At 51.3% G+C, this 54,748-nt stretch overlaps 1 protein-coding gene across 1 annotated transcript; it reads right to left on the bottom strand.

Moving 5' to 3' along the window:
• Positions 1 to 16,115: 16,115 nt before the first annotated feature.
• Positions 16,116 to 53,378, bottom strand: LOC138567829 (tropomyosin-like). The gene is made up of 3 exons (XM_069646327.1): positions 53,129 to 53,378; positions 51,525 to 51,528; positions 16,116 to 16,773 (listed from the first exon to the last, which is right to left on the bottom strand). The coding sequence occupies exons 1-3, from the start codon at positions 53,376 to 53,378 to the stop codon at positions 16,116 to 16,118; spliced, it is 912 nt and encodes a 303-aa protein (XP_069502428.1).
• Between the last annotated feature and the right edge of the window lie 1,370 nt (positions 53,379 to 54,748).

The raw sequence follows: 54,748 nt of genomic DNA, 5'->3' as shown, positions 1-54,748 counted from the left end.
AAGATTGTCAATTGGTTTGCCTCCAGCAAACATGATGGGGTGAGATGCCAGTCACTTCGGAATTTGAATCTGCACTAAACCCAGCAATTAGGCAAGCGAAGGGGCGCCCGATGGCTGGCCTCTTAACTATGATTAAACGGTCTTCAGGCTACCGTTTGCCAAGAAGAATCACACATTGAAGGATGTAGATGTGATTCAGGTGATTAACTTATATTGGAACCATCGGTGTACGGGGACGTACCAGTTTGTAGATCAAGTAATGACGATCATTGATAATCTGCAGGGCTCAAACAAGGGAGCTGGAATCATTATCTGCGGCGACTTAAATATCGATTGTTTTAAACCCAACAACCGGAGAAAGATCATTTGGCGAAGGATTGGGTGGAGGAACTAAATGTAAGAGGCTTCGCGATGCTGAACGGCTGTACGCAAGGAGACATTCCAGAGAAAGCGACATGGCATCGGGATCCACGATTGATTACATCTTCACAACAGATGCTCTTCATCTTAGGGTCATATCACTGAAAATTGTCCCCATGAAAAATAGCGATCACGAAATGTTGCAGCTAAAATTTCATGTGAACGAATCTGTTGAAAGTAAAAGATGGACGACCAAGGTTGAGGCTGCCTCTAATCGTTTAAAATTGAGATTGGAGGAACAAGAGGTGGCTATGCTCCACAAGCAAATGAATGCAAGGCCTGAGGAGGTAGAATACGCCTCAATATTGCAACAATTTAAAGCTAAAAATATCGGCTTAAAACGATTTTCGTTTCGGAAAACTCACAATTTCGATCTAATGGTTATGCAACGGAAAATAGTGATGCGTGCCGAGATTCGACGAAACAACCAAGGCCCAGCGAGCGAAAGAAGATCGAAAAATAGAGTCAGTAAGGAAGCCTATAAGAACTGGCTAAAGAGCCATAAATACCAGCTACAACAACAAGACTCAGAAGTGATGCTGAAAAATCTTTCAAATAAGAACAGTGTGGAATTCTTGCGCATCATTAATCAAATGGAAACATCACAAGGAGCCTTACAAAGTTGCCTGTTGCCAGAGGTAGAGTGGGTAAGGCACTTTATGACACTTTATAACAAAAAGCTGAGTTTTAACCCCCCAAAGGTGAACGAGATAATATCATGGGATTTGCAGTTCCCGAGAGAGGACATTCGTGAAGTTATTATGAATGCGAAAAACTCTAGGGCTCCTGGTCCCGACGGGTTAACGAACTTCACGATAAAACAACTACCAGATCTCTGGACAGACTTGTGCTTTGATTTATTTGGGAACATTATTTTGCACCGACAATCGCCGGCTTCATGGAAGACAGGGATAATTGTCCCAATATTTAAGAAAGGTGATCGAACGTCTCCGAAAAATTACCTTCCCGTGGCCTTGTTAGATGTTTTGGGCAAGATATATGCTGCACTACTCCAAAAAAACGAACTGCTTGGGCCCAATCAGCAAATAGAGTTGATGAACGACAAACAGGATTTGTGAAATATGTGGGATGTTCCTTGAATCTATTAATCCTGAATCTATTAAAGATGGAAGCTATCTGTACAGATAACCCCGTTTACCTTGCCTTTGTGGATTTCTCGTGTGCTTTTGATACGATTGATAGAGAGCTTTTGTGGCAAAATCTGAAGTTGTGGGGCTGTCCTGTTGGTTTAATAGAGGCTATCAAAGAACTGCATACAGAAACGTCTATTTCTATTCATCTAGATCACACAGGCACCCTGTCATCTCAAATTAGGACACACAAGGGGGTGAAACAGGGTTGCCCGTTGGCTGCAGCAATATTCAGCTTGTTTATTTCAGACATTGGTGAGTCAATAAACTCGGTGAGGTCTTTTCCACCTAAGCTCTAGTCATCTAAAATAAACAGGATTTTGTATGCTGACGATTTAGTTATTCTGGACGTAACCCCGATTGGGTTACAACGAAAACTTGAGGCAGTCCAGAAGTATGTAACTACAAATAACCTGAAGATTAATGCAGCTAAGAGCGAAATCCTGGTGTTGCATAACTTGAGAAAGAGACAAAATATAAAGGGTTGTAAGTATGCATAGAAGTTAGGCCAGGAGTCACTTCACACAGTAAAAAGTGTGAAGTACCTAGGTATGACGCTAAATTCCAGCATTTGCGACACACCATGGGTACTTGAATCTAAAAGGAAATGTGGCCAACTGGCATGTCAGGCATTACTTCTGCACAGAAAGTTTGAAACATTTTCAATACGACCGATGCGAGACTTCTATGAACAGAAAGTTTCACCAATACTAACTTTTGGAGCCGAGAATGCCTTTGGATGTTCACCTAAGCATTGGGCTTCGTTAGAACATGTATTTTGGACTAAAGCCTTAAGTCTGCCACCAGGCATATCAACAGTGTGTATAAGATATGAATTAGCTCTGATTTCTTTGCACGCTAGGATTAGCTGGAATCTACTGGCATTGTATCGTAAAACTAGAGATAACGAGGGAATTTTGCAGTTCCGTTTTCTACGCAATGCCTCATCGGATAGAAAGGACATTGTTGCCCGGTGGTTAAAACGCTGTGAAGATCTGCTGTTGGAATATGACATCAGCGTAGAAACTCTTCATGCAAATCCCTCAGCAGTTAAAATAAAGATGTGGAGAACAGATTGGGAAGCTACATGTAAAGAGAGCCTAGCTGCGAGATCAATGGAGCATGCACCTGCTGAAGCAAGAGGTTTTAATGTGCAACAAAAATATCTGCAGCTATTTCCAAACCCCAAGGCACGAAGACTATTTATGCTGTTTCGACTAAATGCTCTACAAACCAAAGAGCAGTCCAGCCATTGGGCCTGCAATGCTGGTGTTAATCTCTCGTGCAGATTCTGTAAGAGCGAGACTGAATCGCCTAAACATTTGGTATTGTTTTGTCCAAAATTGAAAGATGAGCGCTCTATTCACTTGGCACGTTGGAATGAGGACCACCCGACGTTATGCGCGGAAGAATGGTGGGGGCGTATGTGGAATGGCAGTGACATGAAACTAATAATGCCTCTGACATCCTTCCTAGCAGTGATTGACGTAAGGCTAAAGGCTGGCGAAGAACTGCAGGATAAGAGATTGATGCAATAGCCAAATGAACAGGACATATTGATTAAAATGAGTCAAGGAAGGGATGGATGTTGGGAGGGAGCTGTGCTGGGGATTGTTTTTTTATTTGTAATATTTTAAAGGTTTGAATTTAAACCAATAAAATAAAGAAAAACCCAAAACAAAACAGCGGACCGAGTTTCTGGACAGCGAGGCAATATCTGGTCACTGGTGACAGCAGCGATTCTCCTAGCAGAAAACAGCTGGGCAAAGGTCTGGTCATGGCACAGCAGCACCTCAGCTGGATGGATCAGGTAGCAGGGCAAGCGGGCAGCACTGGATAATCCCAATGGGGGTTCAGCTACCTCTCCCCTTTCTCCCTGAGTTATTGGGAATTTTAGTGGGGGTTTTCTGGATCAATGGTCCTGCCTGGATAGGGTCAGCTATGCTCTGGCCTGGCAGTGGAATCTGGAGCCTTGCAGAGTGGATATGGAATATCTGGATATGCAGGAGCTGGAAAATTCAGAAGAGAGTGTCCTCTGTCTCTGTGAGCCTCTACCTTTTAAAAGGCGGGTGACATCACAGGATTTACCATGGGGGCAGACCTTTGGCCCATGGCCCTCCCACAGTTCTTTTAGCCAACATCAGTTATGACATAAATTGCAAATTTACAGTTGTGGCACTTTTGCAAATCCCATAGACAAATGACATATTTCATACAGAGCATGGCAGTCCAACTACCAGGTTTGTACGGTGTCATTTAGCCCTCCTAATAATCTTTCATACTTTTTGGTGGGAAATATTTCACCTACAATTCCACAATTTTAAAGATGTGTACCTATTATCACAGAGCATGTTTGCATTCATTTCTAATGTTCCACCATGTATACTTTTAGCATGAATTACATTTTCCTGCCATTCGCGTTCCCTACATACTAGGGACAACTATTATGTCTTCTTTTAATGACACAACAATCACATTTAAACTGTTAAACTTTCACATTCTTGCATGGTCCGGTTGCAGAAATAAAAGTCTTAAAGTTTATTTAATAAAATAGTCTTTTGAGCCAGGTGGGCTGGCTTTTGTCTTCCAAATATGGTCATTCCTTTCCAGGCCACAGCCAAATGACAGTTCAGCCCAGTGTTGCCATGGAGTTTGTCTTTGAAACTCTCAGTTTGAGTGGATCGGAGGTGCTACTACAAAGTCATACCTATGTGTCCCAGAAATCCATTGTGGCAGGCTGCAGCACTGCCACAAAGTCTGATGAGGTTGCGAGATCCACCACCATTGCCTATTCATAGACCCCGGGGGCTGGCCCACTGGAAGGGAGACAGATCCTGTTCCCAGGAAAGACAGGGGCCCTCTGAAGCCAGGACCTGTCAAACCTGTCTTGCTGGTTTCACAGTAAATGCATTTATTTATGTACTTATTTATTTTTTTCTGAACTAGAAGCATGTCTGTTGGAATAAAAAGTCCTATGTATGTTTTCAAACAAAACCCCCATCATATTTCTATACAAGGACAGGGCCTTAATTCAACATTTTACTTTTAAACAGATATTTTTCTTGTTTGTAAAAACCTCATTTTACACGTGGGTTAATTCTGCTGGGATGTGACTTTCAAATGCAGCTTTTCCTGGTATCTTTATTCTGAGCATTTCGATGGCCATAGTTAATTTCTACTACACAGTAATCTGTTCCAAACAAGGTTCCTTTGAAACTGACACGCTAAGAGAGACAGAGCTTCTTGTGAAGGGTTCATTTGTGTCATTTTGTTGCAACATAAAGCGTTTTTGCGTACAGCTTGGAATGGATTTCTTTGTTACTTCACAGATCTCGCCTGACACAGCTTGTCATTCAGTCATTCAGTGAGAAATGACCCCCTTTTGCTGGAGCACCACCTGAATATGGATGGACATAGCTGGGTCTCAATGGATCAGAACTGTGTTCTGTTGAAAAAGAGCATCAGAGCGCAGTCATTTTAAAAGGCAGAATATTTCCTTTTTCAGTGCAAAGCTTTGGGCTGGCAGCCTAGCAGCGCTGCCTTTGAATTCTTTTCTTTTTGGTGCAAATTAACTTTTCTCTGGAGCTCCTGAATAAATACTGACAGCAATTCTCGGGATATTTGGTGTTTCATCTCATCCCAGTTTTAAGGCAAGGTGATGGTGCTCAACAGTGCCAGCGCAGCCATTCTGCTGGTGAATGCTGAGATGCGGTTTGGTGATGTAGGGGAGTTCTGCTGGGCAGTAGATGTATCCCACAGATCCCCCCAACTTTCCTGTGACTTCCTCTTGAGGGAAAGTAGGGCAAAGTGGGGTTCATCGGGTGGAGCTCTTTTTTCCATCAGGGAGAGGTACGCCACGATCCTCCCTCTGTCTTTCGTTGGAGTGTGGAGCGACACCCCCTTTCCTTCCTTCCCTTTATGGGTCCTCGGGGAAGTCCTCCTTGGTCTCCGAAGGAACAGAGTTGATACTAACTAGTGGATAAAGACAGGTTACAAAATGTTCCCACTGACTGTCTTCCCGGAAGGTTGACATCAGTGGGACACACATACATTACATTTATTAAAATACTCGAACAATGACAGCAAATCATTTCTTACAAGATACAAATAACTATTGATATTTACACTAGGTAATTATGATACCTTTTTGCACTGACAATGAAGAAAAGTACAACCTGTTAGATAGATATACCTATGAACCTACCTGTTCCCTTCTGGTTCTTCTTTTTCTTGTTCTCATTCTCCAGATGTCTTCTCTATTTGACTTTCCTTGGGCTCCTCAATCAGCAGAAAAGTGTGTCTGGGATGACAACTCTTTAACTGATTAATGTGGAACCATTTCTCTTATGCCAACTCTCCTTTGGGAATGCGGATTCTGTAGGCGACAGGTGAAAAGTTATCTACAATTTTAAAAGGACCGCGCGAGCTAGGGAGAAATTTCCTCTCCTTGTTCTGTTTGTGTAACGCTCAACTGGTATCCACGGGGATGTCACTCAGCCTGTTCTGATCTCTTATGACCTCGAACCCTTCCCTGGAGTCTACTCGACTGGAGACTGGGCCTGAAACACAGGATTGGTAGAGTTTAACTCCCTATTGTCTCTGTGTGCTTGAACCCCTTCTTCCCCGGGGTCCAACCCTTGCCTTTGATCCACAGCTCACCTTGTTTTCTTATAAAGTGTGCTCTCCGTCCTGCTTTCAGTGCAGGGACGCGTTGATTGATGCAGGCTTGTTGCTGCCGAGTTACTTCACTGGCAAGAGTCCGACAGGTAAGTATAATGAGTTTTTTAACAGTTCTCTAACTTCGTTCCTTTCCTTCCTTAGATCATGGCCGACGTCCGGGGATGGTGACGTGCTGCTGAGATGAGTAGTGCTGAAGGTGAGTGAGAGCGCGATGCGCGATGCGACCCTTTCGTATTTGTATTGAACTGAGTTATTTTTCTGTGTCTTTTAGGTGCCGCGACGTTTTCAGCATGGATGCCAGTTATGAAGAAGAAATGCGGTGAGTAAGCGCAGTATGCGGCGCCTCTAGATGTTTCCACGCTAACCTGGAATGTCTTTTCCCTCTTGCAGATGGATGAGAAGTTCCGGAGACAGAGTTCCCCCACAGCGGCTGGGATTCAGGTAAGCGTTTAAAGCTCGTACAATCTTTAAAAATAAATGAAGATTTGCTGAATGCTTACTAATGCCTTTTTTCTGTAATTTTCCCTTTTCCTTAGGAAGCGGCGTGCCGGGATGGGAATGACACCGCCGAAGATGCCCGCAGAACAGAAGAAGCGATGAATGATGGGCAGAAGCGCCGCAAGGTAAGGCTGTTCCTAACGGTGTTCTTGTTCTTGCAGGAGCTGAGCGCAGAAGAAAGATGCAGGCCTACTGGAGACCGATCTCAACACGGTGAGTGTCACGCTGCAGGTGCAGAAAACACAAAGCATTTTTCTCAGCCTGGGCGTGGCTTAAATAGTCTCTGGGTATCCCAGGTGTCTCTGGGCTGAACCACACCCGAAGGACTAGACCACACATGCAGTTCTGGGAACCGAAATATGTGGGGGCATCCATCTTGTTCCCATCAATGCACTACAAGTCCAATCCCCAATGTTATCCTATGGGAGTGAGTGAGTCTGGTGCCACAAGCGCCAAGTCTGACTCCAAGTGGGTCTTTGGAGGGATGGAGAGGCCCTTCAGGGCCATGTAGGTGATCATGGCCTGGCTCCAGCCTGACATCTTGGAGGGCTGGGGACATGAGGGGCAGGAAACATGACAGGTTGGTACTCCTTTTTGGTTGTTTTTATAACATATTGAGTATTCATCCCCTCTGATGATTTTTCCAGATTCCGCTGAGCGTACGCAAAAGCATGTTGAAGGTGTTTTCTTAGATTCTCAACATACTCATGTGTTACAGAGGCGTTTATCAGTGTCTGCTCTTGTGTTCTATAGAGCAGATGCTGCGGTAACACCATCCTTCACCCAGACATTAGCTCAAATGAAGACATTTTGGTTGCAGAAGATGGTGTAGATCTGATGGCCATCAGGACAAGCGGTAATCAGCTGTCCCAGCTTGGACCACAATCTGCCACAAACGTTTTTAGAATGCTCACAATTGTTTTTTTGTACCTCTTTAGTGTAACCCACTAAAAGACCAGCGGTATGTAATGTGAAGTTTCCTTTTTACCCCAAGTATCTCCCACATTTTTGTCATCACTTTGCTGGTGAAGTGACTTCCTTGGTCTGACTCAATCCATTGAGGTAGGCCAAAACGCGAGAAGATGCGGTTGATCATCAGGGCAGCTGCTGTTTCTGCCTTGCAATTTGGGGCCGGGAGACATTCCACCCATTTGGTAAACAAGCATGTTACTGTTAACATATACTTGGTCCCCCTAGAGGAGCGAATCACGGACCCGATGAAATCTACTTGTAAATCTGACCAAGGCAGTGTCATCCCCCTCTTCTGGAGGGGAGCTCAATGTATGAGTGAGTTTGGCTGAAATTGTGCACACACAAGACACCCCTTCAAATATTGGTGGAGGTCCTGCCCGATGTGTGGCCAGTATGCAACCTTCCGCAAGATTTCTAGAGTTGCATGAAACCTCTGATGACTGGCTGTGGCCGCGTTATGGGCGTGATTTAGCATCAGGCTTCGAAATGAGGTAGGTACCACTCACTGGTCACGTCCAGGGATGGATCTCCTTACCAACAAACCATCTTGGATTTGGAACATTTTGGGACACTTCATCAACACCCTGAGGTCCTCTTTCCCAATGTAATCGGTATCCGTCAGAGGAAAGTTCTCAGGTTCCTCAATGTGTTGATAAAATTTCCCAATAATTGGATCCCCTTTTTGTGCCATGATTCAATCAGCATCTGGGGTCTCCTTGCTTCACTGGGCAGTTGAGAGTTCATTGTGAGCATTTGTCAGTGACCTGGATTTCCCCCAAAAGGGACTCGATCTCAATGTTATCCCCCTGGCTGGCTCCGGTTTTGGCCAGCTGATCATTTAGGACGTTTCCAGTATTGTCTGGCCCCTCTATTCTGGAATTACCCTTAATCTTCTTCCAATAGATGGTCATCCCATTAGAGGTGACCAGATCATCAATATTTTGTATTAGCTTGCCATGTTTAAGTGGTTTGTTATTAGCACACAGCATGCCTCTGGTTTACCAATTAACCAGGTGCTCCACGAACCCGTTCCAGGCATAATCTGAGTCAGTAATTATGACCAGTTTGCAGAGTTGGTGTTGGACGGCAGTGAGGATGGCATGATGAACTGCTATCAACTCTGCCACGTGACTACTGCAAGGACTGATTTTGTACCCAGCGGAGGGCTCCGGGGCATCATTCAGCAAGGCATTCCCAACGCCGGCAACCAGTTCCTTTTGCCTGTTGTTGTCAACATGGTAGGAGCACCCATCCACATAAACTGTGGGCATTCCCTGGCACGTGTCTTCTTCATAGACGTTGTGTGGGGAATTCAGGTACATCTCCATGTTGTCCTGGGTTTTAAGACTTTTGTCCTCGAGACAGTTTTCTCTGGCACAATCATGCAAGTCAGCCAGACCTTGCACGAGGGGACTCTTCTTGTTTTGGCCATATGTGACATCCACAGGAAAGCCTTACATTGACAGAATCCAGGAAGTAATTCTGGAATTACTCACATTTCCGGCCCGGATTCTGTCGCTTTGGAGGTATTGCATTGGCTGGTGTAGAGTCTCCACTATGATGTGTTCCCCCCTGGATGAATGGACAGTATTTTTTCAATGCCCCCACCATCGCCAGGAGTGCCTTCTCACAATCGTTGGATTTTTCCTCCACAGAGGATAAAGTATTACTTGCATAGGAGATGACTTTATGGATCTCGTCATGTTCTTGATATAATACTGCTGTCAAGCATATATTCGAGAACCCTGTCTCCAAGAAGAACTCCTTGTTTTTGACAGGGTAAGTTAGATAGGGTGCTTGTGAGAGACATCTTTTGAGTTGATTTACTGCCTCTGCTTGTTCTGGACTCCATTCCCCCTTGACGCCTCCCTTCAAGAGATGGATCAGGGGTCTTGTGACCACTGTGTAATCCTCAATGAACTCCCTACTATAATTAGTCAGTCCAGGGGGGCTTCTTAGCTCACGCAGAGTTGTAGGGTCTTTTAGTTTTAGGAGTGCTTCCACTTTCTTCTCCTGGGGACAGAGACCCTCAGGAGTTATTTCATGTCCCAAGAAGTTGACACAGATCCTGCACCCCTGTGCTTCCTGGAAGGACAGTTTTGCTCTGGCAACCCTCAAATGGGTCAGAACATAACGGATTTCCACTATATGTTCCTCCACAGTTGAGCTTTTGATCAGGACATCATCCACATAGGCCAGGTTACCCCGTTCACCCAAGTCGGGCATGGCCTTATGTAAGAAGATGTTGAATTAGTTGCCAGAGTTTATGTATCCGAAGGGAATCCAGGTCCATGTGTACTGCTGCCCCCAAAGGTAAAGGCCAGCTTTTATTGGTCCTCCCTACTGACGGGCACGATCCAGTATCCATTTGTCAGGTCATTAGCGGTGTATACCTTGGACCCTAGAATCTGGTCCAGCCCTTGGTCAATGTAGGGAAGAGGCCATCGGGATATGTGGACCCATTCATTTAGCTCCCTAAAGTCTGTGCGAAGTCTCCATTGGCCATTTGGCTTCAAAATCCCCAGCACCAGATTATTAAAGGTGCTGTGGACTGGACGAATTATCACACGGGACTCTAGATTTTTTATAATTTCTGTCAGGGACTCCATAGATTCGAGAGGCAAGCGATGTTGCTTCACAAACACAGGAGTCATTCCAGGGTTCGTGGGAATTGTGGTAATATGGATCTCAGTGCGGCCAAATTTGTACGAGTCCACAACAAAGATATCTTGGAAATCTAAGAATACCTGTTTCAACTTTTGCTTTTGCTCCTCAATCTCACAGGCATCGGCTAGGTTGACCCGCTCTTCAACCATTTGCCTGAAGACTGGTTTTGCTATCTCAGCTGCCTCCTCCAATTGTGTGGGGAGGTCCCTGGTTAAAGAATTGACCTAGACAGAGGGTTTCAGGTAGGAGAGGCAGTCATTGTGGACCTGGAATATCACCTCATCCTGCCCAATGTCACAGTTACCTCTTCCTTCCCGTAAGGGCAGGAAGGGTACACCAGGAAATTTCCCCCTTGCCGGGTGAAGATCCTGTCCGGTGGTAGGTCATTGTCACTGTCATGTCAAAGCAGTACTGGGGGATTGGTCCTATCAGTTTGTTTCCTAGATCCATGGAAAAATCAACCACCATTCCAATAATGGTGCCTGTGCCCAGAGTGATACTCCTAGGGACACTGTTATCCATCAATATTGGAATGGATTTGTGTTCTACACTGACTAATGGTGTTGGGTTTAACCCCAACCCCTGCTGTTGGAGATGGGCTTTGAGGTGTACATAGGCGTCAGGGTTTTGCAGTTTCTGTCCTCTTTAAATCTTTAATTCAAGTGGGAATTGTCAGGTCTGTCCTGGAATGGTGACCTCCTCTCCAATTTGAACTTCAACCGCATACGGCAGCAATTGTGTTGACCAAAATCCTTTTTCTGAATCATCATAGCCCATGGGTTTTCCCCCTAGTCGGAACCAGGCCTTGTAATTTATGAGGTCCAAATTATTTGCAAACCGATTGAGAATGTCACTGCCTAAATAGAATGCAGCAGGGACATCTTGCATGACCCAACAATTATGTTCTATGCTTATGTCACCTATAGAAATTTTGAGCATACACCTGCTAGGCAGGAGATGTTTGGAATTGGGAGTTTCCAGGACCATTTCCCACTTATCAATCAATTTAAATGTGGGAATGGTTGGATCTTATGGGAGCTTTCTGAACATGGCTTTGCCGATGAAGCTCTTTCTGTTGTTCAGGCACACTCTGAGAAGAACAGACTCCTTCCCCTCATTTAACTGAATAGGGAGGGACAGCTGTTCTCTAATTTTCTGAATGTCAGCTAAACTTTGAGCTGATTTTTCATCACTTTTGACCATAGAATTGGGATTTTCAGATTGTGAATTGGTATAAGATGTAAGCATTTCCTTCCAGTGTGGAATGCCACTTGAAACTGGAAGGAAGGTTGATTTTCAGGAATGGAGAGGCGTTCCCATCACCAGTTTGTTGTCCTACAGCAATTACTGTAATGTCAGGTATTTGATTATTTCGGAAATGAAACTCAATATGATCAGATTTTTGTTCAACCATGTGGCATGTACCATTTAAACTCACATGGTTGACACTCTATTTTAATTTTATTGGCCGGTTAGTCTGAGTCCAGAGGACCTTGTTCACACAGTCTACTAGGGGAGACAACCTGCGAAGGGTGTCATTCCCTAGTGGACAGGGGGTTCCCTCTGTAGTCACGACTATGACCCGGTGTTTCACCTTATGTCGCCCAATTTTTATTTCCAGGTCCGCAGTCCCCTCGACAGGTATTTCATTCCCGTGGAAGTTCTGGAGTTGTACAGGAAGAGGGGCGAGAGGGATCTGGTGTCCCTCCCTGAATTTAGCTGCTCAAAGGCCCTTTTTGACAGAAGAGTGGCTTGGGGTCCAGTATCCACCAGTGCTGAAAATGCACATTGCCCTTGCACTCGCACAGCGGCATAGAATCTCCCCTCATTCTCCTCCAGCGGGCAAAGGTAATGGGCATTTTGGGCAAGCTGGGTGGTCAATTTCTTTATTTTGGACTCTGACACAGTGGGGTTTTGGACATTTTTCTGTGCCAGAGTATAGGAATCTGTTACAAAAATGTGGCATCCTGAAATAGGTGGGATTTTAGAATCCCCTGTTTCCCTTAGGTCTGTGCTGTCCCATCTGCAGTCACTAGAACCAATTTGTGGGGCGGATCCCTCCATTACCATTTTCTTCTCAGGATGACAATCCTGAGATTCAGGGATGGGTGACTCTAATTCAGTCCCCACAACCACCCAGTCTTTATTCAGATCTCTTGCGACCCATTTTTCTTTGGGAGGTATTCCCCCGTCCTTGAAGGAGAAGATATTTTTCCCAGAATCCTCTAAACTTCAAACTGGAGGATACTAACTTCCTCCACAAAATGGGCCTTTCTGATCTCTTTATTTCTCCTGCCCACCCTCTGTTCCCTGGGTTGCAGATTTTAAGCAGAAAGAGATTTTAGTTCCGGTTCAGGGGTGTCCAGGGGCTTTTGACGGGTGAGGAAGGAAGCTTCCTCTAGGGATTTACACCCCCCTTTCTCCCGTGCCTCCTCCTCTGGATCCAGTGATTTGTCAGGCTTCCCTCCCCGTCATTGTTCTGGGGTGCCAGACCCTTGGTTTGAGGGGTTCTGAGCTGCCATGTTCATCTGAGGGTTCTGATGCAACTCAGATCCGGAGTTAGCTTCTGGACCTGGCGCTCCATTTGGGACACCGGTTCTGGCTGGTACGGGGGTCTTTGTTCATACCTGGGTTGTTCTCGGGAAGGGTAACTATCCCTTCTCCCGGCGTACCCTGGGTATTGGGGATTCCCTTGGTAACCCTCCACCCTTGGCCTCCCCTCTCCCGGATTGGGTGGTCTGGACTGAAAGAAAGGAGGGTTCTCCTGCAGGTTGAGGTTTGGTAGATACCGGGGAAAGAAACTTAACCCTGGATTTGAGGGATTACTGCCCTCCTGAGGGAGGATAGGAGGGAAGTTTCCTGGGGCAGTACTCACCTGATTGTATCCCCCCCTTGGGCTGGGGGAGTCCATACATACCCCAAGATAGGTCTGTTACCCTTATATCTGGGACTTATGTCATCAGGAGAGTTAGGGGTCCTATTGGTGGGGTTACCTCCCTGACTGCCACCCGCTGCTGATTGATTAGAAGGCCTTCTTTTCCTCTGATTGTGCTGGTTTTAGGAAGGTGTGTTTTTAGGCCCCCCCCCATTTCTAGGTCTAAAATGGGGGCAAACTTCACCTCTGCCACCTTAGCAGTAGCGGGGGTGTTGGTTGGTTTGGGGTTTTTTGTCTGGTTTTTATTTTCTGCAGGTTTTTGGACCTCATAGATCCAGGAAGTCTGCTCTATTACACAGTCCATGGTCCTTTTGTCATGAAAATCCCTCGCCAGCTGGGTCATTATGTATTTTGGGAGCGCATGAAAATAGGTAGTTATAAACTCTCTACTATCAGTGCGCACCCGTCTGGTAGTTTGTTCAAAGGCGCATTTTAGCTCCTGAACAAATTCTCTTGGGCACGATCTTCTCCGCATTGCAAATTGTAGGCTGCTTTGCAAGCCTCCTGGGGGTTTCTGAGGGCAGAAAAGTGCTTCAAGATGGCTGCCTTGTAGGTGGACCATCTTGAATGGTTTTGGTCTTCCAGTCCAGCAAAGAAGCTGGAGTACTCCGGGGAGAACGTCTATTTGGCATAATCTATGCAGTTCTGGCTATCCTTGATGTGAAAAGTGTCCATCATCTGTTCATATAGTTCCAGATGCTCCCAAAGAGAATATTTTACATTTTCATGGTACAATTCCCAATAGCCTTGTGGGGTCTTTCACCAGCGCTATCTTTTGTGTATTTGACTTCTTTTTCCGCATCACCTGATTCCACTCGCACTCAGACTCAGAGCTGCTACTGTTTGTGGACCCCTCATGATCTTCTAGGCGCTCCCTGATTCTGTGAGCTTGTGAGGGGCTCGCAGAATGGTGGGGCCTAGTTTCTTCTCCCCTGTTGTACCTAGGGCTCTCTGGGTCACTCCAGTTGGACTCCCTCTTTCGCACAGGAGAGTGGTCTTCTGACTCCTCTCTCTTACCAGGGTTAGTGGAGGTTCTCCCCACTGCCCTGTTTTGATGGAGGTTTTCAGAATGCTCTTTTGGAGCCTCATCTCATGCTGTTTTTCTGCAAAGCGAACCAAATGGTCCCTTTGGAGATAATGCTTCTGCAGGTCTAGTTCCCTGACTCTCTCCTCATAGGAGGCTTCCTGGTCAGAGACATCAGCCATAATATTTGTGTATCTATACAGGGCAGCCCGTCCATCAATCTCTTATGGGGGTTTGGCCTACCTGTTCAAACATGCTAGGCCAATTTAAGTCTGGCTGACCCATGCCACCCAGTTCTTGTGAACCGGCGGACATGAAGTCAGCAGTGCCTTGTGCGTACAATTTGTTAAATGGGTTTGAGGCCCTTAGTACAGAGGGCATCACACTATGATCAGGGATTGCCCTATCCCTCTCCACTTGTTCGGGGTCGCTCCAGTTTGGATACATGCCTAGCATAATCTTAATCGAACAGCTCCAGTTTCTCCCTCTCGGCCCCTACCTCTTGATAGTAGGCAAAGGTCTGAGCCTTTTGCTCTGCTATCAAGGCTTGACTGGCCTCTATTACCTGCACTTGAGCTGCCACCTGCTTGTGGAGTCTATTGTTCTCCTCACAGAGGTAGACAAGATTTTTGGTGTATTACCTTAATGTTGCGCCTACAGTTGTCAAGAAATAAATGTAAGTGGATCTTTGAGTGACGAGCAGAGACACAATAAAGGTGCAATTTCTTGTTTATTAGATATATTGTTGACTTCACAATGAATATCTGTTTATATTGCTCTTATTCTTGAGAGTCCTTTGAGTCCTTTTCACAATGAATTTCTATTTGTATTGCTCTAATGTTTGAGAATCCTTTGAGGAGTCTTTCAGTATTCTTGAGTCCTGTATTAATTCTGGCAGTATTTTATAATAAACTTCTTGGAGCTTTGTTGTGTCCCTTGGTTGTTTTACACAAAGAGAAAAGAGGATTCCTTAAAGGTATAGTTGTCTTGAGTATGTTGCTACTATTGTGGTGTTTCTGTGGTACTTGAGTAGATAGTAGCATTTGATGCAAACATTAATATTGCTTCATATTGTTGTCTTATTAAGCTGAAATTCTTGTTTGCATGCTGGTTCCCACAGCATGCTGATTCCCTTGACAAGTGTTTCCCCAATATTTAAATACTGGTTCTTCAGGAGGGTATGAGAGGATAGATCATTGAATGGTTTTAGAGCTGATTTTGCACTCTTAGTTCATTGCTGAATAGTAGACTTGGTTGCTTAGTAATGTAATTGAGGACTGTTGATAATCAAACGCCGGTATGATAGCCGAGATTCTACTGGTACGCTGTGCTACCCACGCTCCAAGAAGTTTATTATAAAATACTGCCAGAATTAATACAGGACTCAAGAATACTGAAAATCTCTGCAAAGTACTCTCAAAAATGAGAGCAATACAAATAGAAATTCATTGTGAAAAGGACTCAAAGGACTCTCAAAAACAAAAACTATATAAACAGATATTCATTGTGAAGTCAACAATATATCTAATAAACAAGAAATTGTACCTTTATTGTGTCTCTGCTCATCACTCAAAGATCCACTTACATTTATTTCTTGACAACTGTAGGCGCAACATTAAGGTAATACACCAAAAGTCTTGTCTATCTCTCTCAAGCATTTGGCAACCTCAATGCAGTATTACCATGCAGCCACAGCTACCTCATCATCAGATTACAATAAGCTTACATTTATGAGCTCGCTTTGAGATTGCCAACAGGTTGCAACACTCTACATTAGATTCTCCTCACAGAGGGCCTCATTGTCTTTTTGTGCTGCCTGTATGGTTTGGGAACACTGAGACAATTTTTGTTGCAGGAGATTCATCTCCTGAGTTTGCGAATTTTTAGTTTGGGTGTTCTCTTCCAGAGCACCTTCTACTTGTCTGGTGTGCTCCAATAACTTTTCGTATTCTACTTTTCGTTCATTTAATTTCTGGAGGCCTAACTCTCTTTTCTGTAATTCTGTTTTTAGGTTACACACTTCCTGAAATAGGGCATCTTTCTCCTGATTTAGGGTGCCCCTCTGTTCAGCCAGGTTGTCCCTTTGTTGCTTGATAGCATTTAATTTCTGGTGTTCTTGATCAAATTCTGCTTGCGAGTGGAGTTCTTCAATAATTAATGTATTACTTTCCTCTTCCACTTTCTCAATCTGCTTTTGTAATGCGATTATTTGTTCTGAGCAAACTTTACTATATTTTAGATTTTTATTTAGTTTCTGTTGACTCTCTTCCAGATAGTCAACCTTTTCTTGACACTCCTCTTTTAATGCATCTAATTGGGTCTCTTGTTCTGAATTATTTTGTTGTTGTAGAGCCAAGCCCTCTTTTAGCTTTTTAATGTAATTTTCATCTGCTACCTCAGAATCTTGGCTCTTTTTCAATTTTCCACTAATTTTAATTCAGTCTGGATTTGGTTTAAGAGCTTGGACTGGTTTTGCGCAAGGGTTCTGTTTTCTTCATGTTTTGCCTGCATCACTCCCATATGGAGATACATGTAGGCTGTGATTCTGATAATTTTAATCTGCTCCTCTTTAATTTTCGGAGTCATGTAGAACTCGCTCAAAGCTTGATGCAATAAGCCACCCTCCTGCCACATATCCAGGTCCATGGTGGTGACCTGTTGCATCTTTTCTTCTAGCCAGACTGCCTCATCTTGCTGTGCCCATTCCCCTCTGACAAATAACTTGTGCAGAAGGTGCTGCCTAGCCATGTTGATATCTACTGTGGTCATTTTGGAAAGTATTCCTTCTTTATTAATTTATGTACATAAGGGTAACCGGTATTCTGTTGCTTTTTGTCTAGTTTGGGGTTGATTTTGCTTTGATTTTACACACAGGCCTCGTACTTAGGGTCTATGTTTTGGGGAGGCACTTTCTACAGCATAACACAGATTTCTAGCCACACAAAGCATCACTACCTTGAAGGTTAGCCTGCTGTGTTAAGCTGTCACGGGTGGCAACACTTGTTTTAAATCCCGGTACGAGCCCCCAATCTGTTAAGGATTCTAATTGGGCGTCACACACCAGACCAGGACTCTTGATTCTGGCCTAGGCTGCAGTGCACAATTAAAACATTTTTACTTTATTTTACTAAGGATTCAGGTTGAGATGGCACTCAACCCATCTCACACCCACTTTTACAAATACCCCAGGTCACAATGGACCATGAACCAGGCCGATGTGTGATAATACAATATTTATTTATTTAAATTCAAATAAAATCACACAAATTTAATATTGGGCAGCAATCACCAGTGGGGTGATAAATACAAGGTAAATTGATGAAATACATTTAGTTTGACCTTCTACTACAACATATCCAAAGCACAAATGAATGGGAGCAATTTTACTGTGCGGTAGATAGCACTAGATTTAAGATTTCCCCCTGCAACACACCCTCAAACTCCTATTAACCAAATTTTGAGTGGATAGAAAGGAGCAGCAAGGAGTCAGATGTAGTAGGCAAAACAACAGAAATATAATCCGACCTTCCCCCACGAAATGGGAGGCAGAATTGGATTTGAAAACCTTTGCAATTGCATAAAATAGCACTCGGAACTACTAACAGGGTAATTCATAGAATTTCGCAGAAAAGTGTCGCAAGCGGCTGGCGCAGAGTGTCCGCGTGCGATTGTCTGCGCCAGGCACGTGCGCTAAAACCGATTTCCGCGCACAGCGTATTCATGGATTTTAGGCTCCCAAACCAGCCGTGGCGCAGAGTATCGCAGCGACCCTGCAGCAGCGCCAGTAACGCCCCCAAGAACGCCCTCGCGCAAGGAAAAGCCATCAAAATCGCTAAATCATCGCAAAGGGCTGCGCTAACCCTGGACCAGTTTACAGGGCTGCCAAACAAGGAACGCAAAGCGGGTAACGTGCATATCAGGGGTACGCGTGAAGTTATACACGCGATTAGCCAGGGTGCCAGGGTACGTGTATTTCAGGGGTGCGCGGGAAGTTCAACACGCGATAGTCCAGGGAACGTGTATTACAGGGGTACGCGGGAAGTTCAACACGCGATTGTCCAGGGAACGTGTATTACAGGGGTACGCGGGAAGTTCAACACGCGATTGTCCAGGGAACGTGTATTACAGGGGTACGCGGGAAGGTTTATAGTCATAATGTCGACAAAAAAATGTCGACAGACAAAAATGTCGAAAAAATAATGTCGAAAATAATAATGTCGACATTCTATACTTTTAATGTAAAAAGTCATAATGTCGAAAAAAAAATGTCGACATTTTTTTTTTGACATTATGACTATAAACCCTTAAAACTATCAACACCTCACCCAACACCCCCCTGCCACCCCCCCCCCCCACACCCCCCAACCACCCTTTCACCCCTCATACTCAACACATACCAATTATTTATTTATTTATTTATTTATTTATTTAATAATTAAATAAATAAAAATTGTATTTACTATGGGGGGGTCCCCCCCCCAACCCCCCCTCACCCAACACCCCCCTGCCGCCCCCCCACACCCCCCCAACCACCCTTTCACCCCTCATACTCAACACATACCAATTATTTATTTATTTATTTATTCAATAATTAAATAAATAAAAATTGTATTTACTATGGGGGGGTCCCCCCCCCAACCCCCCCTCACCCAACACCCCCCTGCCACCCCCCCACACCCCCCCAACCACCCCTCATACTCAACACATCATATATATATTTATTTATTTATTTATGCATACACTAAATTAATGTCGAAAAAATATCGAATAATGTCGACATTTTTGTTTGTCGACATTATTGTTTTTCGACATTAATTTGTCGACATTTTGACTGTCGACATTATTGATGTCGACATTATGACTGCACACCACGCGGGAAGTCTTACATGCGATTAGCCAGGGCACGTGTAATACAGGGGTACGCGGGAATTATCACACGCGATTTTGTAGGGTACGTGAATTACAGGGTTGCGTGGGAATTATCACACGCCATTTTGCTGGGTACGTGTATTACAGGGGTGCGTGGGAATTATCACACGCGATTAGGCTGGGTGGGTCCTCACAGGTGTTCCCTGTACACCCTCCACGGCCCCTGCAGGCAGCCCACAAAACAGGGGACTACCCTGCACACCTGCTCATGTCCCCCTGCACCCCCACCCCCCAGCCACCAGGGGCACCCACCACCAGGCCCCCACCCATGTCTCCTACCACCCCACCCCCCAGCAGTGCAGGGGTAGCCTCCACCAGGCCCCCACTCATGTCTCCCACCACCCCCACCCCCCAGCCACCAGGGGCAGCCTCCACCAGGCCCCCACTCATGCCCGACTCATGTCTCCCACCACCCCCACCCCCCAGCACTGTGGGGCACCTGCCAGCAGGACCCAACCCATGTCACCCACCACCCCCACCCCCCAGCAGTGCAGGGGCATCCTCCACCAGGCCCACACTCATGTCCCCTATCACCCCCACCCCCCAGCAGTGCAGGGGCAGCCTCCACCAGGCCCCCACTCATGTCTCCCAGCGTGCTACGTGTATTCCAGGGGTGCGCGGGAAGTTCCACTCACGAATAGCCTGGGCGCGTGTATTTCAGGGGTGCGCGGGAAGTTCCACACGCGAATAGCCTGGGCGCGTGAATTTCAGGGGTGCGCGGGAAGTTCCACACGCGAATAGCCTGGGCGCGTGTATTTCAGGGGTGCGCGGGAAGTTCCACACGCGAATACAGGGGACTACCCTGCACACCTGCTCATGTCTCCCACCACCCCCACCCCCCAGCAGTGCAGGGGCAGCCCCCACCAGGCCCCCACTCATGTCCCCTATCACCCCCACCCCCCCAGTCACCAGGGGCACCCTCCACCAGGCCCCCACCCATGTCTCCCACCACCCCCACCCCCCCAGTCACCAGGGGCACCCTCCACCAGGCCCCCACTCATGTCTCCCACCACCCCCACCCCCCCAGTCACCAGGGGCACCCTCCACCAGGCACCCACTCATGTCTCCCACCACCCCCACCCCCCAGCAGTGCAGGGGCAGCCTCCACCAGGCACCCACTCATGTCCCCTATCACCCCCACCCCCCCGCCACCAGGGGCACCCTCCACCAGGCCCCCACTCATGTTTCCCACCACCCCCACCCCCGAGCAGTGCAGGGGCACCCTCCACCAGGCCCCCACTCATGTCCCCTATCACCCCACCCCCCCAGTCACCAGGGGCACCCTCCACCAGGCCCCCACTCATGTCTCCCACCACCCCCACCCCCCCAGTCACCAGGGGCACCCTCCACCAGGCCCCCACCCATGTCTCCCACCACCCCCACCCCCCCAGTTACCAGGGGCACCCTCCACCAGGCCCCCACTCATGTCTCCCACCACCCCCACCCCCCAGCAGTGCAGGGGCAGCCTCCACCAGGCACCCACTCATGTCCCCTATCACCCCCACCCCCCCGCCACCAGGGGCACCCTCCACCAGGCCCCCACTCATGTCTCCCACCACCCCCACCCCCCAGCAGTGCAGGGGCACCCTCCACCAGGCCCCCACTCATGTCCCCTATCACCCCCACCCCCCCAGTCACCAGGGGCACCCTCCACCAGGCCCCCACTCATGTCTCCCACCACTCCCACCCCCCCAGTCACCAGGGGCACCCTCCACCAGGCCCCCACTCATGTCTCCCACCACCCCCACCCCCCAGCAGTGCAGGGGCAGCCCCCACCAGGCCCCCACTCATGTCCCCTATCACCCCCACCCCCCCAGTCACCAGGGGCACCCTCCACCAGGCCCCCACTCATGTCTCCCACCACCCCCACCCCCCCAGTCACCAGGGGCACCCTCCACCAGGCCCCCACTCATGTCTCCCACCACCCCCACCCCCCAGCAGTGCAGGGGCAGCCCCCACCAGGCCCCCACTCATGTCCCCTATCACCCCCACCCCCCAGTCACAAGGGGCACCCTCCACCAGGCCCCCACCCATGTCTCCCACCACCCCCACCCCCCCAGTCACCAGGGGCACCCTCCACCAGGCCCCCACTCATGTCTCCCACCACCCCCACCCCCCCAGTCACCAGGGGCACCCTCCACCAGGCCCCCACTCATGTCTCCCACCACCCCCACCCCTCAGCAGTGCAGGGGCAGCCTCCACCAGGCACCCACTCATGTCCCCTATCACCCCCACCCCCCCGCCACCAGGGGCACCCTCCACCAGGCCCCCACTCATGTCTCCCACCACCCCCACCCCCCAGCAGTGCAGGGGCACCCTCCACCAGGCCCCCACTCATGTCCCCTATCACCCCCACCCCCCCAGTCACCAGGGGCACCCTCCACCAGGCCCCCACCCATGTCTCCCACCACCCCCACCCCCCCAGTCACCAGGGGCACCCTCCACCAGGCCCCCACTCATGTCTCCCACCACACCCACCCCCCAGCAGTGCAGGGGCAGCCTCCACCAGGCACCCACTCATGTCCCCTATCACCCCCACCCCCCCGCCACCAGGGGCACCCTCCACCAGGCCCCCACTCATGTCTCCCACCACCCCCACCCCCCAGCAGTGCAGGGGCACCCTCCACCAGGCCCCCACTCATGTCCCCTATCACCCCCACCCCCCAGTCACCAGGGGCACCCTCCACCAGGCCCCCACTCATGTCTCCCACCACCCCCACCCCCCCAGTCACCAGGGGCACCCTCCACCAGGCCCCCACCCATGTCTCCCACCACCCCCACCCCCCAGTCATCAGGGGCACCCTCCACCAGGCCCCCACTCATGTCTCCCACCACCCCCACCCCCCCAGTCACCAGGGGCACCCTCCACCAGGCCCCCACCCATGTCTCCCACCACCCCCACCCCCCCAGTCACCAGGGGCACCCTCCACCAGGCCCCCACTCATGTCTCCCACCACCCCCACCCCCCCAGTCACCAGGGGCACCCTCCACCAGGCCCCCACCCATGTCTCCCACCACCCCCACCCCCCCAGTCACCAGGGGCACCCTCCACCAGGCCCCCACTCATGTCTCCCACCACCCCCACCCCCCAGCAGTGCAGGGGCAGCCTCCACCAGGCACCCACTCATGTCCCCTATCACCCCCACCCCCCCGCCACCAGGGGCACCCTCCACCAGGCCCCCACTCATGTCTCCCACCACCCCCACCCCCCAGCAGTGCAGGGGCACCCTCCACCAGGCCCCCACTCATGTCCCCTATCACCCCCACCCCCCAGTCACCAGGGGCACCCTCCACCAGGCCCCCACTCATGTCTCCCACCACCCCCACCCCCCCAGTCACCAGGGGCACCCTCCACCAGGCCCCCACCCATGTCTCCCACCACCCCCACCCCCCAGCAGTGCAGGGGCAGCAGGCAGTCAGGCAGCAGCAGGTGGGAGCGTGCTCGGGCTCTGGGTGGCAGTAGTTCGGCCTTCCGGGCAGGAGCGTGGTATTCCGTGTGCGTATGCGTGGCCAGCTTGGTACGGAGTGATTTGGCACGTGAAAATCCTGCACGTCAGCGTGAAAACTGAGGAAAGGCCCTCAGCGCGTAAGCGCGTCGTGACGTGACCCGCACAGGTGTTTCCCACACAGCACGTGATGACAGAGCACACGTGGAAAGACTGCACGTCAGAGTGTAATCGCGTGTCATTGGTGGAAATGGCCCTACACGCAGAAGTGACAAAGCATGTAATTGGTGGAAATGGCCCTAGCGCGTACACGCCACGTAAGTGACGCTGGACGTGTGGGCCTGTATAAAAGGTACGTGTAGAACACGTTTTCCTTGTACGTGCTTTTCGTGGAGAGCGAGTGGGTGAATTCTGTACTTCTTGTCGTTTCACACGCGATTTACTTCACGGCGTTTCAAGTTCGTATTCCCTGTTACCTCTGACAGCTTTTTCTCTTTTTTCTCTTTTACTGCTTTACCTGGGCCTGTTCCCTCAAACAGTGTTCCCTTCTACTGTTGTCCTGTCTCCTCAGACAGCGTACAAATCTTCTTTTGGCGGGGGTGTTGCCAACCAAACGTGCTCCTTTTACACGCTCGTTTACCAGGCAGACGGTGAGTCACGCACGTATCTAACATCTGTGCTTGCCCCGTGTGTAGCCTACCCCTTCAGAGGTCATTCTAGGCTGCGTGTGACACGCATACGTTCATTCTTGTGTTACTGGGTGCCACAGCGTAGTGCAGGTTTTTCTTTCTGCACACGTGGTCTAGGAGTGGTTGCGTGCACGTCATCTCCCTTTTTTGGGCCTCCTGTGCGTTGCGTGACCCGTCATCTTTCCCCAGGGGTTACAATCAGCCTTGCTAGAGCACTAGGGTACAATTACCATCTGGTACCCAACCCCTTTGACCCCCAATTGCCCAGGACAATAGTCTACATCCACTCCCATACGCACATTAACATCAGTGCCATGGATGGGAGGCGAGGATTCCGTAAGGGTGGCAAAGGTGGAAGAGCCACAAGTGGTGGCCGTGGTGGATCCGGTAGGGGACGTGGTCGTAACTTGCAGGGTGAGCCTGTCCCCCCATGTGTGGAGGACCAGTCACGGGCACCCATAATCCCCCCCTCACCCCCTCCCGTTGAGGCTGATGTGGCTGACACCATCCATGCTCAGCCCTTGTTGGACCAGCCCATTGTGGCACCAGACCTGGCTGACTCCATGGCTGACTTCCAGGTCAGCAGGGCTACGACACGTGCGCTGGTGCACGTTGATGCCATCATGCCACGTGGATCTGGGGCAGCAAGGTCATCTGCTGCACCAATGAGGCAGGGCGGAGAGGCTGCAGGGGCAGCTGCGGCTCCATCCACCCCAGCCCTCACACACCCAGCCAGGACAGTGTCGGTCCTAGTCCATGCTGCTGACATTCCCCCTGACACCATCACACTAGAGCCAATGCCTGCACCAACTCCCATGCTGAGTGTGCAATCCCACACTCCTGATACAGAGTCCACCAGGGCTCCTGCCCCTAGTGTCCAGAGCGGCGCAGGACACTCAGGATCACCACCACCTTCCAAGCAGAAGAGGAAGAGTGCTCGTCCGGCACAGGCTGATGCCCCAGACACGGCTACACAGTCCGGCCCGTCCAGGAAGCCCAGCTTCACGGATGACGAACTGAATGCACTTGTCCAGTATGTGTCCGGACATGACAACGAGATGGTCATTGTTGCAGGATCCAAGACCACACCTGCACAACGCCAGGCACACTGGCAGACCGTTGCGGACATCGTAAGTGCCCTTGGAATCGTGAGGCGCACAGCCAATGATTGCTATAAGCGCTGGAATGACCTAAAGCGCAGGGCAAAGAGTAAGCTGGCCTCAAGTCATGCCGCAACTGTAGTGACTGGAGGTGGGTCTCCAGTAGTAGACATGGAACTCACTCCACATGAGTCAGTCGCTGGGACCTACGTCACGGAGGAACAGATCCAAGGCGTGGGAGATCTGGCTGATTACGAGGCATTGTCCGGTGAGTGCACATGCATGTGTGTGTCATCCATGTGCATGGTGTGTGTGTGAGGGCTTCTGTTTGTGTGCCAGGTGAGAGTGTGTGCACCTGAGTCGTATGGGTCAGCCATGTGCTTCATGCAATACTTCCTGCGCAGCTGCATTTGGCCATAGCAGTATCCCTTCTGCCAACAGTAGACATCTAGCCCAACTGCACGCCAGTTGCCCTTGAAGTGTCACCTTGCCACAACATTGTTGCTTATTTTTCACTGTTCATTCAGTCAGATTGTTTGCATTCCCCCACTTTTACTAGCCATGTCGCTGTCCACTAGTCACATGTCTGACATGGCAATGGTGAAGTGGAGTGACTTTGTTACCTGGATATCATTTGTACACACATGTCCCTGTGCAATTGGACCATTTCAGACTGGCAGCTCCAGGTGAAAAATCTGACCTGTTAGAATTAGAAAAGCAATTACATGCGGGAACTGGACTGAATGAATAGGTGCTGCCCTCCTCTCCATCTTCACTCAATAGCAATGGTACATGCCATCTGTGTGATAGCATGTGTGTTTCACCTGGCAATCACAGGCCAATGTGTGATGCCACTGCCAGGCAGCATGCAGAAAATGTGTTCATTTTCCATCTTGGTGTCATCAGTGTGTGCCATTTGCCTGCACTTCATACGCAGTGAGGGTGCATGCATGGGAGGGTTTTAGTCATGTGGGACATGTGTCAATCAAGTACTGGTTCTCTTGCTTCTCAGCCCTCATTGTGTGCCATGGTGCTAATGCCTGTTTCCATTTCTTTGTTTTCATGTCTTTGCAGGGGAAGACGCACCTGATACTGCTGGGGTTGTGGAGATGGTGCAGACCCAGGAGGGGTCCGAGGGCCGACCAACCACCAGTGAGGGACGTGGTGTGGTGGTGGGGGAGAACCCACAAGTGCTGCAGGTCGTGCTCTCAAGGGGTGTCTCTGGCTGCACCTCCCCCGAGCTGTACTCAGGTGTTGATTCGGATGAGACCTACGTGCCGTCGCAGGTGAGTGTTCCAGGGAGGGATTCTGTTCAGTCTCACCCACCTGCACCAGGGTCAGAACCCTCCATGGGGATGTCAGTGTTGGCAGCTACGCCTTCGGTGGTTACGGATGCAGGGTCACACTCAGCGACATCTGATCCTGTTCCTGGGCAGGCAGATCAGAGGGGGAATGCAGTCCTGCAGCCTCAGGCAGTGCCGGCACAGCAAGGCGCAGTTCGCCTTGCCCCAGACAGGTGTGGTGCCCGCCGACGTGGTGGCCGTACGCCACCCGGCAATACCGCATGGGAGCAATCCATTTACGGTATGGCAACCCAACAGGCTGCATCATCCGAGATGATGGCTCAGGCCATGGATAGGGTGGCCACTTCCATTGTCCCCCCAGAAAGGCAGATGGAGCGACTAGAGCAGGCAACCGACTCCATCTGCCAGTCACACAGGGAGGACATGTTGGGGTCCAACAGGGACAGGCGGACGGCACTGGCGAATCTGCAGGAGGCCATCTCCATTGAGTCCCAGGGCCACAGGGAAGCCCTGAGGCAGGAGCTCCTTCACCTCAGGACGACTCTTGTTGAGCTTGAGGCTTCAACACACCAAAGGACAGAACAGCAGCTGGAGCGTCTCACCCGTACGCTCTCAGCTGAGATGCAGGCAACGAGGGCGGAGGTCCGGGCATCCCGTGAGTTGTTGCATGGGGACCTCCGCACACTCATCCTCCAGAACCAGACCTACCACACCCGCATGTTTGCAGCCATGGAGGAGCAGACTAGGGCCTTGCGTGGGCTGCCTCCCATAGTGCAACCACCTCCGGATGCAGCTGCACAGGGTGATAATAGCCACAGCAGTGATACTCCCACAACAGGGTAGCCGTGTGGGCCATGAGCCCATGGAGGTGTTTTATTTTCCCAGGATCCACGCAGGTGGGTTCTGGTGTGCATCCTGTCCTCGGACCTCCTGGGTGGCCTCCCCAACCCCCTCGGGCCCATCAATGGCCATTTTTGATTGTTTCTTATTTTTATTTTTATTGTTATTTCTTTTATTCCCTATTTTTTTGGGACGATTTGTTGGCTTCCGTGGTTCCTGTGGGCACACGCTGCATTGTGGCTGGGCACATGCAGGCTTGTAATGTATTTGGTTCAGATGCTTGGGTTTGAGTCACACACACCCCTCCTGCTTCCCGTTTCCATGGGCTTGCAAAGGGTGTGCCCAAGTGACAGTGAATTACACAGTGACGTTGGACTCCCATGAGCTGTGTGGGCAGTCTGTAGTCAATACTGTGTATACATTCCTAGTGCATATTGCTGTTGTGTTGTACACTGCATGTTGCATTGATGTGTAACTCATCTTCTGTGTCTACCTCCCAATTTGCAGGTCCCTTCCTCATGTCTACACAAGGACCTCTAGTCTGGAGATGGGGTCCATGTTGGCAGCAGTGCACCTACAACTCTACATGGCGCCAACACTGCACAGTTGGTAGTGGTGGGAGTGCAGGCATTTCCAGGTGGTGAGACTACTAATATGTAACATTTGTGATGTCATGTTAATGGTACTACTTGCTCAAGTATGTTGTTGGTCCGGCATTGCTGTGAGCATTTCAGGTGTTGCAGGTTTCCAATAGGGACACTGTACATAGTGAGACTAGTGTCATGTTGTGGGGATTACTTTGTTTACCTGCAATTAGCATGACATGGCACGGTGTGTCGTGTGGCGGTGCTGGGGTTGGGTTGGCTGACATGGCACTGTCCTCTTGTTGCATTTTGCAAGTGGGTAATCATTTTAGCTGCTTGAATGTGTAACTTCACAAAACTGCATTGGTGGTGTCTGTGTGGGTAGGGATGCACACATTGTGACACTTCCAGGTGAACAATCTCAGGCTGATATGGTATTCACGGTTCATTCTCCAGACATTCAGGATCAGTGTCAGGTTGAGTCATCATTGATTGTCAGATGGAATGTGCCAGGGCAGTGTGCACTCCACAGGGGTGTGATTTCTATGTGAAGTAATTAGCCACTAGCTGTGTACGGGCTGCCTCCCCCTGTGCCCTTTCCCCTCCCATGCGCAGCGGCTGTTCATGTGGTTGGGGATGTGGGGCCACCACCATGTCCACGGCCAGGCCCCGGCGTGTTGCAACGTTGTGCAGGACACATGCTGCCACTATGATCCTGCACACTACTGGGGGAGCGTATAACAGCTGCCCGCCAGAACGGTCAAGGGAGCGAAAGCGTGACTTTAGCACTCCGAATGTGCGCTCCACTATGCCCCGGGTCGTAATGTGGGCTGTGTTATATCTTACCTCGGGTGGCGTGGTGGGGTTCCGAATTGGCGTCATCATGTGGGGGCTGAGAGGGTAGGCACTGTCCCCTGTGGAGGTGGTGATTGGTATCATTGGTGGGGTTGTGACCTTGCTCAGTATCCAACATGCATGCATGTGCAGTGGCATACATACTCACCAAGCAGCCATGTATCGCCATGCCGCCCAGCTTCTAGGTCCCGGCTTAGGGTGGACATTCGGTAAATGAAGCTGTCGTGGGTGGAGCCGGGATAGTTGGCATATACTGAGGTGATGATTCCCTTGGCATTACATGCTACCTGCACGTTGATGGAATGCCAGTGCTTGCGGTTCCTATAGATGTGCTCAGATGCCCTGGGGGGACGTAGAGCCACATGGGTGCAGTCGATGGCACCTAGCACTTTGGGGAATCGTGCCACACCGTAAAAATCCAGGGCGGCAGCATGCCTTTCTGCAGGTGTTCTGGGCAGGTATATGTGCCTGCGGACTGATGGGCGTGCAGTCATGATGTTCAAGACCTGGTGTAGGCAGCGTGACTGGGTGGCCTGTGACACCCCACCCACTATGGCACTTGTCCGCTGAAATGATCCAGTGGCTAAGAAGTGCAGTACATTGAGGACCTTCTCCAGGGGGCTGAGTGCTTGGGAGCACAGGGTGGGTGATGTGAGGTCATCCTCCCACTCACTCACCAGGTCCAGTATAATGTGTGGTGGAAACCTGTACCTCCCATACACCTGGTCATCAGGCATCCCGAAAAGGCTGGTTCTGGGTGTGAATATTCTGGCCCTGACTATCCTCCTCCTCCTCCTCCTCCTTTGGTAGCCCACTGCCATTGCTGCTAGGAACGGTATGTTCATCCTGGCGTCTGAGCTTGTTATTGTTAAAGTGCGCAAATTTATGCTTTGCGCGTGTTCTAGGCGAGCGTGTGACCCGCGCACCCCTGGAATCCAGTTCCCAGTCCAATAGCGTGTGGAAATTCACACGCACCACGGGATACAGCGTGTGACCCGCGCACCCCTGGAATCCAGTTCCCAGTCCAATAGCGTGTGGAAATTCACACGCACCACGGGATACAGGTTCGCTGACGTACTGGCCGCGCACCCATTAAATACACGTACATAGGCCAATCGCGTGTACGCGCACTTTTGTCCAATTACACGCGATGACACTCTGACGTGCAGTATTTCCACGTGTGCCCCGTCATCACGTGCTGAGTGGGGAACACCCGTGCGGGTCACGTCACAGACGCGCTTACGCGCTGAGGGACTCTGGTCCAATAGAATCGCGTATGCGTGCTGACGCGCTTACGCGCTAAGGGCCTTTCCTCGGATTTCACGCTGACATGCAGGATTTTCACGTGCCAAATCACTCCGTATCAAGCTGGCCACGCGAAAACACACGGAAGACCACGCTCCTGCCCAGAAGGCCGAGTTACTGCCCCCCAGTGCCCCGAGCAGCCTCCCACGTGCCATCTGCTGCTGCCTGCCTGCCTGCCTGCCTGCTGCCACCGTGCCCTGCCATTTGGTGCCTGCACATCAGCCATCTGCAGGGGTCCAGTTGCTGTGTCCACCCCTGCTGGAACTGAAGACTCCCGACTGGGATTACATCGCTCCATAGCCCAGCCCCAGGACCCAGTTGCCCACCCACACCTGCCTCTGGGGTTGCCATGTCAGGCACTTCCACATCTGGCACCAGTGGCAACCCCAGGCCAGAGGGGCAGAGGGGCACCAGCTTCACTGCCACCGAAGTTGGTGTCCTGGTGGAGCATGTCCTAGGGCAGTATGATGCCCTCTTTGGATCGTCCCGCGCCAGCAAGGAAGGACGGCAGAGGATCTGGGCCGACTGTGTGGTTGCCATCAACGCGGAAGGGGTGGCAACCCGCGACGTCCTGAAGATCAAGAAGCGCTGGGAGGACTTGAGGTCCAGGACCCTTGTGAAGGCCCGGCGCCTCGTGGAGGGGGGCCGGGGCCGCATGAGTTCCATCCAGATGAGGGTCCTGGAACGCGTACGCCCAGCGCTCCACGCCCAGATCCTTGAGAGGGAGGCCCGTCTGGAGTTGAGCGGTAAGTGTCCAAGCATTACTGTGTGAGACAGGGCATGTTGCGGTGTGCTGGTTCTATGATACTTGCCTGTATGTGTGCCATAGGCCATGTATGCATGTATGTGTGCAGGGACATCATGGTAATGCATGTGCGACCAGTGATGTGTGACCCACATGGTTGTTGCATGTGTTCAAATGCCGCATGGGGAGCCCTATGCAGATTTTGAACATGAGAGCATGCCAGTCTCTGTACCTGGACATGGGTGGGGGTGAGGGATGGGTGCTGATGCCAGGTACATATATGGTAGCCATGTCTGTGTGCTTGACCTGCGTGTCTGTGACTTGTGCGTGCCATGGATGCATGACACATGTGTGTGACAATGCACAGATTCAGTGAAGCAGCCAAATTACCCTTGTATCCGCTGTGTTTGGTGTGTTTGGGGCCAGATGGATGTGACTGAGGTGAAGTGTGTGCATGTGATAGGCATGAGCCATGATGCATGTGAGCTACATATCATTGAATGTTTCAAGAGTCCATTGGACATGCATGGAAATGTCCATGGCATGCACCATGCCTGTTACTGTGTGTGTTTTGCCTGGACTGACCCATGTGTTGTGGAGGGACATGATGGAAGTGTACTTTGACAGTGGTGCTCATCTGCTATTGCTTCCTGTCTAGGGGACCATTGTACAGTGCCCTGATGCTTGTGTTCTTTGTCTCCCTCTACGCAGCGGCTAGTGAAGAAGAGGGCGGAGACGGTACTGTGGAGCAAGGCGGCGGGGATGCCCCCACGGCTGCAGCGGAAGGGGTGGGTGAGCCCCCACAGGGGCCTGCTACGGTGGGAGACGGTGAGGAGCCATCCAGGTTAGTGGTTTGCACAGAGGAGGAGGAGGCCGCCACTGGGGCACACATGGGGCCTGGTGGGGGCATCCCTGCTGGTGCAAGTGGTGCAGTCCAGGGCCAGGGGCAGGAGGCAGCACAGGTCACCGTGGAGGGGCCTGTGCATGTCGCTGTCCCTGACCCTGTGAGTGCACCACCATGCACCAGCAGGGATGCCCCGTCCCAGGCCCGTCCGGAGGTAGAGGGGATGTCCATGTCACCTGACTCCCCTCCACCTGCGGACGTGGGAACCCCTGGCCGTGCGGAGAAGGTCCTGATTGGGGTCGCGATGCGCACGGCTGTGATTCGTGATGCCGTGCGTGCTTCCCGGGAGGAGCACGCACGTCATCACGAAGTGCACCGTGCCGACGTGGCCCAATTGGGATCGGCCATGTTCGGGGGTTTCCTGCATGTGTTGGCCAATGTGGCGGCCCTCTCCTCCTCTGTGCAAGCTATCCACCAGTCGTTCTCCTTGCCGTCTTCCAGCCCAGATGCCACCAGGGCCCCCTGTGGACCTGCCCCGACCAATGCAGCCAGCTCGGTGGGGATCCCATCCCTGCCACAGTTGGGAGTCGGAGGTCCAGCAGGGGTGGACAACACAGCAACTGGACCCCAGCAGGTGGAAGATGTGACAGCATCATCAGGCAGGGCACGTGCACGACGGCGTCGGTGGTTTCCATCAGCCTGGATGCCGTCGTGCTGGCAGAGGCAGTGGCGTCGGAGGCAGCAGCAGGCTCGACATGGGAGGCATCATGGCTCGGGGCCTTCAAGATCAGAGGGGCAGGCATCGGCCGGAGGGCAGGGCAACCCTGGGATGGTGGTGTCTTCCGTGTGGGAGCAGTTGGTCCAGCGGATAGGTGCGGAGCGGCAGCGGGCGGAAGAGGAGCGGCTCACCATGGTCAGGGCGGAGTTCTCCATGCGTCGGGCGTTGAGGCGGGCTGAGTGCCTCGAGGAAGCTCGCAGGGAGTTTGAGCTGGACATGGGGTTATCCCTGCGAGACCTCGGGGCCAGGACAGAGTCCCGCCTCCAGGACATCGACATGGAGTTCGATGATGCCCTGGCCAGCAACATCACCGAGTGAGCCGCAGGACTTGCCCGCTGCCTTTGTATATAGTTATTTAGTTAGTTAGTGTTAGGTTTCCTTTATTAATTTCCTTTTTTTTTGGACCGCTCGGACAATGGCCACTTTTTTGTATATATTATTTTCATTAGGTAGTAGTAGGTTTCATTTATGGTGTTGGGCTCATGGACCCTGGAATTTTCGTGTATATAGTTTGCTTTTGGAAGAAACATTTTTTTTATTAATTATTGTGTTCACCATGAGGAAATGGTTTTTCATTATTTTAATTCCACATGATTTTGCTTTGGACAACATTTGTTTTTGGATTACTTTTTTTTTTTATTTTTACATTTGTTCTCGGACATGGACCATTTATTTTGTTATCGCCATTGTTGTATGTTTGATTTTTTTACTTATTTTTCATCTTTAATACATGTTCTTTTTAACTTTCACTTGTGGTATTTTCTCATTGGTTTCATACATGTCATGATATGGGTTTTGACATTGACTTGCACCCATTGTGTATGTGTGTGTGACGGACATGTGTTCATTTACAGACTTGCCATTGGGGTTGTATCATGTAATTGCATTCACTATGTGGGTGGATGCAATCCTTGCCTGGGTATGCTGCCCATTACTGCCATGATTGAGTATCGTCAGGACCTGGGGGCAGGGGGACATGTGTGGGTGCCTGGTGGAGGCTGCCCCTGCACTGCTGGGGTGTGGGGGTGGTGGGAGACATGAGTGGGGGCCTGGTGGAGGGTGACCCTGCACTGCTGGGGTGTGGGGGTGGTGGGAGACATGAGTGGGGGCCTGGTGGAGGGTGCCCCTGCACTGCTGGGGTGTGGGGGTGGTGGGAGACATGAGTGGGGGCCTGGTGGAGGGTGACCCTGCACTGCTGGGGTGTGGGGGTGGTGGGAGACATGAGTGGGGGCCTGGTGGAGGGTGCCCCTGCACTGCTGGGGTGTGGGGGTGGTGGTAGACATGAGTGGGGGCCCGGTGGAGGGTGCTCCTGGTGGCTGGGGGGTGGGGGTGGTGGGAGACATGAGTGGGGGCCTGGTGGAGGGTGACCCTGCACTGCTGGGGTGTGGGGGTGGTGGGAGACATGAGTGGGGGCCTTGTGGAGGGTGCCCCTGCACTGCTGGGGTGTGGGGGTGGTGGGAGACATGAGTGGGGGCCTGGTGGAGGGTGCCCCTGGTGGCTGGGGTGTGGGGGTGGTGGGAGACATGAGTGGGGGCCTGGTGGAGGGTGCCCCTGGTGGCTGGGGGGTGGGGGTGGTGGGTGACATGAGTGGGGGCCTGGTGGAGGCTGCCCCTGCACTGCTGGGGTGTGGGAGTGGTGGGAGACATGAGTGGGGGCCTGGTGGAGGGTGACCCTGCACTGCTGGGGTGTGGGGGTGGTGGGAGACATGAGTGGGGGCCTGGTGGAGGGTGCCCCTGCACTGCTGGGGTGTGGGGGTGGTGGTAGACATGAGTGGGGGCCTGGTGGAGGGTGCCCCTGGTGGCTGGGGGGTGGGGGTGGTGGGAGACATGAGTGGGGGCCTGGTGGAGGGTGACCCTGCACTGCTGGGGTGTGGGGGTGGTGAGAGACATGAGTGGGGCCTGGTGGAGGGTGCCCCTGCACTGCTGGGGTGTGGGGGTGGTGGGAGACATGAGTGGGGGCCTGGTGGAGGGTGCCCCTGCACTGCTGGGGTGTGGGGGTGGTGGGAGACATGGGTGGGGGCCTGGTGGAGGGTGTCCCTGCACTGCTGGGGTGTGGCGGTGGTGGTAGACATGAGTGGGGGCCTGGTGGATGGTGACCCTGGTGGCTGGGGGGTGGGGGTGGTTGGTGACATGAGTGGGGGCCTGGTGGAGGCTGCCCCTGCACTGCTGGGGTGTGGGGGTGGTGGGAGACATGAGTGGGGGCCTGGTGGAGGGTGCCCCTGGTGGCTGGGGGTGTGGGGGTGGTGGTAGACATGAGTGGGGCCTGGTGGAGGGTGCCCCTGCACTGCTGGGGTGTGGGGGTGGTGGGAGACATGAGTGGGGGCCTGGTGGAGGGTGCCCCTGGTGGCTGGGGGTGTGGGGGTGGTGGTAGACATGAGTGGGGCCTGGTGGAGGGTGACCCTGCACTGCTGGGGTGTGGGGGTGGTGGGAGACATGAGTGGGGGCCTGGTGGAGGGTGCCCCTGGTGACTGGGGGGGTGGGGGTGATAGGGGACATGAGTGGGGGCCTGGTGGGGGCTGTCCCTGCACTGCTGGGGGGTGGGGGTGGTGGGAGACATGAGTGGGGGCCTGGTGGAGTGGGGGCCTGGTGGAGGGTGACCCTGCACTGCTGGGGTGTGGGGGTGGTGGGAGACATGAGTGGGGGCCTGGTGGAGGGTGACCCTGCACTGCTGGGGTGTGGGGGTGGTGGGAGACATGAGTGGGGGCCTGGTGGAGGGTGCCCCTGCACTGCTGGGGTGTGGGGGTGGTGGTAGACATGGGTGGGGGCCTGGTGGAGGGTGCCCCTGGTGGCTGGGGGGTGGGGGTGGTGGGAGACATGAGTGGGGGCCTGGTGGAGGGTGACCCTGCACTGCTGGGGTGTGGGGGTGGTGGGAGACATGAGTGGGGGCCTGATGGAGGGTGCCCCTGCACTGCTGGGGTGTGGGGGTGGGTGGAGACATGAGTGGGGGCCTGGTGGAGGGTGCCCCTGGTGGCTGGGGTGTGGGGGTGGTGGGAGACATGAGTGGGGGCCTGGTGGAGGGTGCCCCTGGTGGCTGGGGGGTGGGGGTGGTGGGTGACATGAGTGGGGGCCTGGTGGAGGCTGCCCCTGCACTGCTGGGGTGTGGGGGTGGTGGGAGACATGAGTGGGGGCCTGGTGGAGGGTGACCCTGCACTGCTGGGGTGTGGGGTGGTGGGAGACATGAGTGGGGGCCTGGTGGAGGGTGCCCCTGCACTGCTGGGGTGTGGGGGTGGTGGTAGACATGAGTGGGGGCCTGGTGGAGGGTGCCCCTGGTGGCTGGGGGGTGGGGGTGGTGGGAGACATGAGTGGGGGCCTGGTGGAGGGTGACCCTCCGCTGCTGGGGTGTGGGGGTGGTGGGAGACATGAGTGGGGGCCTGGTTGAGGGTGCCCCTGCACTGCTGGGGTGTGGGGGTGGTGGGAGACATGAGTGGGGGCCTGGTGGAGGGTGCCCCTGCACTGCTGGGGTGTGGAGGTGGTGGGAGACATGGGTGGGGGCCTGGTGGAGGGTGACCCTGCACTGCTGGGGTGTGGGGGTGGTGGTAGACATGAGTGGGGGCCTGGTGGAGGGTGACCCTGGTGGCTGGGGGGTGGGGGTGGTGGGTGACATGAGTGGGGGCCTGGTGGAGGCTGCCCCTGCACTGCTGGGGTGTGGGGGTGGTGGGAGACATGAGTGGGGGCCTGGTGGAGGGTGCCCCTGGTGGCTGGGGGTGTGGGGGTGGTGGTAGACATGAGTGGGGCCTGGTGGAGGGTGCCCCTGCACTGCTGGGGTGTGGGGGTGGTGGTAGACATGAGTGGGGGCCTGGTGGAGGGTGCCCCTGGTGGCTGGGGGGTGGGGGTGGTGGGAGACATGAGTGGGGGCCTGGTGGAGGGTGACCCTGCACTGCTGGGGTGTGGGGGTGGGGGGAGACATGAGTGGGGGCCTGGTGGAAGGTGCCCCTGCACTGCTGGGGTGTGGGGGTGGTGGGAGACATGAGTGGGGGCCTGGTGGAGGGTGCCCCTGGTGGCTGGGGGTGTGGGGGTGGTGGGAGACATGGGTGGGGGCCTGGTGGAGGGTGACCCTGCACTGCTGGGGTGTGGGGGTGGTGGTAGACATGAGTGGGGGCCTGGTGGAGGGTGACCCTGGTGGCTGGGGGGTGGGGGTGGTGGGTGACATGAGTGGGGGCCTGGTGGAGGCTGCCCCTGCACTGCTGGGGTGTGGGGGTGGTGGGAGACATGAGTGGGGGCCTGGTGGAGGGTGCCCCTGGTGGCTGGGGGTGTGGGGGTGGTGGTAGACATGAGTGGGGCCTGGTGGAGGGTGCCCCTGCACTGCTGGGGTGTGGGGGTTTTGGGAGACATGAGTGGGGGCCTGGTGGAGGGTGCCCCTGGTGGCTGGGGGTGTGGGGGTGGTGGTAGACATGAGTGGGGCCTGGTGGAGGGTGACCCTGCACTGCTGGGGTGTGGGGGTGGTGGGAGACATGAGTGGGGGCCTGGTGGAGGGTGCCCCTGCACTGCTGGGGTGTGGGGGTGGTGGGAGACATGAGTGGGGGCCTGGTGGAGGGTGACCCTGCACTGCTGGGGTGTGGGGGTGGTGGGAGACATGAGTGGGGGCCTGGTGGAGGGTGCCCCTGCACTGCTGGGGTGTGGGGGTGGTGGTAGACATGAGTGGGGGCCTGGTGGAGGGTGCCCCTGGTGGCAGGGGGGTGGGGGTGGTGGGAGACATGAGTGGGGGCCTGGTGGAGGGTGACCCTGCCCTGCTGGGGTGTGGGGGTGGTGGGAGACATGAGTGGGGGCCTGGTGGGGGGTGCCCCTGCACTGCTGGGGTGTGGGGGTGGTGGGAGACATGAGTGGGGGCCTGGGGAGGGTGCCCCTGGTGGCTGGGGGGTGGGGGTGGTGGGCGACATGAGTGGGGGCCTGGTGGAGGCTGCCCCTGCACTGCTGGGGTGTGGGGGTGGTGGGAGACATGAGTGGGGGCCTGGTGGAGGGTGACCCTGCACTGCTGGGGTGTGGGGGTGGTGGGAGACATGAGTGGGGGCCTGGTGGAGGGTGCCCCTGCACTGCTGGGGTGTGGGGGTGGTGGTAGACATGAGTGGGGGCCTGGTGGAGGGTGCCCCTGGTGGCTGGGGGGTGGGGGTGGTGGGAGACATGAGTGGGGGCCTGGTGGAGGGTGACCCTGCACTGCTGGGGTGTGGGGGTGGTGGGAGACATGAGTGGGGGCCTGGTGGAGGGTGCCCCTGCACTGCTGGGGTGTGGGGGTGGTGGGAGGCATGGGTGGGGGCCTGGTGGAGGGTGCCCCTGCACTGCTGGGGTGTGGGGGTGGTGGGAGACATGGGTGGGGGCCTGGTGGAGGGTGACCCTGCACTGCTGGGGTGTGGGGGTGGTGGTAGACATGAGTGGGGGCCTGGTGGAGGGTGACCCTGGTGGGTGGGGGTGGTGGGTGACATGAGTGGGGGCCTGGTGGAGGCTGCCCCTGCACTGCTGGGGTGTGGGGGTAGTGGGAGACATGAGTGGGGGCCTGGTGTAGGGTGCCCCTGGTGGCTGGGGGTGTGGGGGTGGTGGTAGACATGAGTGGGGCCTGGTGGAGGGTGCCCCTGCACTGCTGGGGTGTGGGGGTGGTGGGAGACATGAGTGGGGGCCTGGTGGAGGGTGCCCCTGCACTGCTGGGGTGTGGGGGTGGTGGGAGACATGAGTGGGGGCCTGGTGGAGGGTGCCCCTGCACTGCTGGGGTGTGGGGGTGGTGGTAGACATGAGTGGGGGCCTGGTGGAGGGTGCCCCTGGTGGCTGGGGGGTGGGGGTGGTGGGTGACATGAGTGGGGGCCTGGTGGAGGCTGCCCCTGCACTGCTGGGGTGTGGGGGTGGTGGGAGACATGAGTGGGGGCCTGGTGGAGGGTGCTCCTGGTGGATGGGGGTGTGGGGGTGGTGGTAGACATGAGTAGGGCCTGGTGGAGGGTGCCCCTGCACTGCTGGGGTGTGGGGGTGGTGGGAGACATGAGTGGGGGCCTGGTGGAGGGTGCCCCTGCACTGCTGGGGTGTGGGGGTGGTGGGAGACATGAGTGGGGGCCTGGTGGAGGGTGCCCCTGCACTGCTGGGGTGTGGGGGTGGTGGGAGACATGCGTGGGGGCCTGGTGGAGGGTGCCCCTGGTGGCTGGGGTGTGGGGGTGGTGGGAGACATGAGTGGGGGCCTGGTGGAGGGTGCCCCTGGTGGCTGGGGGGTAGGGGTGGTGGGTGACATGAGTGGGGGCCTGGTGGAGGCTGCCCCTGCACTGCTGGGGTGTGGGGGTGGTGGGAGACATGAGTGGGGGCCTGGTGGAGGGTGATCCTGCACTGCTGGGGTGTGGGGGTGGTGGGAGACATGAGTGGGGGCCTGGTGGAGGTTGCCCCTGCACTGCTGGGGTGTGGGGGTGGTGGGAGACATGAGTGGGGGCCTGGTGGAGGGTGCCCCTGCACTGCTGGGGTGTGGGGGTGGTGGGAGACATGAATGGGGGCCTGGTGGAGGGTGCCCCTGGTGGCTGGGGGGTGGGGGTGGTGGGTGACATGAGTGGGGGCCTGGTGGAGGCTGCCCCTGCACTGCTGGGGTGTGGGGGTGGTGGGTGACATGAGTGGTGGCCTGGTGGAGGCTGCCCCTGCACTGCTGGGGTGTGGGGGTGGTGGGAGACATGAGTGGGGGCCTGGTGGAGGGTGCCCCTGCACTGCTGGGGTGTGGGGGTGGTGGGAGACATGAGTGGGGGCCTGGTGGAGGGTGACCCTGGTGGCTGGGGGGTGGGGGTGGTGGGAGACATGAGTTGGACATGGGTGGGGGCCTGCTGGCAGGTGCCCCACAGTGCTGGGGGGTGAGGGTGCTGGGGGACATGAGTTGGACATGGGTGGGGGCCTGCTGGCAGGTGCCCCACAGTGCTGGGGGGTGGGGGTGCAAGGGGATATGAGTTGGTGTTCATTAGTTCAAGGAGACATGTGCCTTTGCTGGGGGGCATGCCCATGTTGGGTGGGCTGCCTGCGGGACATGACCAGGGATGCAGGGTAGTCCCCTGTGGTGCGGGCTGCCTGCAGGGGCCGTGTAGGGTGTACAGGGTACACCTGGGAGGACCCACACTGTCAAATCACATGTGGGACTCCCCGGCACCCCTGAAATACACGTACCGTGCAGAAATCGCGTGTAAAACTTCCCGGGCACCCCTGAAATACACGCGCCCAGGCTATTCGCGTGTAAAACTTCCCACGCACCCCTGAAATACACGCGCCCAGGCTATTCGCGTGTGGAACTTCCCGCGCACCCCTCAAATACACACGCCCAGGCTATTCGCGTGTGGAACTTCCCGCGCACCCCTCAAATACACGCGCCCAGGCTATTCGCGTGTGGAACTTCCCGCGCACCCCTCAAATACACGCGCCCAGGCTATTCGCGTGTGGAACTTCCCGCGCACCCCTGTAATACACGTAGCCCGCTCCCCCAGGCCCGATCGCGTGAGGAACTTCACGCGAACCCCTGTAATACACGTAGCCCGCTCCCCCAGGCCCGATCGCGTGCGAAACTTCACGCGAACCCCTGAAATACACGTAGCACGCTCCCCCAGGCCCGATCGCGTGAGAAACTTCACGCGAACCCCTGAAATACACTTAGCACGCTCCCCCATGCCCGATCGCGTGAATTACTTCACGCGAACCCCTGTGATGCACGTACCCTGCAAATCGCGTGTGAGACTTCCCGCGCACCCCGGTATACATGCACACGTATTTTTTGTCAGCAGGTGTCCGTGTTTGTGGGTACCCCTTTGCACGTCATTTTTCCTGGAGGGCCACGGTATGGGACATTCATCATGGCAGTATATAGGTGCTATTTGGTGGCGCACCTTTTGGCGCACATTTCTTACAGCCGCAGAGACGCTACCGCCTGCTTTCTTGTGGCGGTTGTGTTTGTGCCTGTGCGCTGGTTTGAGCGTGCGCTTTTTTGCCCTATTCTATTCCATGAATACGTGTTGTAGGCGAGCGTGTGGGCGTTCCGCGCACTTGTGCCCTGTACTTCCCCCGTGACGCCCACGTTTTGGCAAGTTGTTCCCCATTCCGAGTGTTACGCCCGTGTTCCGCCTACTTTTGTTGCGTGCGCCGCGCTATGTGCGAATTTCGCTGTGGCCTGTGCGATTTTCGCTGTGACCTGGCGCACGCTGTTAGATGGCCTGTGCGCCAACGTGCGCCGCACACTTTTTTTTCGCACATCCGCTGGTTTTCTCGCGCACGGCCTTCCATGAATCGACGTGCGCTGCTTTTCGTGCGATTTTCGCACTTGCACTGCGATTTTCGCTATTCCACTGCGATTCGCACGTTTTTGCCCACTTGCGCCGCGCTAATTATTCCATGAATCGGCCTGTAAATATTTAATTTAAATGTGTGGTTGAATGAATGAGGTAAACATGAGTTATAACAGTATCAGAGATGTAAGAACACTAGCAACCTACAATGCAAAGTACCAACAATGGGCATACAGTTCAGAAAATCAACTTTGAAGTGAAAACACAGGGCAGCCAAATCACTCACATTGAAATTGCATTTTCTTACTTTCACAGGTTCAAATGTCAAAACGGTTTGAAAAACGGGTGAAATAGACAATATCGGAATGCTGTTATTATACTAAGGGGCAGGTACACATGATAGGGATAATATGCAAGTGAAAGAGTGACTCTAAATTAATGACAGGGTGAGATTTTCAATGGGAAAGGAAATTTGGTTTTAAAATAAAAGTAGTCGACAAAGAAAAATGGTTTGGAAAGCAAAGGGCAAGTTTCACTTAAACTAGATTTTAGTGACTAGAAAAGGGCAACGCCAGCCGGGAATAGAAAGGTTGCGCTGCAGTTGTAACCGCTTCACGCATTATGCTTCTTTTTAGGGAGAATTAATTTATTTAATCAAAATAGTAATAAGGATTTACATAAGGACAGAAATGAGTGGAAGAATGGCGCTAACACTTAGAGATCAAGGACCGGATGCACAGAGGATTCTGACAGTTTTAAGGATTTCTGTGAAGGCAGTTATGGGATTTCTATGGGATTGGACCTCATACAAGGTAACAGAGCAAAGGATTCCGTTTGTGGTTGTTGGGGAAGGTAAATGCTCACAACAAGCACTTGAATGGGGTATTCTGAACAGCGGACCGAGTTTCTGGACAGTGAGGCAATATCTGGTCACTGGTGACAGCAGCGGATTCTCCTAGCAGAAAACAGCTGGGCAAAGGTCTAGTCACGGCACAGCAGCACCTCAGCTGGATGGTTCAAGTAGCAGGGCAGCGGGCAGCACTGGATAATCCCAGTGAGGGTTCAGCCACAGCCACCTGTCCCCTTTCTCCCTGAGTTATTGGGAATTTTAGTGCGGTTTTCTGGATCAATGGTCCTGCCTGGATAGGGTCAGCTATGCTCTGGCCTGGCAATGGAATCTGGAGTCTTGCAGAGTGGATATGGAATATCTGGATACACAGCAGATGGAAAATTCAGAAGAGAGTGTCCTCTGTCTCTGTGAGCCTCTACCTTTTATAAGGCGGGTGACATCACAGGATTTACCATGGGGGCAGACCTTTGGTTTGACATGCCTCTAACAACTGGATTGGTCAGGGTTTACTGTTACCGCCTTCCTGTCAACTGGTTGGACTTCAAAGACATGACATTAGTTTTATGTTGTGGGTTTATAAGGCCCATGGCCCTCCCACAGTTCTTTTAGCCAATATCAGTTATGACATAAATTGCACATTTTTACAGCTATGGCACTTTTTCAAATCCCACAGACAAATGACATATTTCATACAGAGCATGGCAGTCCAACTCCCAGGTTTGTATGGTGTCATTTAGCCCTCCTAATAATCTTTTGTACTTTTTGGTGGGAAATATTTCACATAAAATTCCACAATTTTATATATGTGTATCTATTATCACAGAGCATGTTTACATTCATTTTTAACCTTCCACCATGTATACTTTTCCCATGATTTACATTTTCCTGCCGTTTACGTTCCCTACATACTAGGGACAACTACTATGTCTTGTTTTAATGGCACAACATTTACATTTAAACTGTTAAACTTTCCCATTCTTGTGTGGTCCGGTTGCAGAAATAAAAGTCTTAAAGTTTATTTAATAAAATAGTCTTTTGAGCCAGGTGGGCTGGCTTTTGTCTTCCAAATATGGTCATTCCTTTCCAGGCCACAGCCAAATGTCAGTTCCGCCCAGTGTTGCCATGGAGTTTGTCTTTGAAGCTCTCAGTTTGAGTGGAGGGGAGGTGCTACTAAAATGTCACACCTATGTGTCCCAGAAATCCATTGTGGCAGGCTGGAGCACTGCCGCAGAGTGAGATGAGGTTGCGAGATCCATCACCATTGTCTATTCATAGGCCCATGGGGGCTGGTCCACTGGAAGGGAGACAGATCCTGTTCCCAGGAGAGGCAGGGGCCCTCTGAAGCCAGGACCTGTCAAACCTGTCTTGCTGGTTTCATAGTAAATTCATTTATTTATTTACTTTTTTTTTTCTGAACCAAAAGCCAGTCTGTTGGAATAAAACATCCTATATATGTTTTCAAACAAACCCCCCATCACATTTCTATAAAAGGACAGGACTTTAATTCACCATTTCAGTTCTAAATAGATATTTTTCTTGTTTGTAAAAACCCCATTTTACATGTGAGTTAATTCTGCTGGGATGTCACTTTCAATTGTGGCTTTCCCTGGTATCTTTATTCTGAGCATTTCCATGGCCATAGTTAATTTCTACTACACAGGAATGTGTTCCACATGTGGGTCCTTTGGAACTGGCATGCTAAGAGAGGGAGAGCTTCTTATGAAGGGTTTATTTGTATCATTTTGTTGCAACATAAAGAGTTTTTGTATAGGGCTCAGAGTGAAGTTCTTTGTTACTTCACAGATCTCGCCTGACACAGCCTGTCATTCAATGCGAAATGCCCCCTTTTTGCTGCAGTACCACCTGAATATGGATGGACATAGCTGGGTCTCACTGGATCAGAACTGTGTACTGTTGAACAGATGAAAAATGGCATCAGAGTGCAGTCATTTTAAAGGGCAGAATATTTCCTTTTTCAGTGAAAAGCTTTGGGCTGGCAGCCTAGCAGCGCTGCCTTTGAATTGTTTCATTTTGGTGCCAATTACCTTTTCTCTGGTGCCACTGAAGAAATACTGCCAGCAATTCTCTGGGTATTTGGTGTTTTATCTCACCCCATGTGTGGCTTGTAAGACAGTGCAGCCATTATTTTGGTGACTGCAAAACACAGTTTTAAGGCAAGGCGATAGTGCTCAACAGTGCCAGTGCAGCCATTCTGCTGGTGATTGCTGAGATGTGGTTTGGTGATGTAGGGGAATTCTGCTAGGAGGTAGATGTATCCCACAAAACAGATGTGTGGGGTCCTGTCGTGTCTGGCAGGGACATAGTTAAAGGAGCACTGCTCCTGCTGTCATCACACGGGCAGCCAACAGGAAGGCTGTGTCTCATGCATGCGCAAGGCTGCATTCCTGAGCTCAGGCAGTTGGCTGCACAAAGTAAAGGCAGTTCACACATCACCAGGCTCAGTGCAACTATTTCTGCTGCCTACGAAATGCTGTTACACGTGTGCATGATTTAAAACCTGACAATGGTGATGAAGGTGGGGTGTTTCTCTTGATGCTGTGTCCCAACATCATTGTGTCAGCGAGACAGATAAATACAGATACATGAACTGCACATCACCTTGTAACCCACCCGCAAGATGTCAGAACAAGAACAAGGACAGGAAGAGCATCCTGAAGATGACATGCCAGGTGCGAGCACATTTCGCAGGCCAGCACCACTTGACATGCAAGATCAACAATCGCTTGGACCATGGTGGGAGAGATGGATGCCGCAATCTGAAAACTACCTAGCATCTCATGATGAACATGCACCCGATCGATTCGCAAGAAGGCTACTCATGAATCGCATGGGAGATTATGTAGAAGATCTCATCACCATTTTCCCAACAGACAAGATTAAAATGTATGCTGGTCTCACACAGGCACTATGAACTTATGTTGATCCATAGCAAAACATTGATTATGAGAGGCATACCTTCAACACTGCATGTCATGTCACAGAAGAAACTATGGTTGCGTTTGCGACAAGGCTTCGCACGATAATGGTGCACTGCAATTTTCATAAATTCACAAATGAAGAAGCAATACGCTTAAGGATTATTGGCAGCTGTCTATTCTCATTGTTCAGAACAAAAACTGCTAAGAGAACTGCTTCCCCTCACCACCATACTGCAGATGGCCAGGACGGAAGCGCTGCTGAAACACAAGCAACTCCGATAGAGTCCAATAAGGGCCCTATAAAGAAACAAATATATCAGGTGACTCAAGGGGGACAGAACTGATACAACTCAGAACACCTTGCAAGAAACTATGGGCCTCATTACAACAATTGCGGAATGGGTTAACAGGCGCCGCTAATGGTGGTGGCGCCATTAAACCCATTCCGCAATATTACGAGGATCCCTCGCGGGACCCGATGTGGACGTCTGGTTTTACCAGACATCCAGAGCGGGTCCCGCGAGGAGACCAGGGAACTAACAACGGGCCGGGCCGGTCTTAATCGGCCCGTTGTTAGCTCACGCACCGATTCCCATTGAGCCCTATGGGGGCTCAAATGGGAATGGGGAAGGTCCCGGCCCGGGTTCCCTGAAGGAGAAATTACTTGGAATGGCCTGGTAATCCCCCATTCAGGGAACCCGGACCCGATTTTGGAGGCAGCCATGCCCTTCAAAAGGGCATGGCTACCTCCAAAGTCGTAATGAGGCCCTATGTCTCAACAGGAAGATGCTATCGCTGCAGACTTCTGTTTCCTCATGAATAAGCTTCAAAATGTCCAGCATTTGGACAAAGATGCACCACCTGTAGAAGGGCAAATCATCTGGCAGCTGTATGCAATGCCCCACCCACCCTGAGTAGATCTCAATGGTCAAACTATACTTCTAGGAGACAAGAACAGAGCACACGCAACACAATGCTACCAAAGGACATGAATAACCGGTGAGATGTGGTAAGGAATTTGTGTCAGGTCACTGGGAGATCTCCCTCGCTTCCATCACCGGGATAAAGAGAGACCCGTGACTATGCATATATGAATAAAGTGGTGACAACATCCGCTGAAAGTGTCGTCAATATACTGATAGGGGATCATCCAGCAAACTTTGTAAATGACATGGGTGCCACTCTCAACATTATGTGCATCTCAGAATACAAGAAGATGACGTATCCTCCACATTTAGTCCCATCAGCTCTGAGGGTGTTTCAATGGGCAGTGAAGGGCCCCGTCCGCAAACACAGGAAATTCTCTATGACCCTCTAGCACAAGGGACAGAATGCATCTGCAGAACTACATGTATTACAGGTCCCTGGGAGCAATTTACTGGGTCACCCTACTGCTCTTGAGATGGAGATTGCGGCAGTAACCTACAGCATGCGGTACGATAACCCCATCATGCAGGCATGCCCAGTGTCCTTCACTGGTCTGGGATGCCTCAAAGGAGACCCGATAATTCTACACATCAATGAATCTGTCACACCTGCCATTCTGCATCCAAGGAGAATATCTTTTCACCTTCAACCGCAGTTGGAGAAAGAGATTCAATGTCTCCTCGAATAGGACATAATTGAACCGAACAGTGGCTCTACTCCCTGGGTGTCTCACATAGTGGCCGTTCCCAAAAAATGCACCCCCGGTGAAATACGCATATGCAACAACATGAGACAGGCAAACAAAGCCATTGATCGTGAGAGACACCCTGGAGTGCACCTAGATGACATGATCAGTCTACTGAATGGAGCCAACCTTTTCTCAAAGCTTGATCTTAACAAGGGCTATTATCTGATAAAGATAGACGAGCAATCAAGGTACATTACCACGTTCGCCACGCACGTTGGACTCCAGATACAAGAGGTTACGTATTGGAATCTCCTCGTCTACTGAGATATTTCAGGGAAGCATAAGGAAGGTTATTTGCCATAACAAAAAATGTTCAATTACAGCGACAACATCCTGATGTTCGGCGCCACTTCTGAGGAGCACAATGAAGCACTTCACAAGGTGTCTATGGCATTGATGGAAGCAGGACTAACTCTAAATGACGAAAAGTGTACCTTCCACAAGTCACATCTCAAGTTCTTCTCGACCCAAGCAAGATAGCTGCTATAACATATATTTTACCACTGGGGGATGTCAATGAAGTTTGATCATTCCTAAGAATGGCGAGTTACTGCAGCAGGTATCTCTGTGATTTTGCCACCATCAGTGCACCACTCAGAGAAATCACAAAACAGGGACGCTCCTTTCAATGGTCTCGAGAGTGGCACTAAGCATTTGCAGCATCTGCAGAACACATATAATACTTCAATTGAAATCTGTGCACTGAACTAACAGTGGATGCTAGCCCAGTAGGACTAGGCGCCATCTTAGAGCAGCACCGCCTGGGAAGAAAAACACCAAGAATGGTGGTTGCATACGCCAGCAAAAAGATATCGGAAGTAGAAATGAGATATTCTCAGCCTGAAAAGGAAGGGCTTGCAGTTGTGTGGGCATGTGAACACTTTCCAATGTTTCTCTTGGGGAAGGTATTCACCATTATAACTGATCTTCAAGCATTGGTGACCATCTACAGAAATCCTCATTGCACGATGACTGCCTGCATAGAAAGGTGGGGCTTCAGATTACAGGATATTGACATCACCATAATACATAAACCAAGCAAAAAGTATAATCCTATGGATTTCATGTTGTGTTTTCCCCTGCCTCATGACTTATCAGAAACATCCATGGTGGAAGAATGTTTTCATTTTTCGCAAGCAAAAAAGAACTCCAAAGGTGATTGCGACCAAAATACTACAAGAACACACTCAAAAAGATGGCCTCTTAAAGAAGATGCAAAACATAATAAAGTCTGGAAGGTGGAGAGAAATAAACGGCGGAGGAACCATAGACATAACAGGAGATGAGGTGGAGCTAACCACGTTAAAACGTGTGGCCTCGATATGCAAGGTCACTGAATAATAATCCTGAAGGATCTGCGCCAGTCCATTGTCGATCTTGCCCATGAAGGACATAGAGGTGTTGTGACCACCAAGTGACAAATCAGGGACACTATGTGGTTCCCCGGAATAGATGAAATGGTGGAGCACACCATCAGCACAAGTCACCTCTGCCAATGCACCCTACAAAGCCAATACTCCGGAACCACTTTGGATGTCCAATTTACCGGAGCTACCCTGGACACATCTCACCATTGATTTGTTTGGGCCGTTTGGAGGGAACAAATACTGGATGGTCATAATGAATGAATTCTCATGATTCCCTCTTGTTCAGCTGTTGTCATCCACGTCAGCCAGCTTGGTAATACAGGAGTTAGACAACATCTTCTCAGCATGGGGTATTCCAGAGTTGTTGAAGTCAGATAACAGGCCACCATTCAAAAGTATTGAATGTGCTCGATTCATGGATCACATGGGCATACACCACAGGAAAATAACCCCTTTGTGGCCTAAAGCCAATGGCATGATCTAGAGATTTATGGGGAGCCTTAAAAAGGTACTGCAACAGAACTAACTAAGGTCCATGCCCCTCAATCAGGCTGTCTGTAACATGCTGCGTGATGATAGAAACTGGGGGTCACACTATGAGCTCACCGTTCCAGCTCCCAGGGCCCAATAAACACTCCCCCAGCGCACAGACAGAGGATTCTGCCAAGGGCAAGTTAGAACTGTTGTTTATTACACAAACAGACAGAGCTCATACAGGACATTAAAAATCCCGCAGACTCACGGCTCCTGAGCCAGTGTCGGGCCATTTTGGTCAGTTTCTACGTCCCAACATGGGGATCTTCCCCAAAAACCTAAGAGAAGACAGCGGATCTCCCCAGGCCTGGGACCGAGCGTTGTTCTCAGTGCTCAGTGCACCTTCCCAAGGTGATTATAAAGACTATGGGGGGTCATTACAAGGTTGGCGGTAAGGGGTTAACGGCGCCGGTAAAGGTGCTGGTACCGTTAACCCCTTGCCACCACATTACGAGGTCCTTTAGCGGGTCCCACTAAGGCGGCTGGTTTTAGCAGGCGCCTTTAGTGGGAGCCCTTAAAGAACCAGCATGCTAACAACGGGCCTGTTATTAACAGGCCCGTTGTTAGCATGGTCCTCATTCCCATTGAGCCCTATGGGGGCTCAAATGGGAATGGGGATGGGTTCCCTGAATGGGGAAATATCGGGTCCTCCAAGGTTAGAATGGCCCGGTAATTCCCCATTCAAGGGACCCGGACCCGGTATGCGGTAAGGGGGTAGCCATGCGCCATGGCTACCTCCAACCTCGTAATGACCCCCTATGTGTTCCCAAACGGTCAGTGCTGCCACTTTTGCCTGTGAGAGTGCCTTCAGTGTTGCAACGTTGTTAAAGAATCTATGTTTCATTTCATGTCTGTGTTGCTGAGAATTGTTTGTCTTCCCACCGTGGGTGAATGACCATTGTCTGCCTCGGCTGCACCACGTGGTTGAGAACCGCGAAATTGAGCTCTCTGGTCTGTAATTTATGAATTTTTATTCTGCTTCTCTGCAGATGGATCCTTGTCTCTTAGCTTCGGAATGTGCTGTTGGTCTCTGACCTTGACTGTGAGCCCTGGCCTGCTGTTCTGTGGAGCCTGAATCTGCTTTTCTTCACCTCGTGTCCTTTGGCTTGTAACCTCATATAACCTCATTATAGTTATACTATGATTTCTATATATTCATACTGTGTTGTATTTCATATAGGTTAGTAGTTTTTGGTTCTTCCAGGTTCCTTATACGATCCTGTAGGCCCACAGGGTTAGTTGTGGAAAGCGTCTGCAAGCATGCTTTGCATCTCTTCTATTGCCTTGCGTTCAGCGTTTCTGCACTTGGCTAATGAGAAAAATAATAAAAGCTTTCAATGGTATGTATATGTATCCGTCCTCTATCTACAGAACTGTGTAAGCATGTTCTTTGTGTGTACACGTGTGTGTCCGTTTAACTTAGTGCATGAGTGCAGGTATGCTTCATGACTAACTGGCTATATAGTGGTGTCACTAATGACGTCAGCACAATGGTTTTCCATTGTTAGTCAATCTGATCCATTAGAGCATTTGGATCCATAATCAGGGTAGTGGCACCTGTATCCATAAAGACATTGGCCTCATTATGATGCTGGCGGTAGCCAGCCTCCATCGGTATCATTTTTTTTCTCCACCCGCGAATGGGCAATTACCAGGTCATTACAGCCCTGCCAGAACCGGTAATTGCCCATTTGCGGCGCCAGAAAAAAGATGCTCCCCATTTCCATTCGGCCCCATAAGGCTGAATGGGAATGGGGAATTGGATGCACCGGCACCGTTTATAACGATGCCGGTGCACCAGTCATGCTCTGCTTGCGGGTGCCAGTCCCCCCGCTAGGTCCGACCTGACTGGCGTAACGTCACCCACGAGCAGAACTCGTAGTTTGCCAGTCCGGGAACTATGGTACCGGCATGCTTAATGATACCGTAGTTCCCGGAACGGCAAACTTATAATGAGGCCCATTGACTGGATAAGGTTTGAATGACTGTCTAAGAGAATATCTGTTCGCATATGTGGATGTCAATGGCCCTCCTGGGGGCTGTCCAAACAGTGAGATGCTTTGTGCATTTTTGACTCTTCGGGCAGCCATGTTCATAGGGGATGGGCATTCCCGGGACCCTCTCTTCAGTCCCTCCTCTGGTCGACTGGTCGACCAAACCACCATACTTAGTCACTGTTGCTTTTGATTGCCATACCTTTTTTACTCCTCCAAGATATCAGTAGGAGTTTGCATGGTAGTCGAAACTCCATGTCATGTAACTGAAATCTCCTTCCAGGTTGCAGCATACCCATTTTGCCCACTATTTGCTGTTGTCAAAGGGGTCATCGACTATTATCATCTCGGTCGGGAACAGTGGGCACTCCGTTATCTTTCTCTCTTCCACTATCTTGTCCTTTTGTTCTTCACCATTTATATTCACTAACACTTTCATCCCTATCGTTTTCTCAATCGTTTTGCAACATTGTGTAATGCAGATCTTAATCACACACAGTCCTACTAGAACTAGTATTAGGACACTTAATAATACTTTTAGTTCCTCCGCCAATCATGTTGGCATCCATGACCATATGTATGACAACCATCTTTGATCTTTTCCTGTTCCTTTTGGCTCCTCCTCCATATTGGCGTGCATTTTCGATAATTGTGTTACTGCTTCTGTCAGAGTGCTATTTTCTCCATCATTTGCAGGCACAAATGTGCAACAGGAACTTCTGATTTTGGCACAAACTCCTCCTTCCGTTACTGTGAGAAGGTCTAGAACATATCTATTCTGGAGAGCCATCAAGCAAACTACTCTGAGCTTTTCTTTTAACGTGTTGAAGCCATTTACTGTTGAGTTTAATGTCTGCATCAGCTCCCATCTTGTTATCTGCAACCATTTCGCGTTTATGTATGTTTGCACAGCTGGAACTACTGATGCGAAAAACATTTCTGTCCTACTTAATAGCCGGTGTTCAGGTGGCACATCGTCCAGTGATGCTTCGATGCTGATGAGAAGTAGTTGTCTGTTTTCACTCTACTCACTTCTACTGACCTCTTCTTCTTTTTGTATTGTCCATTTTGGGGAAGTCATCTTTCTTGATGTCCTTCTGTGGCACTACAAGTTCTAGCATATTGATGTGTACCAAGGAACAAACTCCTCCCTAGATGGGTAGCAGCTTCTCGTACGCCTTAGATCCGCATGCCCAATATTGATCCATTAGTACTGCCATCCCAGTCTTCATTGCTGGATGTTTTTTGTATACCTGCACTCCTTGTTTCCTCCAACCTCGACTGCTCAATCATTCTGAAAACAAAATGCTGGTTTCTTTGGTGGTATTATGGGCATTGGTCCAGCTTCATTGTCCAGCCAGGTCAGTAACTTGGTGCTCGCATCCCATTCCTTCAGGCACTTGTCATTTTCTCATTGTGTTGTGTTTACCGGTGCTTGTATTAGGGTGTGTGCCTTGCTACCTACTACTCCGTCCTTCCATCCATTAGCTGTGTATACCTGGCTATACACAAGCATTGGTGGTCTTTCCCAACATCCTGGTACTCCTCCTATTTCCTTGGGTCTTTTCTTAGGGTATGGTCATTCTATCAGTGTTATTGTCTTTGTCTCTCCTTTTAGTTATGTATTGTATAGCCTGGTCTAGCTGCCAGTAATAGTTTATCATTTCAAGTGTCTTTATATAACTGTCTTCATAGGGAAATGTTGCCTTGGACATCCATCTCAATGTTGCTGTTTTACCTTGGAATCTTCCTCGGGTTGTACCCATGGATGTTCTGGAGGCACACATGCCATAGAGGACTAGTGAGTATACATTGCAGCTCTCCCCGGTGGTTTCTTTACCTAGTTTGGTCATGTGCTTGTACCACATGTTAGATACTCAAGCAGTATCAGTGAGATAGAGTTCCACCTCCACCCCCATGTCTGAATCTGCAGTGCATCTACCTCTCCTTAGTGTACTTACAGTGCTTACTGGTCCACATGACATGTTCGTTCCACCTGCTAGAGTTGGGGTGTTTTAGTAGAGGACACAGGGGCATTGCTAGCAACATGGGACATTCGCCAGAAAATGAAAGTAAAAACGCCACTTGGTAATAAGAGACAGGACACAATAAGCATTTTTTTAATAACCGGGTTCCATCACTTACACTCCTTTGGATCTTTGTGCAGTTGAAGATATCAGTTACCTGCCTAAAATGTGCAAAAAACGCGTTATTGGGTTAATATTGCATTAATTCAAGATCTGTGAACGAAGCATGGACTTGAATTATGCATGAAGGAATAGCTGTTCCCACACAGCTTTTATTCTGGGGTCACATGATACTGAGAATACAGATAGATTTCCCCTTTCCAGGTGTGGATATACTTGGGACAAATAGGCCATGAAAACACAGAAATACACGTTAGGGTGGTATCTTCTGGTACTGTTGGACCTGCTAACAAATTGGACAAATTGGCATTGGAAAGTTTCAGGATGAGGATCGCAGGGAAACATGGAACAAATGCAATAAAATCAGTCACACTTTCACGATGATTGTGTGCGGAAAGAAAAATAACAAAGAGACAGTGTGTCCTCACTCTGGATGTGTAGGATGTCCTTGCCCTATCTCTCCTGCACGTAAGCGGGTAATCATTAGATGTCCTCTGCTGGGCTGTGCTGATTCCAAGTTATTGTTTTGCTCTTCTGTTCGTAGATCGTTGGCCCTGATGATATTGGTTCTAGGAGAGGCCACCGCTTTGTATGGCTTGCTGTCCTTGAGGTGGTTCCAAGTGTTCTTCCCGTCAAGTTTGACTGCTCGCCCAGTTATTAGTTCAACAATATGCGGCCCTGTAAAACACGGTGCGTCCTACTTTTTAGAGAAATTGCGTAAGAGGACTTGGTCCCCCAGACACAACAGTGGCTGCTTAAGTAAGTCCTCATTGGCTTTGGTGCTGTCACTCTCTTCTCTGGCTTCAGGCATCACCCTTTGTCTCTGCAGCTGACAAGAAATAAAAGAGCCACTAGCAGTCAAGGAGGCAGTACACACGTACATTTGCTGACCCAATACATCAGATGCATTCTCCACATCTTTGCTTGCCCTAGTGGGAGGAGCCAGGGGAAGTCACATGCACCGTCCTGTTACCACTACACGTGAGGTTAAACGGTGGTTGGACTGGGGCCTATTGCACAATGCGAACAATGCTAGCAGAAGGCAATGGAGCCAATTTTTATTCAGCGTCTTTTCAGTTTGGGCTATGCTTTCCTTGAGCAAGCCATTGAGGCGGTCACACACCCTGTTTTCTTGTGGGTGATAGGCAAAAGAGAATTTGTATTGGATTCCTAACAATATTGTGATGTGGTGAAACATCGCATTGGCGATGTGAAGGCCATTGTCAGACCACAGGACCTCACACACGCCCCATCGTGGGAATATCTCCAAGACCAGGATTGTCGCCACTCTAAGGGCATCAGGATAGGAACAAGTACCGGCCTTGATCCAACAGGAAAATGGACATACAACCACTATCACGCAGCGGTAACCTTGGCAAACCTTGATCATGTCAATGTAGTCAATTTGCAGGTGTTGGAATGGACCCACTGGGCGAGGTATGGCTCCTCTCACTACCTCAATGTATGACCTTCAATAAATTGTTTACACACTAGACAATTAGTCATTAATTCAGCAACGTGTTCCATCAAGTTAGGACAGAACCATGTTTCTCCAATATGAGCAGCAAGCACCGCCTTCCCTGTATGGGTCGGTTAGTGTAACTGTGTCAGTGCTGTGTGCAATAATGAAAATGGCATTACCACTTTCCCTCGGTTGTTTAGCAGCCATGCGGCCTCTGTCGGAGACACTGTACATCCCCTCTTTCTCCATAACTCTTTTTCTTCCCACGGTGCAGCTCCCTGCAGCTCCATAATCTGTGTCGCTAGTAATCTGTTGTATCCTTCCTTTAGTATCATTGTTCACACATAATCGTGCTTTGGGACGATGCCTCCATTTGTATAATGTCACCAAAGTAGGTGACGCGTTTTGCTTCCACGTCTGCTGCTTCATTGCCCTTGGAGATGGGGTCCTCCCCCCTCATGGGTGCTTGGCACTTCGCTACTGCTATTCGCTCTGGGAGGTCGATTGCCTCTATCAATCTGCCCAATAGGAGTGCGTGCTGCACCAGTGACCCATCAGCACGCCTGAAGCCCCTCTGCCAACGTGACAGCCCAGAATGCACTATGGATATCACATAGGCTCAATCCGAATACACTGTCACTTTTTTCTCCCTGCTGTTTTCTACTGCCAATATTAAAACAACTAATTCTGCTGCTTGTGCTGAATAGTGTGACGGCAGGCATGTGCTTGTCAATAACTTGTGTGTCCTGTCCTCTCTCAATCTCATGACTGATGTCCCAGTATGTCTTTCCCCAGTCGTTTGTCAATTGTTGATGACCCGTCAATGTAAAGTAAGTCTCCCCCCTCAAGTGCGTTCTCCTGTACCTTCCAAGTGTCACTGAAATAGTCACCCTTCTGTAAAATATCGGCACTGAAGGTCGCTGGGTTGACAAGTCTGCATCTCACTATCTTGAAAGCTGGATTTCACAGTATTATCTTGTAACCCGAAGCTCTTTCTTTTGTCAATGTACTTTTCTGTCTTTCCAGTATTGCACAGAGGGCATGCTCCACATAAAAAGTGGTGCTGCATCGTATGGTAATACTTGCTCGTTTATCCACTGTGAATGTGGCTACAGCCAATGCCTGTTCCCATGCATAGTGCCCTCTCATCACTGGGTCTAATTTCCCACTATAGTAGGCTAGAGGCTTGTCTCCCATGCTCGTCCTTTGTGTCAGTACTGCGGTCATAACCACTCCATTGAAGTGTGAGAGTAGGAAAAATTCTCTTTGATAATCTGGGATCCCTAACACTGGATTTGTGAACTTTGCTAGGTTCAGCTTGTCAGATGCCTCAGTCATTCCTGTTGTCCATTGTAGTGGCTTCTCCCATCTTTGTGCTTCCTTCAATGCTCTCAATAAGGATCATAGCCATAGTTGAATACCCATGCCTGGCAATAGTTACATAGTCCTAGGAACTGGAGCATTTGTCACACAGTAGTGGGGTTTTTAGTCCTCTGTATTGCTTCTGCTCTTTCTGGTGTTACTCTTCTGCCGTTTTGAGATGTCATTTGTCCAATGTACAGCACTTCAGTCTATCAATATTGTAATTTGGCCATGTCTACCTTGTACTTGTAACCTTTTTCTGCTAGTACTGTCAACATGTGTAGTGAATCATTTCATCACTGTTCCTCTGTCTTGCTGCAAATCAGTATGTCATCTTTGTACTGTGTAACCGTGCTCTCCATCTGTACACTGCCTAAGTCCATTTGAAGTACCCGGTTGAATATGGAAGGTGATTCACAGTACCCTTGAGGAAGTCT

This window comes from Ambystoma mexicanum, chromosome 2p (genome assembly GCF_040938575.1).
Source record: "Ambystoma mexicanum isolate Mex_15411 chromosome 2p, UKY_AmexF1_1, whole genome shotgun sequence".
NCBI classification, from domain to species: domain Eukaryota; kingdom Metazoa; phylum Chordata; class Amphibia; order Caudata; family Ambystomatidae; genus Ambystoma; species Ambystoma mexicanum.
The sequence above is the reverse complement of the archived record's forward strand: the minus strand, read 5'-3'. Positions and strand labels throughout refer to the sequence as shown.

Excerpts from the sequence above, each read along its gene's own strand:
- LOC138567829 (XM_069646327.1), bottom strand. The coding sequence starts at position 53,378 with ATGAAGCAGCAGACGTGGAAGCAAAACGCGTCACCTACTTTGGTGACA.